Source organism: Mizuhopecten yessoensis, unplaced genomic scaffold, assembly GCF_002113885.1.
Source record: "Mizuhopecten yessoensis strain PY_sf001 unplaced genomic scaffold, ASM211388v2 scaffold716303, whole genome shotgun sequence".
NCBI classification, from domain to species: domain Eukaryota; kingdom Metazoa; phylum Mollusca; class Bivalvia; order Pectinida; family Pectinidae; genus Mizuhopecten; species Mizuhopecten yessoensis.
This window is the reverse complement of record NW_018480049.1, coordinates 164,972-237,060: the sequence shown is the minus strand read 5'-3', so window position 1 is coordinate 237,060 and position 72,089 is coordinate 164,972. Positions and strand designations below refer to the sequence as shown.

Genomic DNA, 72,089 nt, shown 5'->3' with positions numbered 1-72,089 from the left:
TGTTCCCTATATGTATTTGTTCCCTGTATGTGTTTGTTCCCTATATGTATGTAGTTGTTCCCTATCTGTATGTGTTTGTTCCCTATATGTATGTGTTCCCTATATGTAGGTATTTGTTCCCTATATGTATGTGTTTGTTCCCAATATGTATGTATGTGTTCCCTATATGTCTGTGTTTGTTCCCTATATGTATGTGTTCCCTATATGTAGGTATTTGTTCCCTATATGTATGTGTTTGTTCCCAATATGTATGGGTTTGTTCCCTACATGTATGTTTTTGTTCCCTATATGTCTGTGTTTGTTCCCTATATGTAATGTGTTTGTTCCCTACATGTATGTGTTTGTACCCAATATGTATGGGTTTGTTCCCTACATGTATGTTTTTGTTCCCTATATGTCTGTGTTTGTGCCCTACATGTATGTGTTTGTTCCCTACATGTCTGTGTTTGTTCCCTATATGTATGTGTTCCCTATATGTAGGTATTTGTTCCCTATATGTATGTGTTTGTTCCCAATTTGTATGTGTTTGTTCCCTACATGTCTGTGTTTGTTCCCAAGATGTATGTGTTTGTTCCCAATATGTATGTGTTGTTCCCAATATGTATGTGTTTGTTCCCTATATGTATGTGTTCCCTATATGTATGTATTTGTTCCCTATATATATGTGTTCCCTGTATGTATTTGTTCCCTACATGTATGTATTTGTTCCCTACATGTATGTGTTTGTTCCCTATATGTCAGTGTTTGTTCCCTACTTGTATGCGTTTGTTCACTACATGTATGTGTTTGTTCCCTATATGTATGTGTTTGTTCCCAATTTGTATGTGTTTGTTCCCTACATGTCTGTGTTTGTTCCCTACATGTCTGTGTTTGTTCCCTACATGTCTGTGTTTGTTCCCTACATGTCTGTGTTTGTTCCCTACATGTCTGTGTTTGTTCCCTACATGTCTGTGTTTGTTCCCTACATGTCTGTGTTTGTTCCCAAGATGTATGTGTTTGTTCCCAATATGTATGTGTTTATTCCCAATATGTATGTGTTTGTTCCCAATATGTATGTATGTGTTCCCTATATGTCTGTGTTTGTTCCCTATATGTATGTGTTCCCTATATGTATGTGTTCCCTATATGTATGTGTTCCCTATATGTATGTGTTCCCTATATGTATGTGTTCCCTATATGTATGTGTTCCCTATATGTATGTCTTTGTTCCCTATATGTATGTGTTTGTTCCCTATATGTATGTGTTCCCTATATGTATGTGTTCCCTATATGTATTTGTTCCCTATCTGTATGTATTTGTTCCCTATATGTATGTATTTGTTCCCTATATGTATGTGTTTGTTCCCAATTTGTATGTGTTTGTTCCCTACATGTCTGTGTTTGTTCCCTATATGTATGTGTTCCCTATATGTATGTGTTCCCTATATGTATGTGTTCCCTATATGTATGTGTTCCCTATATGTATTTGTTCCCTATCTGTATGTATTTGTTCCCTATATGTATGTATTTGTTCCCTATATGTATGTGTTTGTTCCCTACATGTATGTGTTCCCTATATGTATTTGTTTGTTCCCTATATGTATGTGTTTGTTCCCGATATGTATGTGTTTGTTCCCTACATGTATGTGTTTGTTTCCTACATGTATGTGTTTGTTCCCTACATGTATGTGTTTGTACCCAATATGTATGGGTTTGTTCCCTACATGTATGTGTTTGTTCCCAATATGTTTGTGTTTGTTCCCTACATGTATGTGTTTGTTCACTACCTGTATGTGTTTGTTCCCTATATGTCTGTGTTTGTTCCCTATATGTAATGTGTTTGTTCCCTACATGTATGTGTTTGTACCCAATATGTATGGGTTTGTTCCCTACATGTATGTTTTTGTTCCCTACATGTATGTGTTTGTTCCCTATATGTGTGTGTTTGTTCCCTACATGTATGTTTTTGTTCCCTATATGTCTGTGTTTGTTCCCTATATGTCTGTGTTTGTTCCCTATATGTCTGTGTTTGTGCCCTATATGTATGTGTTTGTTCCCTACATGTCTGTGTTTGTTCCCTATATGTATGTGTTCCCTATATGTATGTGTTCCCTATATGTATGTGTTCCCTATATGTATGTGTTCCCTATATGTATTTGTTCCCTATCTGTATGTATTTGTTCCCTATATGTATGTATTTGTTCCCTATATGTGTGTGTTTGTTCCCTACATGTATGTTTTTGTTCCCTATATGTCTGTGTTTGTTCCCTATATGTCTGTGTTTGTTCCCTATATGTCTGTGTTTGTTCCCTATATGTATGTGTTTGTTCCCTGTATGTGTTTGTTCCCTATATGTATTTGTCGGTTTTTCCATTACATGTCACGGTTTTGTATTTGATTAATACGCCAAAGAAAGTATTAATTAATGTTAAATGTTCGGTTCAGAATAAAATAGAAGTATATTTTGATGATGTTTTTACAATCAAATCATATTTATGTCAACCACCAGATGTCGTAAGGACTCGTGGTGTCTTTAACATCGTATGTCGCTCCTTATACGTGTGATGGGAGTGTATATATGGCTGTTTACAGCGTTATTTTTGCTCCAACATCCATAAACAGAATCCATTTAGCTTACAGGACGCGATCGTCCGGTACGCATGATACTCTAGATAGAGATTAAAGTTTGGTTATACAGATTGGTTGGTCTTGAAACGTGATGTGATGAATATCTTTGTAATTTGACGAAAGGTCAACGTAGCTCGTTGTACATTAAAAGAGGCCCAGTCCCTATTTCCAGCTTGTCGGAACACTTTAAAGACGACTTCCGGTTGTTTCTCCTTTGTGTCGGAGCATTATCCGAGCTTAACTGGGAATAGACACATAGACTATTTTTCATCATACGTACAGTAGTATTAGTAGCAGCTTTGCTGAAGTTTGCAATCTTTTAACAGAAATGAAGACACATTTGTTTCAAACACTTGTGTTGACTATTTAGAAATCAAACAATTAAACAATTGAAATGACAATACTTGTTCTTTGTTATTCGTCGAAAATCAGCGTCTGACTAATATATCCGTATAAAGTCATTGGAATGCTCCGACATACAATCTTTGTCGCCGGAAATCGGGAATAAGGTCTATTGCAGTGTACAAAGACTGCTCTGAACTTTCGTCAAATCACAAAGATATTAGTCACATCACGTTCCCAGACCAACAAATCCGCATCACCTCGACAAACCCTTGATATCTAGAGTACTATGCAAAGCTAAAAGGATTCTGTTAATGAAAGCTCGATGATAACTTGTCGTTGTAAACAGTTTGTTATGCACACCCTTCAATGCGAAAGGAGTGTTTTGGAATATGGAAAAAAACTATTGCATAAAGTGTCCCTCAGACAAACAAACGTATTTCTAATGGCAAACGTTATTGAAACGCGCTATTTTATTCGGAATTCAGGACAAAAACTCAAACAGAAAGTATACTATCCTAGTCAAATACGTGATTGTATGATCACAACACGATTGATGTGCTCCAAAAACTTCACATCAAAGTATAAAGAGTGTCCTCTACGTCCTTTACGTTACAATATTGTCACAGGATGATATATTTCTGCGTTTATTACAACAACCAAATACGAATGCCTAAGTCCGTACCGTGACCGTAGTATCCTAATACAGGTGGTTATATAATTACACAGTAATTAAAGGGGTTTTATTGCAATTGTACTTTTTTTTTTTAATTAAGAGAGGTTTCGACAGGGCGGTCCTATTTTCCAGTTCATATCTCACAATGCGTGTTAAAATACAAGCTGTAAAAATGAGAAATAATGAAAATATTAGAAACAGAGAGTCATTTTCCACACCGAAGGTGCCCTCAGATGAAGTCTGTTTCGGCCAAATCAGATTGACTTTTACGAATGGAAGAAGTGGACAAACATGCGTCATGGTGGCAATCTAATTACAATCGGATCTCTCATTACACTACGTTATGTAATGAGAGATCTGATTTTAATTAGATTGTCAGGGTGGCTACAAGCTTTAAATACAGTGTGCTTATTCGAGATGTGTTTAACGACAGTGTACAGCAGCAATTACAATTCTAGACAACATCACTGTTTCATTTGGACAACAACATAACCATCCTCATGATATCATTTCCGTAACAGCAGACTCGTTAACGTTATTTTGAAAAGCGTTGCGATATCTGAATAGGTACCGGTTAGTCTGTGTAAAAGAGATTATAATAATGTTGATGTTGAGGACATGATACAGGGTATAACAACAGTTAACAGTTGTCAATCATCACTGTAGAGAAACAGAGCCAAAATGTTGCCAAAATTGCCAGAACGACAACACGGCATACGTATCGATAAATCTTGGAAGGGGGACATCAGTTTGAGAACAATACTAATTTTTGATGCTAGATTACACAAATCAACAAGGGCAGCCAAGCATGTTAGTTTCCACCGATGACAACGAGGACGTTGATACGAAGAACTGCGTAACGTTGGCACAAAGACAAGTAGAGGTGTAGGTTTCTATGTTCTTCAAGACAACAGTACTGAGGTTTCATGGATTGTGTCCTAAAGTCGGGTTGCGGATGGACCTTTTGATGTCGATTCAGCATCTCAATTGCTTCCTTTAAACGGAGATAGTGGATGGTACCTACATATCGGCCAGTTATATAATGTATGAACTTAATTCAGTTGCATATACCAAGCTTGTTATGTATTTGATATTTTTGGAATCTTATTTATTAGGAAGATTTGCCTATTAGCTTAGTGCTTTACACATGTTATATTATGAAGTTCGTGTGTGGTGTCTTTCCTAAAGCTTTCTGAAGCCACATATTTAACAAATATAGTTAATATATTAATAAAAAAAGAATTGTCTAATACCCCGATGGGAGGCGTTTTCATGTTATATCGTATAATCTAAAAACAAACATATAACACAAAAAATGATTTCGTCGTTCGAAGAAGTATTTGTTATTCTAACTTCTGATTGATTGAAGTTGTTTGTCGATGAAATTATTGTCCTGAACCGGCAATAGTATTCATACAAAGGGGATCCGCGGAAGAAAATAGTCCGTCATAAACAAATAAATATAAAGTTACGAGAGACTATTGTGAGGATAAAAACACCATTTTTAGCGTTAATGAGCATGTGGAGAAGCCAAAGACAAAATTGTTTTAAAATGTTTTTCTACATAGTGTTAATATTCATAGTATTCCTCCGCGCCATGAATATTTATATTGCAATATTGAAAATAATATCATGAAATAAATTGGAAGCATTCTATTCCCCAATGCCATATGAATGATGACCTTTTTTTTATTATGCCTATTGATTTGTTGTCACAAACTTTGAGGACGTGACACATATATCAATTATCAGTATTATTATTTGAACTAAATGTACTGGCATGCGTCGTCGATGAGCCAGAAAACTCTTACCCTTTCAAAAATCTTGAATTCCTTGCTTCTTATTCTACTTCCGGGTAATTTAATGACAACCTTATATGCAATTTTTCTTCTTAGATGTATTTAATTTTCCCTAACGATATAGTCAGAAATAACGGTTATATACAAGTTTAATTGTTGACATCGCGCCAAAGTGTTTACATGTCAGGTGATTCATGCACTACTTACGCGGAAGCAGTTTGTTACAGATAAGACGACCTTTTACCGGCATTATTGGTCTAAATATCAAGCACCTGGAATCACCCCATACCATCTTTGACGTCATGTACTTGATTGCTGTTCATGGTCTAGGCGTTCAATGAAAGGGGATATAAAGGTGACGTGTGTTTTTTACAGCTTGCGGTTTTATGAACGTGTTCCCAGCAAATGCCGGAAATTCGCGAATCAGATATAGAAAAGTGAAGTAATATGTTTTAACTATTTTTGATTCCTAATCTTGAACTGTGTAGAGTATATCTGATATGTTCCGATAATTTTGAACTTTCACTTCCGGTTTGGCAGGTGTTGAGACGCCAGACTCATTCACGAGATCGAGAGGAAGTGATTTCTGTCGTTTTTTGTATCACACCATGTTTTCTCGTGTGTTTTGGTTTGTACGGTCAGATTTACAATAACAATATTATCAGGTTCGAACTAATCAATATATGATGACGAAATTATATACAAGCATTTAAAATCAAGTGAATCATATGCATTCATGATTTCTTTATCCCACAGCGATTATGCTATAAAATTGTAAATTGATAATTTTTCTGTTTCTGTTTGTTAAGTCAGTTCCATATATTAAGAATAATTATTTGTGCATATCAAAAATTAACAGAAAAAAACTTAATCTGCAGGTTTGTGCACGAAAATACGAAAATACACAAACTGTTACCAAGATAAAAACAGACACCATGAACAACCACAAAATGGAGGTAAAACCAGAAGCTCCTCTAGAATGATAGAAATATGATTTTAAATCGTCTAACCGTCGCGGTGTTTCCAAAGTTTGGATTTATTACAAACAAAGTGATGTCTTTCTTCTTTGCTTCCGTAGAATACATATCCAGCCTGCATAAAAGTGCTTCATTCTAAACAATGATTATCTTCGTACTTACTACTACGATTAGCCTAGTACTGCCATGTACTTAAAACACATGTTATGTATAAGATACGCTTTTAATACCTGCCAGGTCGTACAAACACTTAAGTACGTGTATGTAATGTAAGAGCCTGCTAACCTAATCACCGAGGTACCACCAAAGTCACAACTCCGGTGCCAGTGATCAGGTCTTGTAAGTGCAACATGGCAATACGTACCATTACGTACTTATATCGCCAGAATCAGGTTATTTTGGTGTGTGACTGAAAACCGGCAAATGTGAAGTAATCGATGTTCATTGTTAGATCATAATCACGTTTCTTTCTCAAATATACTGTATACTGGGAAATTTTCGCCCAGTCAAACTTTCGCCCTTCGCCAGAATAATCCAAATTCGCCCGGTGTTAATTTCGACCTTCACGTTTAATTACTATGGGTATTATGTTGTTTTTTCCCGGTACACAGAATTAAGATATTAAGTGTTAGGCCATAATCGTAATCACTTTTCTCTCGTAGAAATATTCGCTTTTTGACATATACCGTGAAAGATTCACGCCACCGAATTGTTTTCGTTTGGTTGTAAAAAGGCATATTCTTAAACAAAAGCATTTTTTTTTCAAATATATTTATAGCGGGTTCCTGAAAAGGATATATATATCAAATCAGTTGACAGTTATGTTATATTTGGAAATAATTGGTACTGATTTGTGCTTTGAATAGGAAAACCATACAGCAATCGAACCAGATATCGTTTTCATGGTGGCCAGAACTTTGCCTTCCACTACCATTAGTCAAAGAGATAGAGGTGGTAAAGACGGTTGGGCTTTCCACTAGGTGTAGCCACAAAGGCATTAAAAAGGGTAGTTATTTATCCGAATTTTTGCGATTAAGAATGTAAATATAAGGACAAAACGGCTTTTGTTTAAATTTCATACCGGCATAACATTGATGACAAAAAGCCCTTCAATCCTTATAAATACATTCTAAATTTGCACTTATTATTGACCAAAATACTGATATTCCATTATATTTTCGATATTGTTATGTCATCAGTGCCAACGAAATTCCTGGAACAGCCTAACGTCATCAACATGTTTGCTTCTAGCGGTCTTCTCATGTTATTCGAGGCGGGAGGAGAAGCTTCAAAATGACGCTGATCCACTTGCGTTCATAGCCCTATGAATGCAATCTCTTATGATAAAAGCTCATAGAGGAACCTGCAGTGGAAATGTTAATATCTAACCTTTAATAAAATATTCTTATTTCGAGCTGTAGTCACTCTTGTAATTAAACAGTTAGGATTGTGCTTTCTAAACATGTTGCGCGTAGAGGCTGCAGATTGTCTAGTTGATATACAAAGTGCCTTGTTGTAGCCCCCAAATTAGATCAACGTCCTTAACACAAAAACTCGTTCCGTTGAGACATGTTACAGTTAAGTGCTCCACTTATCATGCACTTTGCCAACATTAAAACAACATTAACAAATAGCATTTCGTATATTTTGTTAAACTATTTAATTCGTTCGGCGGGCGCATACATTTCCTAACTAAACTGCCCAATATACCTAACACGCGCACATCACATACAAGATTTGATACAAACAACACAATACCTTACATTACCAAATCTTAAACTTTTAACTGTATTATGTATTCTGAGAATATGTGTACCATTCTTTAACAATACCTGTATTTGTATTCCAGTGACTACTTTATGCCTACAGACAAGAGTTCTGCTTTTTGAGTATGTACAGTAGCCTGCAACAACCCTGATTATAGCAGCTTTAAATTGTGATTATATGTAAGTAACATAAAGCTAATCTAGATGATAAAGAAACTTTCCACTAGACTTATTATTGTATTAATATGATAGTCACCAAAAAGCAACATTAAAATAGTAACTTCCCTATACCTGCAATAAATAGTAACGGAATCGGCCATAGCCTAAACAAATATATTAGGTATCAAATAGAACACTTCTAAGCCTCAACAAATACAGTAAGGGTCAATCTGAATGTTTTGTTTTCCTTCAACAGATAAAATTGGGGTCACTTGAAAACAGTATATTCCGTAACCTCAACCTACTCCGAGCCAATCAGGACAGCTCGTGATCTCATTAAATATTCACGGAAATAGTATCCGACAGCAAAAACATTCACTCCTCATTATTCACATTGGTTAATTACGTAGTAATCATTGGTATATCCTCTGCGAGCTTTATAGAGAAATGGTCACACAGGACTTGAGCAAGACTTACGACATGTATCAGTTTGATTCTCCTGTCTTCGTGAAAAATCGTCGTTGAAATTACTTGACCATCAATGACGTCAAACCACATTATTGTTTTCCATACGTATCAGATGATCCTATTGGGGTCAGTTTGAAACGAAGACGCGCTTCATATAAATCCCGTGAGGGTTTGATACCGTGTCATATATATTTGTCATTATTTCGTTATTGCTATTAAGGCCACGCGGACACCGATATTTATGTCCAGTGATTATATACGGGTATAGGTAGGTTTACTACCCATTAATGTCTTCTGTTGATACCAGGCACTCACAACCTACATTCTACCTTTCACACTGTTGACAGAAAAATACAGTGTCGGTCAATGCAATAACAGTATTACGTTTATGGAAATGGGGAAGGACATAGATAGCAGATCCCTAGGGACACTGGAGGTTATCAGGAACCGAGCCATCATTCGAGTGATGTGATCAGGTACATAAAGGTCATCCAATTAATATGTGTAAGATTGATTTATTAGCAAAGCCGGATTATCATGATTCTACTCTCTCTCTCTCTCTCTCTCTCTCTCTCTCTCTGGTTCGCCATTAAAAATGTTCGTCTTAATCTTTATCATAAGAATGGATCTGCTCAGCGATGTGTTGTTCCAAGAGTAAAATTTATACGTGAAACGAAACTGATATTTTCTCCGGTTATTTCTGATAAGTATAGATCAGTTTAATATGTTTTAGTTTAGAATGAATTCTGGCATGCTGTATACTATTCCGAATGGTAACAGTAAAGCAGATAAGAAAAATAATGATATCAAAACACAGAGAGATCACGGCACTCCGTCATAATTACACTGCGATGACAGTTTTTACTAGCATAACTCAAAGAATGACAGTACTTTGTACATGTAACCTAACGAGAGAGGACAATACATTCCCTATAAAGTTACATTGAGTAATATTACATGTTACACGTCGAGATGTATATATGTTTAAGCAACTTTCATTTTATGAGTAATAAAAAAAATTACATGAAAAATATACGAATAATAAGACAACATGTTTCGGAAGGGAAACCGTCTTCCGTTTCATCTAAGATACCCGCCATGTAAATCTGTGTGAAATCCAAATGATGTCATGTCCTCAAAGTACCAACTGGGATAGTGACAACGATACAACGAGGCACACTGATGATTGTAATAAAAAAATCGATCTTCATTTTATAAAAGGAACAAAATATTTCCCAGTGATGTCATAATAGCGTCCCAGTTGGTCATGTTGGAAGTTGAAATAGTGATAAGCAGCAGCTGATGAAGGATAATCTGTGGTGTGCTTGATTTTCAAAGTTTATTTTTTTGCGATCGACGTAGCTAATAAACTACTTACTATTCAACGACAACACATGGTCGTTATATCTGAATGTTTTTTTGCCGATCCTTTGTAGCCGATAAGACCTTTAACAGATTCAGTCTCATACGAAAACAAAAACAACTTGGCCAGGAGAGACGTACAGCTTGTTCACGTCAGAAATACTACCAGTCCATCGGAAAATATTGCCTCTTAATTTTCTCATGATTTGTCCATCAGTATAGTTCATTTTTGGCTTTCCTCGTGGGTTTTTTGTGTTTTTTTTCAAAAATGCACTCCAAAATTGTTTACAGTCATATATATTGATATCGCTGGTCGCCGTTCTATGGCAAATTAAATGTTTAATGATGAAAAATAAGAATCCAAAGTCAAACGAAACGACAACAACGGCAACCGAGGAGACACATAACAATATCAACCTACAGGAAAATTCAACAGAAAGCATGTGCTGCATGTACCAATTGTATGATATCAATAATCCTTCTATGTTGTGGACCGCTCATTCTAGAAATCATACAAAATGTAGATAAAAATACAAAACATTTTGATATAAAATAGTTTACCATTTATACAGAAATGTGCGGCAGGTATATATCAAGACTAAAATTATCATTATACAGTTTCCTGGGAAATTTGCACTGCAGTTTAATTTTTGCCCTTTTCGCCCTCCCTAATGAGTGGAAATGTATTACTACAGCGATCATTTGTAAACAACACAATATACATAGTAATTAAATACGAAGGGTGACTTAAATATTGAGCGAAAATGGAGTTTTCCGTCGAAGGGCAAAAATTTGACAGGGTGAAAATGTCTGGTATACAGTAGCTTGGATAAAACTATATACACAAGCAAAATGCATTTTAAATATCTACATCTTGGTACCCAAGTTTATTGTTTTTGTGGTTGATACTTGTGAACACAACGAGAATAAATTATTCTTTTAAAAGTTTCTTATACATCATTCGAGTTAAAAGAGCTTTCGTTTGAAGGTTCCTGAGTAAATGAAAACATTTTTCATAATCTCAGAGTGCTGTCTTGAAACAAGTTAAATAATTTTAATTTATTCCAAAAGTAGTTGAAAAACTTCAAATCGTAATCTTAATAGTTTTATAATCAAGCTAGCATTGACGAATGACAAATTTTGACTATTTTGATGGTTTGCGTTTTGTGTTTAAAAACGTGAAATCGCAAAAAAAACACAAGTTCAACTATATTGATAGTCACTAAACCTGCAGCGATGTTTTTACTATTTCTTTAAACATGGACCAAGGGAGACAACTCTGGTACATCTCTGGTTTAGGTTACACCAAGACTTGGTATTCTCTGAGATACAGTGTATAAGATGTGCGTGAAACCAATCAAAAGTGCGTTGTTGCTGTCTTTACCTGGAAAATAATATAAAATATCGGTGATATTTGTATTCAAAAATTGTTGAAATTAATAATGGCATTTAAAAACAAGCAAGTGTATTTGCAAAAATGTGAAAGGTGATAAAATATATGAAATCTGTCAAAAAGGCACTCAAAGGAGCAACATCAGGTTGAGCTGCTCTTCAGGGGGAAACTTGGTCTTTTCAGCTTAGTGACAAAGTTGAACCTGTTGCCAACCACATGCATTGCGCCGTTCGAAACTGCGGGGGGCAATGCTGTAAAACTACGACAATCACAGTGCATGTGACCCAACATCAAGATGCAAAAAAAAGATCCAAACTACGATATATCAAGAATAGGAATTACTTACCAAATCAACATTATCCAAGTATGCAGAGGACTATAGGTTGGGAAGAGACATATTTTATGTAGAAAGCTTCAACAATGTGATAAACATTTATTAGGGCAATATAATTGCTTTCTCAGATGACCAATTCTGTCTTTGCGTATTGCAGAGTTATCTTTTCTTGTGAGCAGGTATTGATTGATTACGTCGTTTTCTCAAAAATTGATGACGTTACTCTCACAAACAAATGACGTAACAATCAATAACTGCTCACAAGAGAAGACAACTCTGCAATACGCAAAGACGGAATACAAATCAAGAGCTAACTTGGCATTCTGTCAATGGAATGAAAGTGTTCATCGTGGACATACATCTGTTTGGAATCCTCAAAACCAACATGCACCATGCAGTACCAAAGGAAAGAAAAATTACAAAAAATGTACATTCAAGTTCAGGTAAAATATTTGGAAGGAAGGAAACGAAAACGAAACGCATAGCTTGTAGGTAATACCCTATCACAGTAGTGTGTATAATGTTTATAACGCATGCTGTATACTGGCCATGTGCTCTAACTTACTGCTAGCTATTTATAGAGCACTTTCCAGCTATGGGCGGGGTATAGGCCTAATAGCTTACCACCTGGTAAAAGAAATTGGTCGACCCTGGTCTTTAAGTAAAAGTAACCTGTAGTTTTCAGTTTTTTGTTAGAATAAGAACGTGCCAGTTTCTAACGTTATTTAATTTCAATATTCATGCGGGTAGAGAAAAAATTAAAAAGTTAATTAATTTTACGTTTTATGATTGTTTAAAAGGCAGTTTTGTAAAGACTTTCAATGGAGCTCTTGATAATCAAATTAGTGGACTTAATTTTGCTTTTACTTGCAATCCGTCGAATATCTTTGCTATTAGTTAACAAGACAAAATTGATCATTTGAATTGGAAGATGGTTGTTATACATACATGCTCCATTTCAATTGCATCATTTATCAATACAAAAGTTTTAAAACATATCCTTGCAAAATTATAAAAAAACAAACAATTGACATGGCAGATGCTTCCGATATGAGCGTGCGATTTTATTTAATATGATGCATGTATTTAAATGTATAAGAGAAATAAAGAACTCTAATAGTTAGCGATACATAATGAAATAAACACATTATTAATTTTATTGAATTTCTGCATCGACTTGTAAATAACTGTTACGTATGTTTTCATTACCTCGTTTTTTCTAGGAATCATTTCATGGTTTTTTTAATTATTGTTATTATTTACTTTTGAACAAAGTGGTTGACTCTCCTGGAGAACTATCAGTGTCCTAATGTATTCTTATAATGCCAACACGGAATACTATTATTAACATATCATCTGTTTTAGCCAAATGTTGAAATTAAGGAACATTATACAGGACTTAACTTATTTACAATAAAAGAATTATTTGAAAGAATTCATCGTGATCTCTTTTCCCTTTGTTCTCTTTCTTGCAGGCACGATAAATATAATTTCAACCGGTTGACGGTAGGAATTAGGTTGTAATTATTTTCTCTTTGGTATGAGAAACGCCAATAGGTGGCGCTATTGGTGGTATTTACACGTGCAAATGGTCTGGGTTTTTACCTATACGTGTCATTCTGGCGACACAGTTAACAAAAGCACACGTGTATTTATTTTTTATTTTTAAAGTGGGTTATTATATTGAGATTAATAGGTTAGGAGTTATATGTTTGTGTGCGAGATGTACATTATTGTGTACGTAATTGTGTTTATTAATCATGATGATTGAACATAAACATCGGTCAGTGCCTATGTCGCTGGGAAAAACAGTTTTTGTATTCGTGTTGTTTATCCTGTTGGATACTATAGAGAAGAGAATTACAATTATGACCTCTATTGGCTTATATATTACAAGCATCCGTTATCAAGGTGAGGAAGTAAGGGAGACAACTCGTGTTGACCTGGACGAATATGGTTTCAATGTCGACACTGCGTTCAGGTCTTACCTAAAAGTTAGAAACAACTAATCCCTTTAACGATTTATTCTAATATTTGAATGATCCGTATCAGCATTGTAATAGGCGTAACAGGCCGGGAAGCAGGGCGGGGAAGAAGGCTACACGGAGATCCATCAGAATGTACATCAATCAAAATGAGAATTATCTTACTGAACACTGTTGCCAACACTTAAGTGATTTATATATGTGGTTTGTCTAGCCAATACAAAATATGACGGTATTTATTCAGTAATCGTTAAAATTATTAATTTTACATGACTGAGGATTTCCATGATTTAGGATGTCGTGTTTTCTTCACAAAGTATACTCCAAATATAACCCTATCTCTATACCATCCTTCACCTTTCTTGGAAAAGAAACCTTTCATAATTAGAAAACAGAGGTTGTTCCTTCATTTTAGTATGAGATATGTAAATGCAGGGGGCGATCTGAAAGAAACAAATGTGGGGAAAAAATATGGCCAAGACTGATCAAAACATCTTCTGGGTTCCTTAAAATCCGTCTCCATTTATTCTCTTCTTCTTTTTTAGGGTTAACAGTGCCACAGTACGATTGTAATCCTGATTTAACGGTGCTTGGATTGGTAGTAAGAAGTTTGATAGTGTTTGGATGAGTAACTAGCAGAGCAAGCAAAAATATAAACAATGTTTATAAGGATGCTTGTGAAGTTTAAAATAAAGTAAAAACACGAGGCAGACTTCCATCTGTTCCTGGAATGGCGCGTTCGGTAACATCACTTACAGTGAGTCTGCTGTGTCTCCTAGATCTAACGGGTTACACATTTAGTAACGGAAAAGCGTTCTATTCCGGAACGCCTAGTTATACTTCCGGTGTTTGTGGGGGTCATGGTGCTTTCTTATTGTTTAGATCTTTTGCTTCTTTCAATTTTCAAGTTGTAATTTAAGTGTTCACTAAAGAGTATTTACTTTTATATGCTTTTAAAATGTTAAAAACATTACGGTGCATTTGCTGATTTTCTGAATTTTATACGTGAACAACTTAAAATATGCATTGACATGTTATAAATAGCTCTATATCCAGAAAGTAAAGACATTGATGAAAATTAATGTTGCTTTGTATCGAATAGAAAACCTTTTTCTCGTGCTTAACTTATCTACGTATGTCATAATTAAAATCCCATTAAATCATGTTTGATGTATATGATATATCACACAGAATGTGTTTCAGTTACTTACATATACATTATTAAGTTTGAAATCAATTGTAAAAATTGATTGATAGTATCCCATTAAATTTTAATTAGATATGTGATGTCTCTATAGTGGTTACGACCACAGTTAACCTTGTATAACACTTGGTTCTGTGTAACCTTGCCGAGGGTGTCTGGAAGACGACATATCAAGGAGAATATAACAATAAGATCGTTATCCCCCGGTCATTACTCGGCTCTTATTATGATACAAACACCGTAGACAGCATATATATACATAAAGAAAACATTGAGAAGTCCTTGTGTTGGAATTAAATATAAAAAATAGAACAAAATACAGAGATATATATATAATACTTGTATAAGACATTTATCATTTAACATAAAGTACATGACAGCTTACAAATGGCACACGTGTTACGAGTGAAAAGGTGAATTATTTGGCCCAGTAAACATTTGTAAGGAGTCAGAAGTTTGTGAATGAACGGTATAAACACATTACTTTTAATGATAATTTGATATATACAACATTGAAATGACATTCTGCATCTTTGAAAATGTAATAATGTGCTAATGTAATGGCCATAAGGACATAACCATTGAGTCCATAATTATATTCAAACATGATATATCGTCCATGTCACAACACCATACCATGGTGTAATAGAGATAACATTTACCAGACCATAACATCATACTTTGTTTTGATAGAGATTTACCAGACCATAACATCATACCATGTTGTAATAAGGATTTACAAGATCACAACATGATACTTTGTTGTTATACAGATTTACCAGACCACAACACGATACTTTGTGGTACAATCTACCAAGACTCAAAACCTTACACTATCGTGGTAATCTACCAAGTTTCAACACAATAAAATGTTGTGGAAATCTACCAGGAATCAATACCGTATAATATTGTGGTAATCTACCAAGACTCAATACCTTACAATGTTATGGTAAGCTACCAGGACTCAATACCTTACAGTATTGTGGTAATCTACCAGGACTCAATACCTTAGAATGTTGTGGTTATCTACCAAAGACTCAATACCGTATAATGTTGTGGCAATCTACCAAGACTCAATACCTTATAATGTTGTGGTAATCTACCAAGTATCAATACCTTACAATATTGTGGTAATCTACCAAGTATTAATACCTTACAATGTTTTGGCAATCTACCAAGACTCAATACCTTACAATATTGTGGTAATCTACCGAGTATGAATATCTTACAATGTTGTGGTAATCTACCAGGACTCAATACCTTACAATGTTGTGGCAATCTACCAAAGACTCAATACCTTACAATGTTGTGGTAATCTACAAAGTATCACTACCAAACCATATTGTGGTAATCTACCAAGACTCATCACCTTACAATGTTGTGGTAATCTACCAAGACTCAATACCTAACTAACAGTGTTGTGGTAATCTACCAGGACTCAATACCTTACAATGTTGTGGCAATCTACCAAGACTCAATACCTTACAGTGTTGTGGTAATCTAACAAGACTCAATACCTACCAGTGTTGTGGTAATCTACCAAGACTCAATACCTTATAATGTTGTGGTAATCTACAAAGTATCAATACCTTACAATGTTGTGGTAATCTACCAAGTATCAATACCGTACAATGTTTTGGCAATCTACCAAGACTCAATACCTTACAATATTGTGGTAATCTTCCGAGTATAAATATCTTACAATATTATGGTAATCTACCAGGACTCAATACCTTACAATGTTGTGGTAATCTACCAAAACGCAATACCTTACAATGTTGTGGCAATCTACCAAAGACTCAATACCTTATAACGTTGTGGTAATCTACAAAGTATCACTACCAAACCATATTGTGGTAATCTAACAAGACTCATCACCTTACAATGTTGTGGTAATCTACCAAGACTCAATACCTAACAGTGTTGTGGTAATCTACCAAGACTCAATACCTTACAATGTTGTGGTAATCTAACAAGACTCAATACTTAACAGTGTTGTGGTAATCTACCAAGACTCAATACCTCACAATGTTGTGGTAATTTAACAAGACTCAATACCTTACAATGTTGTGGTAATCTACCAAGACGCAATACCGTATAATATTGTGGTAATCTACCAAGACTCAATACCGTATAATGTTGTGGTAATCTACCAAGACTCAAGACCGTATAATGTTGTGGTAATCTATTACAAGCCAGATATCAATATTTTCTTATATTGTATTTTCAATAGCTTTTCTGAATGCGTGTCCGTTTAACTTTTTAATATATATTATATCAACACTATATTTTTTTGTTTCATCATAAATAATTATGAACGCCATCTTAATATAAATTTCATAATTTATGTAATTATGTGGCAATGATGACTTTAAATAATTATGACATTATGACGTCATAATGGATCATTACATGAGTTAATATAAGTATATGCAATGAATGTATTTTACTTAACAACACGGAAATCATGTGAACATGTGAAATATACTTTTTAATCAGTAATACCATAGTATTTACCATATTTGCTGTCATACGGTCCTGCACCTTGATATTCGAGACTCAACAAGCGGTGTGAATTTTTGACAAAAATGCATTGTTCATGAACATTTTTGAAACATAAGAATTGACATGAGGAGTGTGTGTGTACGCTCAATCAATGCCAGGAAGGGATTTGGCTTTTTTTGTGTAACATTAGACGAGAGGAATGGCGCCCAGTTCTACTCCAGTACGGAGACATTTTGTGGTGATGTGCCATTGAGCGGATTAAGGGTTAACACCCACTCGAGTCGTTATAAGTGGTGCTATTTAGGAGACGGGAACCCACCAATCTGATTAAAATCATATCCTACGTTCCCTAACGTGATACGTAGAGAACGTAGGATATGATTTTAATCAGATTGGGAACCCACTAGGTTGACCGACTGAGAACCAGGATGTTAGCAATAGTGTAGAGCTTGGTCAACCTGAGTAATGGTATGACCGGCCGGGTATTTCAGGTGCGTTGTCTAGCATTGTTACAACAAAGAGCTGTGGACGTCTTACTTCTCAATATTACCACCATGCAACTTTTAGACATTTTGATAGTTCCTGGTATATTTCACAACAATACAACAGTTTCAGTTAGATTGTAACTTACAGTCAAAACAGAAATATTCAACACACTTCTATCATGCATAGCTTGATTAATTTGTTTCTCCGACTAGAGAGATATTTCAGAGATGTTAAGCTAACAAAAATGACAAGACAAGCTTTGTTAGCATAATATATTTACTGGAGGTTTATCACAGAGATACTTCATAATATGAATGGTCGGGTTACCAAATTACTGCTAAGTTAACTTGCTACTGAGACCGAATGGGTATGACAGCATCAACCATGATTTTTTTCTCTCTGCTACCACCACCACCACCACCACCCCAACAGTCACGATTACAACTTCCGCCATCACTATACCTAGAATACTTCCACCCGCACCAACACCACCACCACCGCCATCACCACAACTATAGTCACGAGCATACCTGCCGCCACCACTATTACTATAATAGTACCACCATGACCACCCCAACAGTCACGATTACTACTTCCACCACCACCAACGCCACCACCACCGCTATCACCACCCTAACTGTCACGATCATACCTGCCGCCACCACTTTTACCATAATAATATCACCATCACCATCGCAACCATCACACTTATTACTTCTGATGACGTCACCACCTCTGGAACTACACTATAAAGCTCGACACATGCAGAGTTACTGTTTTGAACCAAATACACTTTTAAGAATAAATGCACGTTTGCACGATCATACTCAATTGATTGAATAAATCAACCAAGCGAAACCTATGAATATTTAATATCTTGCTAACGGGAAATTTGTTTATTGAAACAAACCAATTATTTCATAGATATTTGAATATTCTATAAGGTACATTACGAGATCATGAGAAACGTTTAAGAAGCATGGATCTACCGTGGGAAAAGTTATAATTTCGATTGTTCAAGAAATATAAAAATAGACCAAAATCTTGATTTACACAATTAAGCCCAAAAATACACATGGAAAAATTCGTATACATTTAATATCGAAAATACATTAAATATGTCTCAATATCTAATTAAAGTAATCGTATTTTCTAAAACTGAAGTAATTAACTTGAATGTGAATAACTGGTACGGGTATTCTGGGATGTCCTAGGATTTAACGCATAAATATACGATATTAATATATTTGACACAATGGACAGCTATTTATTACGGGATAGGTTGTATATACGATCCGGGAGCCATGTCACGCCTGCACGTTTACGGGTGTGTGTTACAATGTTACATTCACGTTAACACTCCGTCTCAAGGTGAACTCTGATCACGTGCGCTTACGAAATATCATAACCAATTAGTAGCTTTCAGCATATCAAATGTACAATTTATGTATAGCATGGGTACATTAATGCATAATGAAAGTAAGAAGCGGACTCTGTCTTTTAGTCACTTACAGTACGTTAAACGTCCTAAGAGATAATTGTAGCTGCCTAGTCGTTCCTTTCTACACCATATTCAGCTTAGGGTCCATGATGTCTTGCCTTCTGTTTGGATGTCTCCTTGGTTCCTGTTGTTGTCTTTGTCCAATAGTCACTTTACTTTGTTTGCTTTCCTCGATTTTTAAGTCAGTTTGAATAGAATTGTCATTGACTGAATCAATGTGATTTAAAACTGTATCACAACATGTCAACATAGATATCATTCCATGTTGACAGTGTGCAATAGAATAAACTGACGTAGCAATAAATGCAACACATCAAGTCAAATAATTCAACACGATATGTCAAATCATATTCGACGTAATGGCAAATAAAATAATACGACATGTCAAATAATGTTACATGACGTCAAATAAAGTTACACGACGTCAAAAGACCATGCCTATTTCCCTCGGCTTCGCCTCGGGAAATACACCTGGTCTCGGGACACCAGAAACTTGCTATATCCCTCCACCCCATACTTTAACTGTACATTCACATCAATAATGAAACAATATGTATCAACTTACATTTATCGCTATTGTTGACCCGGATGGTAGAGAACAATGAGTCTTAATGTGAGAGAAAACCGGAGCATTCTTGGTCGGGCGGGTGACCCAATATATTAACACGTCCGATCGGGAAGTCGAACCTCGACCGCCTTGGTGAAAGACAAGCGCGCTATACACTGCGCCACTCGACCACTCAGTTAATGCAATACGGATCGTTACTTAAACTTGATTTGTTAATTTGCTTTACAATTATGCATACATGTCATACCAACGCTGTATTTTACCAGAGTCAAAATTAAAATGGACAAAATTAGAAAACAACTTCCCGCTCTACAATATTCTTTAATGTTGCATGCTCAGTGCTAACAACCACAGGATGTGCATGCTTTAACAAAACGAATCATCTTCTTTTCTACAACGTGTAATTGTATAGTACCTATTCTTTTCCAATTTTCGGAGCGACTGCNCCCCCCCCTGTCCGACAGACCGTCTGTCCATCTGTCTTTACGAACTTCTGTCAATGTGTCCCCTGTTCCTTAATCTCTCATGGGGTGGTGCAGTGGGTACTGCAATCGCTTTTCACCAAAGCGGCCCTGGGTTCGATTCCAGGATCGGACGTGATCGTGGGTTTTCTCCGGGTACTCCGGTTTCTTCCAACATTTAGAACCCCAGCGCGCTAATATCCGGGCCAACAATAGTTACTGATATTAGTTGTAATTACTTGTTTCATAATTGTTGTAATATAAAAATAGAATTATATATATATAAATCCCTCTGATTATATTTAATAACTAATAACGAGATTTAATCAGGAAAGAAACATACCTATTTTCAGATGGAAGGCAAACTCGATTAACACTTATAACTTCATATTTCTGTATGGCATGGGTCTAACAGTGTTACTGCTGATATTTTGACGGAAGTTTTACTGACCAAAGGTCATTTTAGATAATGTTCAAAATATGGAACGTGAGTTCATAACAGGTCAATGGCTTCATTGAGTTGTTTGTTCATTCCCATAGCAGAGAGCAAACGGCAAGAGTAGAGAATGACACACCGATTCTGATAAAATGCTTGGTCATTGCTGTGCTTCTTTGTTCACGCGCGTGATATATAAATAAATTACATTGATCCTATATCTTATCTGCCAATGTTTGTGACAAGCATTTTACCTTCAGTTCGAGGTGTTTATACAACTTACTTGACATAGGGTCGCGGTCATTGTACCTAGCGCATTGATGACCGTTTGTGACATGGCTATGTGTATACAGTGTTAAATTGGTTTCTCGTTTTAATCCTATTCACTGAAAGCTAACTTTTCACCTCGGCCTACCTATAACGATATCGCACTCGACAAATTAATATCAAACGTATTTAGCTTATCATGCATGTACAAAAGCCGGATAACTATTAATGTGATCAGTATATGACGAAGCAGTTTTTTAATATGTCACACCTGAATAGCGTATTGGGAAAACAAGGGATATCGTGTATAGCAGAATCGATCAGAGCTTTACCTTACTCTCTTTCACACGTTCATATGTTATACAAGTGTGACAATCATATTTATTATTGATATTGTCGCTGAGATAAATTCAGCAACGTCATCCCAACACCCGTTGATTCCACAAGACATTAGGAAATGTAGGCAGGTTCCCTTGCGTCGTACATGTCCGTGTCTATTTTACTTATTACAAAGTCGGGCAACTTGCTTGTGGTACGAAATCATTATTGCTTTGAGATTTAGACAGGAAACACAGGTAGTACCTGTCCTAAACCATTCATTATTTATTCGCATTAACATTAGAATGCGAAGCCCTAAACAGGTATACAATTGGGTACCAGGTACATTTATTACGTACTTAATTCCACCGATGACATAGCAGGATAGTTTCTACATTAAAACCAAACATAATATATTTATCTACAGTCGTATCAGAAAACGCCTAGCCGTGCTATTGGTTCATATAAGTAAAATACGTGTGATATGTGGTCTGGTTGTGCAGAGACACATTAAGAGATGTCGGATGCGAGGCGGCGGCTGTGTCTGGTTTTTCAAACTAAAAACACATATCTGTCATGCAGATCACAGGCGTAAACACATAACCCTAAGCAATAAATCAGGAAGCTACGATTGACACTTCGGTATCATCTCCTTGTTTATTGTTTACCACAGAAACATCAACCTGTGATAGACATGTAGCAGATATGGAATTTTACTGTCTGTAACGATGAAATGCATGTTTTCTGCTCCTTAGAATTTTGTTGACACTGTTTCCGTGTGGTGCCAAAACATATTTTTTTCATCTCCTCATTCGCAACCGTTTTGTAAAATTTACTTGTAAATAATTGAATTAAAAAAATACCCATTTGTAATATTTGTTTTTTGTTGTATGATTCAAGACCATTTGGGGGTTTAAATTATATCAAACTATGTTGCTTTAAAAAGTTATCTATTTCAACTCATAAGAAAAGTTAATTTCTTGAGAAACATCTTTTATCTATGGTTACATGTCAATAAAAACGTAATTTGATACGATTTAGATGAAACAAACATCGATGAATAACTAATGGCTAACCGAGTTGTCGATGCAATGGCGTTACCTAACTCTCGATGAAGAAGAATACGCTTTCCCTTCCGGAACAGCTGGTCTTATTTCTCTGTGTACTTTTCCAAGTGTCTCGATGCAAATCTTAACTTTGTGCATATTTTGCCCTAGTTTATCGATTTTGAGATCGAAGTGTGGTTTTGCTGACAATTTGATAATCTATTGTGTTTTTTTTTTTATCAATTCAAATGTGCAAAATCACATTTTAAAATCGACATGACAAGATATGTTTTTAAGTATTTATGGCAAATCAAGTCATAACACGTACTGCAAAATTCCTTAAATTAGTTTAGTGACCGAAGGATAGAAAATTATTGACTTTATCTAGCCAGAAGACAACTGTCGGTGGTCAACAGCGTGCAGCTATACAGTAAGCCATGTTCACTTGGTAAAAGTTGTTGTATCTATCAAGAAAGTCAAATAAACTGGTCAGTGAAAGAATATATAAGGAAGGTCATGTTTATTTGTCATCAAGATATTTCTATCCAGTGGGTACTACCATAAGGAAGAGACTCTAGGTACAGGCTCTCGAGTAGCGAAGTAACTATGACTTGTAAACTTGGTACGTTCGTATGATAGTTCTAAATTGAATTTTAAGATTACTTTTAATTTACGTGTAGCCTGCTGACGTCATTCACACCACCATCCTGTTTTTAATTTTCCATGTTTTAGTAAAGCTTCATGATATCAAACATGTAGTAACAACAGGTTTACATGGTTGCCCAGCAGGTTTAAATATGTGTATTATTATACATATACTTTTAAAAAGAAGCAAATAAAAATTCGTACTCCTTCAATCGTCATGGCCGACAGACAGCTATGTTTATCGGTACATCCTCATATCAATGGATCGCCTGGCATGAGTCACACAGATTCACCTTGAGAAATGCATTCTCGTTTGTGCTGCTTACAAAGCAATTATATTTTGTTGAGTCATGCACTTGTCAACTCAGAAACTGTGAAGTTGGCATGTGAAACAAATAACCCGCAAGTAGCAGAAATCCTTTATTTTGACTTTACATGTGATGTTTTTTGTTGTTGTTATTTTTGTAATGAATCCCTTAATACAAAGAACCTGTATCTGGTACTGAAACTAAAAATAATTATGATATTACTGATGTAGGGGCACAGTGAATACGGTAGGAACAACACCGTAGGTTTTAACCTGACTGACATGTCACGGAAACTTGGTTTTGTTCGGATTATGAGCCACATTACTTGAGAAGACGTTTCTTTGCAACAATTATATTTTTTTCCTATGAGATTTTTTAGACAATTTATTTCAAAAACACTAATTGTGTAGATGCAGACATCAGCAGTACAATAGTTTTATAAATAGCAGCAGGGTTAGTCCTGTGCACGTTATGATTGTTATCTAGTCCTAATTAAAATTGGAAATCTTGTTCTGAACATTTCCCGAGATTCCGAACAGCCAAACGACAAAACGTGACATTTTACTAAGCATGTAATTGACTTTGAGAGAAGGACATGAATCTAATTGCTTATGCTTTCTAAAAATAAACATTGTATACATGTCCTCCTTATTTAGTTAACATATTATTTTAGCATGAAAGATACTTATGCTCTCAAAAAGACGTTCTTGGAAACTGTATTGGGAGTTCTAATACGGCTTTTTGAAGATACCGGTTTGTGCATTTTTTTAATGTTTTCTTTATGTGAATATTTATTTTGAAAAGTAAATTGTAATAAACTTACCCAAACTTTCAAGCTTAACATTATTTCTGATTAAGTACATTAATTATTCTTGAGTTAATATTGTTAAAAGCTCCAAACAATAGATTCAACTTAGAATACACTACCCATTTTAGAACAGTACATTCGCTAAATATTAAGCATCTACATAATTCACGGACTAATGATAAGAATAAATGAAGAGCAGAATTTGACAATAGTCTTGTTCCTACCATCTTCTTTCTGTAATAAAAATATAAAGATAGGTTACAACAAGTTTTATAAACGGTAACTTATGCTTTTTATTGTTGTTGTTGTTGTTGTTGTTGGTTTTGTTTTTTAAATTTAATCCATCTGATCAATGCCTATCATTATTGTATACAAATGTAAAAAATGTTCTGGGTGCTTCAATGATATAGGGGTACACATCCTTTAGATATTTACACGAAATACGTATTGTCCGATAAAACGGTCTCTCTGATAATATAGGCTGCGTTCCATATTGATTAAGGACCAGCACGTTTCAAATTTGCTGAGTCACTGTTACCTCACCACATCAGTTTTGTATGAAAACGTATTTGATAAACGCGTTTTATTCACACCGGATAAATATTCTTTCAAACAATATGCTTGAAACACGGAATCAAAACAAAAAATCAAAATAATTTTTATTTCATTATACTCCTCAAAGTTCTGTATCCAAGAACCATACACGCCCATCCGTCAAAATACACAGTTAAATAATTCCACAAATAATTCAAAACATTGCAAGCGATAAACAAATTAGTTACGCTCCTTAAACTTTTTCTTTCAAGAACATTTTCTTAGCTTTCCAATTCATTCATCATTTTTCTGTTGGTAATATATTTGCTTGTTTGTTTGTTTGTTTGTTTGAGTGGTGTTACATCTGTTTCACTACCAGGTAGCTGGGTTATCAAGCGGATGATAATATGTTGGTAAAAAGGTTGATATTTATATATTTGATCCTTGATTGCAAAGTACAATACCCATAAAACAAAAGGATCAAACCTTATTCTGGATCTGTTTTATCATTATCACTTAGACTCTACCTTCTATCATGACTAATACTTTGATACCAAATTCTATTATACCAAATATAAATTTAAATGAGATGGCATAAAACAATCACACTTATTTTGAAGCCTGTCATGGCAAAGATATATATCTCATGGTGGATTCAAAATGCGGTGTAATCGTAAGAGTACATTGTAAAAGTGTTATTTCTCTGAAGTTGCTCGACGACGATTCCCTTAATGTCATTGTTGTGCATATTAACCTCTAAAACTATGATATCTAATTGTTATGCCATATCTGGTTGTCTACCTGTGGACACTTTGCGGGGTGTCGTTATGACTGCTCGACCTGCAATGAGTCAGCAAACATTCAAGTTTTGCTTTCACGTCGCCATGTTACTCCTTCGCCAGGGTCGGAGTCTATTTATTGGGCATGGGGTTCAATAAACATTTCACCACCATTCCAATGTCCAAAATGTGACCCAGTAGTATTCCAAACCTATTGCTTTGCTAAAAGAAGTGATTTATTAAAGTTTAATATTAAGTGAATCTTCAGTTATAGAAATTGATATCGTATAAAAGAATCTCTACAGTGAATTTTCGTAACATTCAGTTAAACTCGTTTCTTATATTAATAACATATCTCGCTTCTTTTAGTTATAAAAGTGCATATTCCCGAAACACTCATGCTAGGTTTGCTAGCAGGAATAATCAACAAGTCTAGATGCTTCTTTGAAAATCATTATTTACACATTAAGTAGTGTGGTTACTATTTTCGTGTTGTTTTTTGTGTAATTCAAAAAAAGGAAATAAGAATTATTTTGTCAAACGCTTGAACAAATCAAACGATTTAATAGAAACATATCAAATTACTAACCACTGCAATTGGTGCAGCAGATTTATTTCAGTCGCATTTGTGTACTAAAGTGTAGGGCACAAAAGCAAATCCCCCAACTCTGCAGGGGGTTCCTTCATTAGTCGCCTCTTACGATACATACAGTGGGTAGCAGCAGGTATATTTTTTTCTCGATCCCCAACCTGCAGGGGTGGGTTATAATAGAAAAGATTACATGACTTTCAACTCTATCACCCACATAACGCTCATTAACTGGTTTCAATAGCAACATACCAACCTCCCTCACTTGTGAAGTTTGTGTGGTTCAGCTGATTTACTAGATTAGAGACTATCCATATAGTTCAGATTTTCTGACTTGATGCGCCATCTAGTAATCTACATACAATTGTAGACAGCCTTCCCTTGGATACGCCCAAGTCAAGAAAACGGTCGTCAGCATCACCTGATTAAGAATGCTATTTAAGTAATATATCCGCTGATTAAGAAGAACCATTAATTTAGAAAAATAATATCGGTTATGAATGCCTAGCTGAAAATATACTGCATGGCATTAACGACGTAACACAATGTGTATTGCGGAATATTTTGACGCACAGAAGTGTTATTGATATTACGAATACTGATAATAAACTCTTCTTTTTTTCATCGCGTGTGTTCGTCCGCAACGCTACCTAAATGCCCAACGGCTATAAACGTATAGGATGCGTTGCTTTATGTAATTATCGATCGCAGTGGCTGAACAGTAGCAGACCAACTGTCAATCATAAGTCAGATGTTGATTTCATTTGTTTATAGTTCTCTAATTATAAACACTCATCAACATATCGTTCTACTGAACTGGCGAGGTGTCAGATCAACCCAGTCAAAATACCTTCACTAAACCACTCACCAACATATCGTTCTACTGAACTAACGAGGTGTTGGATCAACCTAGTCAAAATAACTTCACTAAACCACTCACCTACATATCGTACTACTGAAATAACGAGGTGTTGGATCAACCTAGTCAAAATACCTTCACTAAACCACTCACCAACATATGGTACTACTGAACTGGCGAGGTGTTGGATCAACCTAGTCAAAATAACTTCACTTAACCACTCACCTACATATGGTACTACTGACCTACTTATGTGTCGGATCAACCTTGTCATAATACCTTCACTAAACCACTCACCAACATATCGTATTACAGAACTAAAGAGGTGTTGGATCAACCTAGTCAAAGTAACTTCACTTAACTACTCACCAACATATCGTTCTACTGAATTGGCGAGTTGTCGGACCAACCTAGTCAAAATAACTTCACTAAACCACCCACCAACATATCGTTCTACTGAACTGGCGAAGTGTCGCTTCAATCCAGTCAAAATACCTTCACTAAACCACTCACCAACATATCGTACTACAGAACTAAAGAGGTGTTGGATCAACCTAGTCAAAATAACTTCACTTAACCACTCACCAACATATCGTTCTACTGAACTGGCGAGTTGTCGGATCAACCTAGTCAAAATAACTTCACTAAACCACCCACCAACATATCGTTCTACTGAACTGGCAAAGTGTCGCTTCAATCCAGTCAAAATACCTTCACTAAACCACTCACCTACATATCGTACTACTGACCTAACGAGGTGTCAGATCAACCTAGTCAAAATACCTTCACTAAACCACTCACCAACATATCGTACTATTGAACTAACGAGGTGTCAGATCAACCCAGTCAAAATACCTTCACTAAACCACTCACCTACATATCGTTCTACTGAACTAACGAGGTGTCAGATCAACCCAGTCAAAATACCTTCACTAAACCACTCACCAACATATGGTACTACTGAACTAACGAGGTGTCGGGTCAACCTAGTCGAAAAAACTTCACTAAACCACTCACCAACATATCGTTCTACTGAACTAACGAGTTGTTGTATTAACCTAGTCAAAAAACCTTCACTAAACCACTCACCTACATTTCGTACTACTGAACTAAAGAGTTGTTGGATTAACCTAGTCAAAATACCTTCACTAAACCACTCACCAACATATGGTACTACTGAACTAACGAGTTGCTGGATTAACCTAGTCAAAATACCTTCACTAAACCACTCACCAACATATCGTACTACTGAAATAACGAGGTGTTGGATGTACCTAGTCAAAATACCTTCCCTAAACCACTCACCAACATATCGTACTACTGAAATAAGGAGTTGTTGGGTTAACCTAGTCAAAAAACCTTCATTAAACCACTGACCAACATATCGTACTACTGAAATAACGAGGTGTTGGATCAACCTAGTCAAAATACCTTCACTAAACCACTCACCAACATATCGTACTACTGAAATAAGGAGTTGTTGGGTCAACCTAGTCAAAAAACCTTCATTAAACCACTCACCAACATATCGTACTACTGAAATAACGAGGTGTTGGATGTACCTAGTCAAAATACCTTCACTAAACCACTCACCAACATATCGTTCTACTGAAATAAGGAGTTGTTGGGTCAACCTAGTCAAAAAACCTTCATTAAACCACTCACCAACATATCGTACTACTGAAATAACGAGGTGTTGGATCAACCTAGTCAAAATTCCTTCCCTAAACCACTCACCAACATATCGTACTACTGAAATAAGGAGTTGTTGGATCAACCTAGTCCAAATACCTTCACTAAACCACTCACCAACATATCGTACTACTGAAATAACGAGTTGTTGGAACAACCTAGTCAAAATACCTTCACTAAACCACTCACCAACATATGGTACTAGTGAACTAACGAGGTGTTGGATCAACCTAGTCAAAATAACTTCACTAAACCACTCACCAACATATCGTTCTACTGAACTGGCGAGGTGTCGGATCAACCTAGTCAAAATAACTTCACTAAACCACTCACCAACATATGGTACTACTGAACTAACGAGGTGTTGGATCAACCTAGTCAAAAAACCTTCACTAAACCACTCACCAACATATCGTTCTACTGAACTAACGAGTTGTTGGATTAACCTAGTCAAAATACCTTCACTAAACCACTCACCAACATATCGTACTACTGAAATAACGAGGTGTTGGATGTACCTAGTCAAAATACCTTCACTAAACCACTCACCAACATATCGTACTATTGAAATAACGAGGTGTTAGATCAACCTAGTCAAAATACCTTCACTAAACCACTCACCAACATATCGTACTACTGAACTAACGAGGTGTCGGATCAACCTAGTCAAAATAACTTCACTTAACCACTCACCAACATGTCGTTCTACTGAACTGGCGAAGTGTCGCTTCAATCTAGTCAAAATACCTTCACTAAACCACTCACCAACATATTGTTCTACTGAACTAACGAGTTGTTTGATTAACCTAGTCAAAATACCTTCACTAAACCACTCACCAACATATCGTTCTATTGAACTAACTAGGTGTCGGATCAACCTAGTCAAAATACCTTCACTAAACCACTCACCTACATATCGTACTACTGAACTAACGAGTTGTTGGATTAACCTAGTCAAAATAACTTCACTAAACCACTCTCACCAACATATGGTACTACTGAACTGGCGATGTGTGGGATCATCCTAGTCAAAAAACCTTCACTAAACTACTCACCAACATATCGTTCTACTGAACTAACGAGGTGTCAAATTAACCCAGTCAAAATACCTTCACTAAACCACACACCTACATATCGTACTAATGAATTAACGAGGTGTCAAATTAACCCAGTCAAAATACCTTCACTAAACTACTCACCTACATATCGTACTACTGAACTAACGAGTTGTTGGATCAACCTAGTCAAAATAACTTCATTAAACCACTCACCAACATATCCTTCTACTGAACTAACGAGTTGTTGGATCAATCTAGTCAAAATTACTTCACTAAACTAATTATCGTTACCACGTACCAACCTATGGTACTACTGAAATGACGCTGTGTCGGACAAAGATAACTTAACTCCAGACAACGTATCACTGGACTGATATAAATACGCAATTGGGAAAATAGTTCGATTTAACATACACTCTTGACAATGTAATTTTACCAGATGTATGTTCATAGTGTTATTCAGAACATATGCACCGATTGCACGCCACAGTAGCTATCACTGAAGTGATAACGTTATAAGGTTTATTATTTTAACAAACTTCCTTTTGACGTTACACTTGGTCATTGTTTACTAAACATTATATCTAAATTCCATTTGAATTGTTTACTTAACATCAATAGAACAATGTGTGATATAAAGGAATATGGATAGTAAATAGAGCTAAACTATTTGAATATAAATTAGATGAACACTGGCAAAACCAAGCGCAGAAATACAGTTTTAAATAATAAGAAAAAAACGAAATTAAAACGTCGCAACTTTTTATTCATTTTTTTTAATTTCAAAGCTGACTGTCAAAGGATTGTAAAATCCTAATTTTGTCACATGTATAAATTATGGACGGAACAAATTTACTGATATACTTTGTTATTACGCCATGAGAGTGTCTGTGTGTTACAGTGTCCCTAACTCTGATAACATCTTTACGTAACAGTCAGGGATAGTGTGTTTTAGCATCTCTGAGGACACTTGCACTCCCTGGAGCAGCTTCTGTACAGGCAGTACCGGTACCCTACAGGTATACCACCATCTAGGTATATTTATATACTTGTGTACGTATAGTGTTTGCTGCACGGGTTTAAAAAGGGTTACAACACGTGGTATTATAATTCAGTGAATGGGTTTAATTTCCCTTCGTCATGCTGGCACGGCGGGACTCAGTCTTTAATTCCTGACAGCGAAGGTAAAGAGAGGTACTCGTCGACAGGCTCTTCAACAGGCAGGTAATTGCTAACTCTGTGTGTAGACGCCGTTCAGGTAGCTCGGATCCATCCGATTCATTTATATACTATAGACTAATTGCCTGCGGTGATATGTATACATTTGATGCTAGGAACACGTTTAGTATTACTTAATTATCTTATTTGTTTAATTTAGCTGTAATATATATCGTTACGGTACATATTACGGCTGATAGTCATATACTGTTTTATAGTCCAAGGAAGCTGACTCTAATTTATATGATATATATTTTTCGGAATACAACTTCTAACTTGTAAGACAGTCATAATAGCCATTTGCGCATTCTGTTTGTTCATCTTTGATTTGCATGGTAAACCGAAAAGGGCAATTTTTTGATACATTAAAAAACTATTGTGCTCATCTTGACAGCACGAAACCTTGTTTAATTTTCATTACGCGTTTTGATTATTCTTATTAGGAACGTCAGTGAATTGTGTTGTAGTTTTGTGTCGTTATAACTCTGAAAAGTACAATTTACAGAAAATAATAGTATAACTGCCCAACTGTATTGCCTCTTTTATGTAATTAAGAGTGTGTCCACTTCGTAATGTATTTCTCTGGCTAGTACTGATATTTATGTTATCGTTTTTAACTTAAACTATACTAATGAGAACAGTGTCGATCATAAATAGTTGACGTAGACCTGCTTCCGTAACACGGGGGGTTACTCCGAGCACACAGGTTAACCGTAATGTGTTTGCCTATTTACCGCAGTCGCGTCATTGTTTACACGATCAGATGTGTGTTTAGTGTAAGTGTTCATATTTGTCATTTTCCTTCCATAGGTTCAAGCTCAGGTCAACACCTTGACAGCTCTTAAACAGTGCTTGCGGAGAAGCAGACGACACTTGCAGTTTACTAGACCGAACAGCATCCTACTAGACCGGACAGAACAGCACAGAAACATGTCGAATGCCAATGTGATAGATGGTAAGTGCGAATTAAATATTAATTTAAGACTCAAATAGTTCCGATATTTTCACATTTACAAGCGTTATGATATATCAAATGCGAAGAAGACTAGTATATTGTGTTGACAAATGACATTTCGGTAGGTTTACGCTAAAATCGGCGTAAGTTGACAAAGACAATACTTTCAATAAATGAATGTACATTCGCACATGTTCCCGGCGAAACGTGTTAAATATGATTTCTAATTTCTCCACAAAATATGACTGAGAAAAAAATAATAATTTATTCTAAATCTCCAAGCAGCATAACAGGTATTTAGAATTTATTTCATTAATAGGAAGTGAAGGCTGAATTATTTAAGTCAGCGATGCAGCTACAGTTGTGATTTACTGGTTCTCGTTCTTTATTCTTGTGTCCACACCTGTCATATCACCTGTGCATGTATAGCCAAACTCCTGATTAACAGAAAGTGATGGAAACTTCACATACTGTTTGCGCTGTCAAAAATTACAATTATAGACCACGTTGGTAAAAGAAAGTGTCGTGTATATATGCATTAAGTGTAAAACTAGTACAAAACGACCGGGCGTGCAAGGCTATTTACTGTTTAATTGTGCGTTGCCATGGCGTTTATACAATGTAACATAAATATAGTCTTTCTATTTTATTTAAATACAGTCTGATTTGTTTTACAACTACACGTATCTTTTTTCCAATATATGTACTGTCTAATTTAAACGTCGTCATATTTATCACAACTGCAACTGTATATCACTGTAAATAACGCGCCCGATTTATACCATATTATATGTATCCGTTGTTTTTACGGATATCACAATCTTTTTCCTGTATTTTATGTTAAGGATGTTACGTAGGTCGCGGCCTGGGAACCTCTTATAATTTTTCATTTCTTTTCTTTTCTTTTCTTTCTTTGCCTTTTTTCAAATTTTGCTTCGATCCTATATATTGCAACTGCTTTTTAAGACATATCAACTATTTTCATGTACAAATTTTATCAATGAATTCATTACAACAATTTAATGATACACAATTAAAAGATGGATTTAACAAAACAAATAACCTTCGGCGCCCTGCCAGTCAAAGAGATGTGCATTAAGATACGCATGCACAACATTAAGTCGTCACTGTTCAACATTATGTTGTACCTGATTGTTACAAATTACTGTTTATTTTCTGTTTACTATTTGTGTCATGTAATTGTTTCTGTTTCTGTATTATAAAGAAGATTAAATTTCTTCTCTACAAAATATTACACCAACAAGAAGCAATACACACAAATAATCTCATCTCCGTAGACACCAGAACACGTAAACGACACGACCTTAGTTACAGACATACACCATAACACAGTGGAACCTCCTAACCAAAACAATCATACAATCAAAACACTAGCAGAATTCAGAACATGCACCACACAACTAACACACACGATTTTTAACCTCTTTTTAATCATACAGCAAATTCTAAAAAAGAATATTCAATCACTGTACATAACAACACACTACTGCACACGACCCTACCAACCAATCCGTAAACGTCGATGCTACATATATGAAGATGAAGGATGGTTTTTTTTTTCAAATCAATTTCACTGACAGTGTTGTTGCTATTGTTTGACAAATAAAACATGTATAGGGCCGACCTGAAACCGGATGATGGCATCCATATCCATTCAAACTATCAATAATTCAAAATACGAACAGGATGTGGTCTAGTTTAAGTGATTAACGTGTTATACCTACCTGAACCCATACAGTAATATAAACACTTAATTAGAGAGTGGTACGCAGTATGACTTACTGCTTGTATATCATTAACGAGCTTTACTATCTAGCCGATGAATCTAATCCTCAAATCAATATATTTGTTATATAATCATGACACGAGTGTGTCAAACTTGTTTTTTTAAACAATGTACCTATATGTAGTTTGTTTCTTTTTTGTATCGTGAAGCTTGCATAATTTCACTTATTTTTTTTATGAGATGCGTGCAAAATAATTTTTAAAATACCATGATATTTACTCTCTTTGAATCAAATGTTTCAGTCGTTTGACGATAGATATTGCAAGCATATTATTGGTAGGTAAAAGAAAAAACCAAAAGGATTAAACATTTAATTAATGAAATAAATAACGGTCGTTCTAAGGTGATAGATACTCGACCTCCTAATTAACTTCTTTATGTCATATAATACACAAAACGAACTCTAGTATTCACATGTAATATACCACGAGCTACATTCATTTAAATACCCATAGGTAATAGGAGACAGTTATTATAATCCAGTGTTACATGTACCTCATTGACGAATAGAGACGTCTAACGCCAGAAATAGTGGAGAATCTTAGATATAATATCATAAACCTATTTTAAGAGACTACCAGTTGGTGAAAGAGCGACATTTGACTAAAGGGTGGACTTTTAAAGTCCTTATTAAGAAGTAAGTACAGGTAATTCTGACTGAGTGATTTATTATGTAACCCTATCATGATTCAGCAAAAATTGAAGCCGGTATATCAACACCGTACAACATAAGTTATATCGCATATACACGATATTTGACCCGGTATTTAACGAAATCTTATGTGCCTGTTAAACTTTGTATGTAAATGGACATCTAAGGGTTATAAAGTCTCATTATAAAAATTACTATTTGAACAAAGAAGGCAATCTCTGATAAAACCTGATACAAGATGTGAGCGTCACTATGTCCTGTTAAGGCAATGACGGTGCATTTTATTTTGATTAACTATATAAACATACATAAAAAGATAATACCATATTTAGCCTCATGACTCATACAGCTATAGTGAAATTCAGTTTTACCTTTGCTGTCTAGGTGAGAAAAGGATTAGAAGTATAAGGGGGGCATTAGACCCAAACATTACGGTACATAAAAACATTTCGGTAATGCTTTTCACCATTGCTCCTAGATAGATTATGTGTCCGTTTGAATTAAGACCGACACTTAGTTGACATTTAATTCCTTGTTTAAACACTTGTCGTCGTATTTTGATTCTTTATTATTGCTTCACATTTGACAAATTGCGAGACAAAAGGAAAGACATGATTACGCAGACAAACATAAAACAAAATCTCCAAAACAAACAAACATTGTAACAAAGTAACCCAGACAGATAGAAACATCCAGACACTCATAAAAACAAAATCACCCAAGCCAATTACCCTTACAAATAGTCAGTTAAGTCAAAGTCACTCAGACTTAATAGATAAAACCAAGACACCCGGACAAAATGATAGGACAAGGACATCCGGACGAAAAGATAGGACAAAGTGATCCAGATAAAATGATAGCACAGAGTGATTCATATAAATAGAACTTAGTCATCCAGACACACAGATGGAACAAAGTAATCCAACAACACACACATGAATCAAAACTATAGCGACAAATAGATAGGACAAAGTCACCCAGACACACAGATAGGACAAAGTCAACCAGACAAATAGATAGGACAAAGTCAACCAGACAAATAGATAGGACAAAGTCACCCAGACACACAGATAGGACAAAGTCACCCAGACACACAGATGGAACAAAGATATCCACTTAGTCATCCAGACACACAGATGGAACAAAGTAACCCAACAACACACACATGAATCAAAACTATCGCGACAAATAGAGAGGACAAAGTCACCCAGACACACAGATGGAACAAAGTAACCCAACAACACACACATGAATCAAAACTATCGCGACAAATAGAGAGGACAAAGTCACCCAGACACACAGATGGAACAAAGTTATCCAGACACACATATGGAACGAAGTCACCCAGACAAATAGATAGGACAAAGTCACCCAGACAAATAAATAGGACAAAGTCACCCAGACAAATAAATAGGACAAAGTCACCCAGACAAATAGATAGGACAAAGTCACCAAGACAAATAGACAGAACGAAGTCACCCAGACAAATAAATAGGACAAAGTCACCCAGACAAATAGATAGGACAAAGTCACCCAGACAAGTAAATAGGACAAAGTCACCCAGACACACAGATGGAACAAAGTTATCCAGACACACATATGGAACGAAGTCACCCAGACAAATAGATAGGAGAAGGTCACCCAGACAAATAAATAGGACAAAGTCACCCAAACAAATAGATAGGACAAAGTCACCCAGACAAATAGATAGGACAAACTCACCCAGACAAATAAATAGGACAAAGTCACACAGACAAATAGATAGACCAAAGTCACTCAGACACACAGATGGAACAAAGACATCCAGACACACATATGGAACGAAGTCACCCAGACAAATAGAATGGACAAAGTCACCCAGACAAATAAATAGGACAAAGCCACCCAGACACACAGATGGAACAAAGATATCCAGACACACGTATGGAACGAAGTCACCCAGACAAATAGATATGACAAAGTCACCCAAACAAATAAATAGGACAAAGTCACCCAGACAAATAAATAGGACAAAGTCACCCAAACAAATAGATAGAACAAAGTCACCAAGACAAATAGATAGGACAAAGTCACCCAGACAAATAAATAGGACAAAGTCACCCAGACACACAGATGGAACAAAGATATCCAGACACACATATGGAACGAAATAACCCAGACAAATAGATAGGACAAAGTCACCCAGACAAATAAATAGGACAAAGTCACCCAGACACACAGATGGAACAAAGATATCCAGACACACATATGGAACGAAATAACCCAGACAAATAGATAGGACAAAGTCACCCAGACAAATAGATAGAACAAAGTCACTCAGACACACAGATGGAACAAAGATATCCAGACACAAATATGAAACGAAGTCACCCAGACAAATAGATAGGACAAAGTCACCCAGACAAATAGATAGGACAAAGTCACCCAGACACACAGATGGAACAAAGATATCCAGACACACATATGGAACGAAATAACCCAGACAAATAGATAGGACAAAGTCACCCAGACAAATAGATAGGACAAAGTCACCCAGACACATAGATGGAACAAAGTTATTCAGACAAATAGATAGGACAAAGTCACACAGACAAATAGATAGAACAAAGTCACCCAGACAAATAGATAGGACAAAGTCACACAGACAAATAGATAGAACAAAGTCACCCAGACAAATAGATAGGACAAAGTCTCCCAGACAAATAAATATGACAAAGTCACCCAGACAAATAGATAGGACAAAGTCACATGGAACAATCAAAACTATAGCGACAAATAGATAGGACAAAGTCACTCAGACAAATAGATAGGACAAAGTCACCCAGACAACTAGATAGAACAAAGTCACTCAGACACACAGATGGAACAAAGATATCAAGACACAAATATGAAACGAAATCACCCAGACAAATAGATAGGACAAAGTCACCCAGTCACACAGATAGGACAAAGTCACCCAGACACACAGATGGAACAAAGTTATTCAGACAAATATATAGGACAAAGTCACACAGACAAATAGATAGGACAAAGTCACCCAGACACACAGACAGGACAAAGTCACCAAGACACACAGATGGAACAAAGTTATTCAGACAAATAGATAGGACAAAGTCACACAGACAAATAGATAGGACAAAGTCACCCAGACACACAGACAGGACAAAGTCACCAAGACACACAGATGGAACAAAGTTATTCAGACAAATATATAGGACAAAGTCACACAGACAAATAGATAGGACAAAGTCACCCAGACAAATAGATAGAAAAAAGTCACTCAGACACACAGATGGAACAAAGATACCCAGACACACATATGGAACGAAGTCACCCAGACAAATAGATACGACAAAGTCACCCAGACAAATAGATAGGACAAAGTCATCCAGACAAATAGATAGGACAAAGTCACCCAGACAACTAGATAGAACAAAGTCACTCAGACACACAGATGAAACAAAGATATCCAGACACAAATATGAAACGAAATCACCCAGGCAAATAGATAGGACAAAGTCACCCAGACAAATAAATAGGACAAAGTCACCCAAACAAATAGATAGAACAAAGTCACCCAGACAAATAGATAGGACAAAGTCGCCCAGACAAATAAATAGGACAAAGTCACCCAGAAAAATAAATAGGACAAAGTCACCCAGACAAATAGATATGACAAAGTCACCCAGACAAATAGATAGGACAAAGTCACTCAGACACACAGACGGAACAAAGATATCCAGACACAAATATGAAACGAAATCACCCAGGCAAATAGATAGGACAAAGTCACCCAGACACACAGACAGGACAAAGTCACCAAGACACACAGATGGAACAAAGTTATTCAGACAAATATATAGGACAAAGTCACACAGACAAATAGATAGGACAAAGTCACCCAGACACATAGATGGAACACAGTTATTCAGACACATATATGAAACGAAATCACCTAGACAAATAGACAGGACAAAGTCACCCAGACAAATAGATAGGACAAAGTCACCCAGTCACACAGATAGGACAAAGTCACCCAGACACACAGATGGAACAAAGTCACCCAGACAAATAGATAGGACAAAGTCACACAGACAAATAGATAGAACAAAGTCACCCAGACAAATAGATAGAACAAAGTCACCCAGACACACAGATGGAACAAAGATATCCAGACACACATATGGAACGAAGTCACCCAGACAAATAGATACGACAAAGTCACCCAGATAAATAGATAGGACAAAGTCACACAGACACACATATGGAACGAAGTCGACCAGACAAATAGATAGGACAAAGTCACCCAGATAAATAGATAGGACAAAGTCACACAAACACACATATGGAACAAAGTTAGCCAGACACACATATGGAACGAAGTCACCCAGACAAATAGATACGACAAAGTCATCCAAATAGTCATCCCGTATTGAAAGGATACTAGTTCTTCTTATGTATCGAAAATAAAATGACAATTATCATTGCATAGCTTGACTATAAAATTTAACATCAAAACGATCTTTAATAAGAAATCGTTTGTATACTTATCCCAAACTGCAGTACACTTTGCACTGTACACAACGTCATAAGACACAATGCGTACATTAAACTAGCCATAGGAACCATTGTGTAATGTCCCGTACACTCTGCAAAGTGCATGGATATCTTTAAGGTCATCAGTTCTAAAGAAATGTTGCAGTGCATCCTTTATTTATATAAGGCGATTTATTGTAGGTAAAGTCCAGTCTGTCTTAACTATCGTATGCACGACTGCATTTCATCAGGAATCCCCATCAGTTTTCGGGTGACCGGGTACATGTATCACTTGATACCATGTTTTACCATACTCGCCGGACAAACATAACGATATACCGGTAGTGACGAAGCATATTTGTTCATCCAATTCATCTGCTCATGAACCGTATGTAATATCGTACTACGTGCAGCCTGGCACGGTACACAGCTGGTGATGAAAGTCTTTGTAAACGTATATTAATTGGGTAGGAAAGTTGAATTAAAATGTATTTTGTGAAAATTGCACCATCATAACATTATATAATGTCATGTACATATATCTATGAGTAAATACGGATCGTCGCTTACAATTATCTGTTAGGTTGAAATGGCTATTCTAAAGTACTTACGCAACTTTGAAGTTCGTAACGTTAGTGAATAGAATGCTCTCTTTTATGGAAGTTTTAATTCAATTTTTATATCATTTTATCCTTTTTCTAGATATTAAAAACATGATCAACTTCGCTTTTAAAAAATGCACATCGCTTCACTTAATTATTTTGAAAGACGTTGCAAAAATTTCAAATACTCTATCTCCAAATTGAAATTGATAGTCTTGTTCTATAGAAACCAGGATATCATATTATAGCCATCACCAGGCTATCACAGTTGAGGGGGGATATGGCGACCATGACTTCGGGGAATTTATAAAGACACCACGTGATGGTTATTATTCTGATGTTACATGTTATCTAACTATCGTGAAATGGGATATTTTATTTCATTTTTCACATAGACTCTTATAAAACGTGTTCAAAATCATCTGCCATGTAAATGCGAAGACGTGAGAAAATAACATTTTCTTCTCGCTTACTTTTACTCGAGTAGAAAATACGTTCGGTGACTCAGCACTTTTACGGACGCGTATGGAATGCAAACAGAGCGCCGTCAGAAAACGAATTCAAAGCATGACTCTTCAATATTTCATAGGTCATACTCTGCGTATCAACACCCTGCTTAATCAATACATCCTACAGTCAATAGAAGCTGTCCAAACCAAGTATGAAATTGAATATTTATCACAACCGGAAGGTCACGGATGGATGCAAACGGTGACTTTAAAGCATAGTAAAATACAAGATACTTCCAAATAATTTGACATTGTCATAGATTCGGAATGCAATCAAGCATTAAATAAGCTGGTTCAATATAATTTAAAGGTGTACAGTACATTAAATATTTAAGATCACATACGAAGTTAAAATACAAACATTTCACATAGTAATATTGAAGTACACATTATCGTTGTAATAAATCCATACGACTTAATCCATGTTAGAATTACAGTTCTATTTTTATGTGGGTATGACTTGACAAAATAACCGCATGGTTATAACGCCTTTATGCTATTTATGTATCATAATTTCTGGAGCGTGTCGAAGCTTCCGACATCTTTAAAGGCTTGTCTGATCAGCATTAATCTCCGCGGTCACATATATAACAAAATGTATCTTAATAGTTATAAAGATTAAATAAATTTCCCACGACTGAATTATGGTCTTATCAACGAAGGCTGATACTGTGTGAATGTTTATAGTGCCAGCAACGGATTATCTACTGGTATACCCGAACATGTTTTATAATATATCCTTGTATTATGCTTAATAAAACAGACAAATATGTTCAAATATACATGCAAAACCTCCTTTTTTTAAATCAGTTCATATTCATGTATCAATATTTATATTGCACCTCCCATTTATGAAGACACCAACATTCGATTTTCATTTTAGCACTAAAAGTGAAATTGGATCTAGTTTTCGGTGATTATGACGTCATTTAGAGTGTGACGTCACAAACATAACGTCGGAGTTAATTTTTTATTTCAATACAGAAGTTATATTTCATGAGTGAGTGTAACTTCTCGGGGATTTTTCAGAAACCGTTAAAAGATGAGGAATGCAGGAGATATACGTAGGTTTCGCTTCGCAATGTACTTATATCTGTATTACAAATTGAAAACAAATCATCGCAAACGATATAAATCCCTTGTCAGTGGTCAAATGTTACTATATTTAACAGGAGCTGGTCACGTCTCACACTAGCAATCCCCTCCACTGATAATTGACTAGATATGTTTGTATAGCTACCCTTCACTTAAGAAATACTACTGTAATATTAGACACGAAAAAAATGCAATCATTCAATAAACTTATACATGAGTAGGTCGTATCCTCTGTTTTGTTTAAGTAGCAATAACCTTTGCACCTTCCAACACGAACCCGTTGAAGTATTTTCATAATTAACAAATATATTAAGTTTGATTAAGATCCTTTAAGAAATGAAATTGCTAGATAGATGCAAATTTGAACATCCCCTCCATGACGTCATTGCAAGAGGATATAGAAAGATTCCATAGAGAACATAAGTTTTATTCATTTATTTCTAGTTAAAAGAATGACATCATAAGATGGTTGGTAGTCAAAGGTACATTGATTGTGATCGTGAGTATGTATGTGCATGTACACCCGTACCATGTGTGTTATTCCATCTGACATTTTACAGAAACGAGGGGCAAGAGCCCGAAGGTCAACCAGTTCGGGGACTATGAGGATACGACAAACATGTCGTGTAAGGACTGGAATGAGAGATGGGGGAAGAAACAAACACAGTTCCATATGCCCAAAGTACATCCGTACGTATTCCTTACACAGATATGAAATTACTATGTTGAATTATTTTTTATTTTATTATTGTATTATTTCATACTGATTTGAATACCTTTACAGATGAAAAACATAAGAGTTATTTGTCTATCTTAAATATCATAAAGCAGACTGTTTATACATGTGTGTGTATATTCCGCACATGTATTCTGCCAGAAATAACAAATATCTATGCATTTGTTCCGACATCTAAGAGGTCCGATACAGATTATTCTTGAAGTCGAAAGTCGAACTCAAAACCACCTTTCCGCCAACGTTGAATCCATCCTCGATACTCCAAGGGTTCATTACGCTCACTTATACTCTGTGTAGAGAGCACTGAGCGTTACCTCTGGGGTATCAAGAACGGGTTGAAAGCTGAGAAATGCTGGTGACCTCATGAACATCGACCTTTACTAACACATCTATCGTATTTGTTTACACTTGGTTAATTATTGTTATTTTCAGGATGTTGTCGAAATGCATTGATCGGCTTACAGATGGGAAAAAAAATCTTCGGTTTTTTGTACCATTATGCGGGAAAAGTATGGATTTGAATTGGTAAGAATAATGTTTTTTGTTTAATACAACTGTTATACCCATCACTATACAAGTGTACGGGTAATATTCGCGTGTAGAAATCTACGCGTTTTTACCAGAGTTGACACTTCACAGATTTCAATTTCAATGTAAATTTTAGTAAATGTCCCCAATGCTTTTACGATTCGGATAGCTATACAAATTATATTAAAACTTTTCTATCTCGCAGGTTGCTGGAACAGGGACATGAGGTAGTTGGGTGCGACTGCTCAGAGGCTGGATGCAAAGAAGTGTTTGAAAGAGACAGCATACCTTACACCACCGAATACCGACAAAACGTGAAGAGCACTCTCCTCAAGGTAAACACCGTGTTGACAATGTGTACGCCAGTCATTGGTGTACATGGCAATGCATTGAGAAGCCGAATGTTGTTATGAGACTATAACAACATTTGATATTAGAGCGTTATCAATTTCTATTGTCACGTCATTAATTTTATTGTTGTCAAGACTTAATTTGCTGTTCAAAGTACTGTTCGAAATAACTGAATAGAGCGTAACTACTCCATCAAAGTGTTAATATAAATAATAAAGTTTTAAGCAAATATTGTTATGATCCTATTACACACATTTCTATTGCTGACAAACTTACATAAAGCCCTTTATTTATTTTGTCATCAATAGCAATATGTGTTATAGGACCATAACAACATTTGCTAAATCATTGATTGCTTAGGTACACCGTATGTGCAATATATCACGTTTACGTGTACAATACATGCATTTCTTGTTACTAATTACAGTGTGTGTTTAATTTGAACGATAGTCTGAACGCACTGGCAAAGTTTTGTTCATTTGTAAACATTTTTGCACAAAAGTCATTAGAACTGTGAGTAAATACTTTATGCGAGTGTAATTATCAAAATGTTTCAAATATTGACAAATGAAAACAACCGTTACAACATAGACGTGCTGGAGAACGTTTAACGGCTTTATGTTCACTTGTGACGTGTGATAATAATTAAGTTATTTTGTTTTTATTTATTGTTTACTTACATTGTTTACTTTCTCACAGTTTCGACGTCATTTGACATGTTCATGTCTATTGATACACAGATTTTACATATTTAATCGTGATCAAGTACGCTTTAAATAGTCATAAATTAAAGGGAAACCTTTTTGTGAGGCCTGCGTCATCGTGTCCTATTACAGTGTACCGTTATTCATTTGATACGCAGATACGTATCAATTGATCTCAACAAAAAACGACATTCTTTTTGAGTTTATATTAATCCCTGCGAACAAAACGCTCGATTGAGCCTTGAAGTCCTACTTATTCCCAAGGGTACAAATCGGAATCGAACGTGATTGCTAATTACTACCTTCATACTTAAGTAGATAAATCAGCTGTCACGTAACGAGAACATACATCGGTCCCTTACTGCAACACCTATTAATTTCTAGTCATACGGAAAATAGCATAATCAAGGACGTGAACCCAGTTTTCATGTCATTCAATAGCCGCATAAATTAACTAATATATAATGTACCGCAAAGGTCAGTTATACAACTTTTGTTAATTGGCATACTTTGCACAGCCTTTAAATGTTATCTTACAAATATACCCTCAACAAGTCTTTGTGTCAAATGATGTAATATCACGTTTCGTATGAATATATGTTAAGACATGACATAGGTAAATTTGAACATTGATGTTATATTGTTCGTTCTTTTTTTCCTTCCTCTAGGCGACAGACAGGAAGTTGTCCCTCTATGTTGGTGATTTCTTTCAGCTCCAAAGGTACGTACACAATAATTACATAGATACCTGAGACAAAATATAATAAAACAAATTTAGTATATAACTTCTAGACAATGTACAATGTAGATTGTTTATTACTGTGGATCATGTTTATACCCTAGGCTCTGATTGTTAACGGTTTTTGTTTCTGCCTGTAAAACAATATGTTAAAGACCTCGTTCCTTCGTTAACATTTCTTGGTGTTTTTTTTTTAATTATGCATAAATAAACGTCTTGGTAAAATTAAAGTACCAAACTCATTCGAAATCAGATTATATTTTTACAATTCAAATATGTTACGTACCGTATGTATTTTGCTATACAGAAAGGAACTTGGAGAATTTGATTGTGTGTGGGACCGAGGATCACTCGTTGCTGTACCTGTTAAAAAGAGACAAGAGTAAGCCCCGTTTACTGACATTGTTATCTATACAACATACTGAAACAACTTTTTCAGTCAATCAGATCTTCCGAGCTATATATATTTGTGTATATACACTTGTGTTTATTTGCGATGAAATGCAAACGCTCAAAGGCACTCTTCATGCACAATAGCAATTTCTTTCGTATTTTCGAAAACTGGGCGATTAATGTTAGGTTTTCTGAATTGGAATGACAAATATTAATTTGGTGTTAGCCAGTATAATGGTTCGAGAATTTCGATTTAGTTCAAAGACGCATAATACATGTCTGCAAGGTTGTAAAGTTGTTTTTGCAGTTCATTATATAATGAATTACGGGTTCCGTCAGCACATTATAACGATGTGAAAATTATTTTAATCTTCAGAAGAATTTGCTCATATACATGATATTTATGATTGTTTGGTCATTGTGGTTAACCTGAAGTTTGTACGTACGTTAAAGCGTTCTGAGCCGGTACCAGGTACGATGTAATTGAGGTGCATATATTGTGATCGCTTTGAAAGCGATGTCCCTCCCATATCTCAATGGACTAAACTCATTAAACTTTATTTTCAACAGATATGCCGATATCATCCTTTCAATCATGACAAATGAAACAAGGTATCTCCTCGACTGTTTCCTAGTCAATAACGACATATTTGGAGGTATGTTATAAGCACCTGGTGTAGTTATTATAGTCGAACTGTATATTACCTGGTGAAGCTAGAGGTTTGTTACCGGGACTAAGTCAAGCGAGACGCCTTGTTTCTGTATTGTAGACCGTTTATTTACCACATCAATGAGTTAAGGGAAGGTATAGAAACTATAAAACGAACAGGATGTGATTGTTATCGTGACAAATATCCGCATGGATAATGATATATCTTTATAATGCAAGAATAGATTTATTAAATGGATGAATTTTGTCAAATATAAACCTGGATTAGGTTAACATCTAAAGATCGACTCGAGCATGTGATGTATCGTGATCCCTTTTGTTTAGTATTGCCTACTATTATTTATAGTAGGTATGTTGTGTTCCTATGTTTATCTCATTTATAGTGATACTCGATAAAATAACACGATTTCGATTGATAGAAAAAAAACCACTATACAGCCTTGACTTATTTGTTTAATTTCGTTAATTCTGTATTAAAATAATAACAAAATCTTCTCCAACGGGAAAAGTAAAGGATGTATGAACGTGATATATCATACTTAGTACCTACAAATAAAGAGTAACTTTTTCTTTTTATTCTTAGGCCCACCCTTCAACTGCACAGAAGAAGAGGTCAACAAATACATCGGTAAGCCAATCTTTATCATCAGATTATATTTACCCTTTCAAATCTAATTGTAAGAGTTTATACTTCAATAGATATGAGATTCATCAAATGTTGTTCTTCTACGACGTATATAATCCCCTCATGCATTAATGTTTATAATGCAAAATCAACTGTATAGATACGGCCTTTGTTAACTTTAACGATAGACATGCCAAATGGGTTTGAACGTTTACCCTGAATGACTCTTATTATGAATTAATTTTAGGCAAATTAATACTTCTTTATGTAATCATAATGCGTGAAATAAATATTTATTAATTGGATGCAATACCACCTTTACCAGGAACAATAAACAAACTAGCCAGATAGGATATCAGGTCGATTAAGGAATATGTACAAGACGTGTAATTATAGCATAAAAAAAAAATGAAAAAAAAAATATTTTTGACATGGAAGGATTGTTTATCTAAGGAGATAATGCCTATTGATATGTATCCAATACCTAATGCAGACTCTTTTTTTTTTACAGGGCACCAATGTCGGGTGGAGAAAATCGAAGAAAGAGACGCGATGACGAATTGGCAAAAAACTTGGGGTTTAAAATCGTTCGTTGAGGAGGTTTACATGATACGGTTAAAGTGAACAGTGACAGTTGAGTCTTTGTTTATAAGGTGATGTTGTTGACATTTTATTGACGCTCGTTTGGATAGTATTTCATTGTTGATTCGCTTCATTTTTGTTTTTGTACAATTTATTAATATTTATGTAATTACCATATTTTGTAAAATAAATGATCGCTTTAAAACGTTTGTATTGCCTTTTTGAAATGAATATTAGTTCAAGGGGAACAACTCTTGCCGTCTTCTTAGCTTACACGCAATAATTCCATGTGGTGTTTATTGGAAATGTCAAAATATTCAAACTATACAAAAGAGGAATAGGTACAACTTCTTACAAAATACTAGTATGTACTGAAATTAATAAAACAATCTTAGCAAATAGAAAGTGTCAAATGGAAAAAAAGAAATAGGAGAAATTAGATAAGTATTTGAGATGATACCCAGAAGATAGAAAAAGATGCTTGACATGAAAAACAATTTTCCACAGAGATACCAACAAAAATAGATATATATAAAGTTCTTCGATATGGAGACCTACAAGTAAATATGAAAACAGATCTACCGACCGGACGTAATTTACATCAGCGAAGAAAGATAGTTTGTTTTATACTTCCATGGAAAGGTAAAATCATTCTATTAGTACATTGGTGACTGTTATTGTCCAAAGTAAATATCAGGTTAGGAGGCTACATTCTAGCAAATCTTCAAATGCTGTTTTACCGAGACAAATTGCTATCCCGGAGTGTCCCTTTTAATAGTAATGCCCACAGTTGTAAATAAACTAGGTCAACTGCTTCGGGCAAATTTGTTGAGCGCAATACTGAGAAATTCAAAAAGTCTTATATGTAAAAAGTACACTCTTTATTCAACATGCTTTCACTAGAATCTAAAAGCTCGATATTTTCAAAATTTCAAATGCCATTGCAAAAAATAAAACAAAAACAGTTTCTTTCTCTTCAATAGTGACACTCAGAACAAATACCTGTGTACCATTTTAGTTACCAACTTTCATTTGTTCATTCCAAGATTTTAATTCATTGTACAGCTCATGTAACTTCTACGAATAAGATAAATGCCATACTGACACATATATACATAATGTAATACCTTAAATGATTCCCGCGATATACAAATATGATCTAAGCTGTTGATAGGACATAAAACAAAATAAAATCAAACCCACGATATAGTTATACTATGAATGCCATAAAAACAAGTGATGCGATTCATATTTATTTCGCTGTTCAAATACTGATAATTTCCTTTATGCTTGCCCTTGATATATATATATATGTGTGTCTATTTGAAAGTCCTTTCCATTTCGTAACTATTTTAAATTATGTGTCTGGAGAGACAAAAAGCTTGTTTTCTGCAATAAACACTAAAGATCTGGTATTCAGTAACAAGACACGAGAAAACTGATATTCCGAGAGAGAACGCCAAAAAATTCGGGAACTCCTCCAACATTCCAAGATACGTCCGAAGTGTGTAATCCTACGGTACAACACTTATTATAATTGATATGTATATATATATATAGATAGAAAATTCCGATAAATAACCTCCACACCTCTTCCCACAAACGTTGTTATATGAGGGTATGGAGTGAATCTGTTAGTGCCCAATAAAACGCCCGAAGGGATCCGATAGGGGGCTATAGAACGATGATATTTGATATCTGGCATGTGATGAAAACATATTTGTTACACAGATGGCCAATTTTCAGTTAATAAATACCAACCTGTAATTACGCTGACATAAAAAATTCATTAAGGAAAATGAAAAAGCCTAATAGTGCATTTGTCTTATATTTATGACTTTTTTTAATTGATTAGAATTATTACTGTGAACGAAGATAATAATAACGTTGCACCACTGTGATTACACTTAAGTATTATGATATATTGCGAATTCTAAAAAGGAGGAAATTTTGTCCGGAAATTAAGACCATCATCTGTTTCAAAAGTTAAATTTAAAAAATCCCGTTTGCTTGTCCATTGGGATGATTGGAACTACACATACTGGTAGCATACTAATGCCACAGAGATGACGTCGCCATTGTTGAACGTAGTTCGGGGCTCATATTCATGAAACCGTTCTCATGCTCTAGCATGGATTCTGTGCTCAAAATAGCTTTCTTGTAACTCTTGTAAATCATGCCAAACGATCAAAAAGTCAATAGTAAACACTAAAAACCGTGTTCGACTTTAAGTCTCTTCAATTTTGTACCAAACCATTGACAAATTCAGATTTTATTATCAAGTTATAACCGGAACAAGAAATAAGGCTTCAGCACAAAATTTATACTTTAGCAGGAGAACCGTTTCATAAATACGGGTCCAGATTGTGGTTTCAAGGATGAACAGCCTATTTAGGTCATAGTGCTAATTTCCGAACGTTGTCCACACTTTCCGACATCGTCGTTTCTCCATATGTGTTCTTATTCATTGCTGAGATTTCTATCATGCAGTTACATAGAAACTTTGTATACTCTTATTATTTTAAACTTTATTTGATTGTCGGTATAATATTCCAGTAATACAAATATAATATACATATAGGCTTCGAAAGCAAGTACAAAGTATTTATGATAATCCGTCTCCTTTTTTATGAAGCGGCGAAAGTACGGCACTGACTAATACTATACATACAGAGATAAGTATATGGAAGAGGAGTGGATTGGGGACGGATTGAGGGAACGAGGTACAAAGGGGTTTCAAGAAAAAGTTGTTTTGTGTGTGGGGGGGGGGGGGATGTTTTTAGCGGAACAAAGTAACTGCTTTTTATTTGGGGAAAACTAATTGGAAGATTTTTTTAATATGGACAAATGTCGAGGACATTTTCTTCTTTTTCAATATTTACCTCTATTTCATTAACTGTATTTTTCTTTATTATAATCTTGCTTTTATCACGTGTTCGCTGTTCATGGAGCTTTTCCTCCATCAGAAGATTGTTAGAACGAAAACTAAAAACCCCGTGCAGACAACCTCATTGGCAGGTTTCGGTGGTGCAGACTAACTCCCTCGGCAATTTCCGTGATTTCCTCAAATGTGATTTCCGGGAAATGTGGTTGGAATACTGGTCTTTAAAATGTCGCGTGTATTTTGTATAAGCATAGCAAAACAACTTTTAAAAAAGTATAAGATAGTGGGGAATAGCAAGGTTTTTGTTTCCCTCTGTTTCACCAGGCGAAATAGACCTTGGCCCGTATTTATGAAACTGTTCTGAGTCTCAAACTGAAATGTTGTGCTCAAGTCCATTTTCTTATTCCTACCGATTAATCATTCACACATCACATTTCTTTCCGTGAGTTTTAGGAATAAGTGAGAGTCTTGAAGCCTAACTCTATATGCAGTGTTTACATTTGACGTTTTGGCTGTGTCGCAGGATTTAAGTGAGTTGTAATTAGTTTGGTCTGATATGAGCACATAATCAATGCTTGAGCATGAGAAAGGTTTCATGAATGTGGGCCCTGGTCACAGGGATACAGAAGCTAGCTACAATTATATATCCCTCCTGTTACAAAACACACGAAAGGTTAGGACGAAATTGCCTGTATGTTTACAGAAGCATAAACCGTTAATACAAACTTGAAATCATAAATAGGTAAGATAAAATTGCCTCCGTGGTTACAAAATGATGAATCATTAAATTGAATTGTATGAATATTAAGAGAAATTTGAATCATTATGATAAAACTGTCTGTATATTTAGAGAATCTTGAATCATAAGGATAAAAGTATCTGAATATTTTAAGAATCTTGAATCAATAAGATATAACTGTCTGTATACTTAAAGAGAATATTGAATAATTATGATAAAATTGTCTGTATATTTTAGAGAGAATCTTGAATCTTTAGGATAAAACATTCTGAATATTTAGAGAATCATTAAGATAAAATTGTCTGCATTTTTAAAGAATCTAAAATTATTAAGATATAATTGGCTGTATTATTACAGAAATATGGTTATCAAAATGAAGAAATGATTACCCTTTAAAATGTATTCATAATTAAGTGGTATTTGATATAGAACACATTATATACTTAGATTTCTCATTAGCATAATTTGTACAAAAATCAGATTGGTTTTGATAACCTAGAGCAGAACATATATCAGGGACATGCTACTCAGACATAAGGGTGGAGAAATTAATGACTGCTTAATTAATATCACAGAGTCATAGCCTTTATCACGATACCAGTAATGGAAGATAAAATCATCACCAATTTATGTTATCATTGATTTTGAAATGGCAAAACACGTGTCATGAATACCCCTCGTCTGCCCGTTAGGCAGGAGTGTTTAGACCATGCGTCGCTGTTTAAAAAGTCCTTTGCTCTTCGTTTAAATTAAATTAAGTAGAACTAATTCTAACAGCTTGGGGACTGTAAATTTGCTTCTCCCTATTTGTTGTACAATGTATTCACATACTTGGTGCACGTGTTGACACGTGCGTTCGGCCTGTGCCGACAATTGCCATTATTAAGAAGTGTAATACTGTGGAAATGAAACACGCGTCAGACACGTGTGTTTTGCCGCCAACATGTCATTTTTGCTACGAAGTCAAATGCGCATCATTTTCATTTGAACCTATCAGTTTTCACGTCAGCATATTGTGCAAAGCGTGCATCATAGGTGATATTGTCTATAAGAAAATTTATAAATATATCAAAACCTGTTTCAACTAAACCCTACAAAATCGTGAAACTTGTAGATAGATATCATGCTTTCTTTAAAAGCCGTTAACATGTTTTTAAACAAATCTTAAATGTGTACATGTGGACAACATAACAAGCGCAAACCTTAAGCATGCACGCTTTGAACACGAGGCTTTTTTCGAACAGAACCTTAAAGGAGGAAGACACCTGTATGAAACCGACATTAATGACGTCAAACTATTATGAAAATCCAACCTTTAAAATTTGAAACATTTCTGAATTATTAACATGGCGGCGACGTTAAAGCAAGACGATGTCGACACTAGTGATGAATAACATTCTATCGCAAATCTCCATTATCACACACAGATTTGATAAAAACCATATGTATCTTTGTTCTCTTAAACTACTCGGAGACAAGAGTAACAAGCGACACAATGGCGACAGGCGGTGGGTCGTAAAACGTTACTATTCGGAGTCACTGCTGGGCCATAACTCTTATAATAGACTGAACTTTTGAAGAAAACAACACATCCTAATCAACATATTTTGTCGTAATGTCAGTTATCAAAACATATTTTTTTCCAGATTGTCAACGTCAATACTTTGAAAAGCAGCAGAACGAGTATGAATACTGCTGCCACCATAAAACATTCAACATATTCCGTGTTCAGACTGATACGGTTATTAGCAATACAAATTATAAGTCTGATACTGTTTTATATGGGTCTTAATTATACCATCGGTCCGGCGATAGTGTCCAACAATAAAGCACTTCATTGTCTTTTTGTACGGAGTCAGTACCACATCGAAAACAACAAAATCGGCTGTTTGATGTGGTCGACTGCATGGCTGTCGCTCTTTTCATTACAAAACTGCGCAATTTGTTATGGTTATCGACCGGTCGAATACAAACTTGTTCGTTAAGCAATCGCTTTGTTATCTTATTCTGTTTTACATTATTATAAATTAATTTTCTGTTACCATCTGTGAACAACTTGATCGTATATAGATTGCTATCACGTCCTCGTACATGGCGTATTCAGCCAGCCAGCTCACCTTGCACATCATTAACTGCCGGCTTTAAGGAACAGTCATTAGCTTATCATACTTAATGAATAACATTTTAATAGAGTATTTTAACAATAATGCTCACAGCTTTAGCTTCATTAACAAAATAGTGCAATGAATAAAATTGCTCATGTTACATGACCGTCGTCGAGTTGCATGTTTAAATGCAAGAACAAGAGGAGCTGAAATGGTTAAATGAATTATAAAGTAATATGGCTTAAAGGGACCAGCGATACCAAATGCATGCTTTATTTTGAAATTAATGAACGTCGTGATTTTTTTTTAAACAAATGCAGCCCAAAGGAACCTTTCAATAATCTACTTTGATCTTTGGCTCGTTGATGTTCCCTTAAGCTGCTTTTGATGGGTGAATCAGTACAAGTAATCGTTAAGTTTCATCATGGTGGTGAGTGGACGAGTTGAAAATATAATAGAAATATTGATGATTAATGAAAAATCCAAATGAACCACATGTTTTAATAAGACGAAAGAATATCGTTCATATTGGTGCATAACAGGCAAACAATACGGCTAACTGTGTCGACATAATAAATAGTAAACAATATGGCTGACATTGTAAATATAATAAAAGGAAACAGCATGGCTGACAGTGTCGGTCTGATAAAAAAGGAAACGGTATGGCTGACAGTGTCGGTCGGTGTACAAAAAAGAAACAATATGGCTGACAGTGTCGGTGTAATAAAAAAGAACAATTTGACTGACAGTGTCGGTGTAATAAAAAAAAAGAACAATATGACTGACAGTGTCGGTGTAATAAAAAAGAACAATATGACTGACAGTGTCGGTGTAATAAAAAAAGAAACAATATGGCTGACAGTGTCGGTGTAATAAAAAAAAAGAACAATATGACTGACAGTGTCGGTGTAATAAAAATGAAACAACATGGCCGACAACGTCGGTGTAACAAAACGAAAACAACATGGCTAATAGTGTCGGGGTAGTAAAAAGGAAAAATTATGGCTGACAATGTCGGTTTTATCAAAGGATTCAAGTACCTCTCTTTAGCGAACTATTCATATATACATACATATATACATACATATATACATATAAGAATATACATGGGGCAAAGAAATAATTCCAACAGTGTGGACAAGTTTAGGTTCGGAGCGATCCGCTCCTTTTTCAAGACACAGTGAAACAGAACAGACACATGTACATATACAGCATATTACAAGAAGATAGAATTGATATACTATAATTGGAAATATAGCTATTATATAAAACCAATAGTCCCCTCGGCTAAAGACAGCCGAAGGCAGCAATTAAGCTGAGAGCATCCCGGACAAGGAACGCTGATGTAGAGCGTAAATATGAATATACACATGTACTGTAGTGATTATATAGCTGGTTGTGTACATACCTCAAAATCCCTACCTTGTTAATATTCATACTAGCAAAATATGGCAATTCGTGTATGATTTAACCGTACAATAATAAGTATAAACGGATTTGGTAAATGAATAAAAAATCAAATAGGAAATAGAAAATTTGAACATGAGGTAGTCTCGTAACACAAGAAAAACAGTGGAAGTGAAAATGACACGAAAAGAAAAGGACCATAAGAAACCGTAAAGCACCAAAGCGAAATAAAAGACAATGAAACTGGGTGTTTTATTTACCACGCATGAAATCGGCCATGAGATCGTCTGCCTAATCCTGGAATGTATAATATTTCAATGTGTAATATTTATTTTGGAGTTTGTTAATGTTATGTGTCATCACTGAATAAACTTAATAAGGTTATTTCATATTTAATTATTCGTGTTATTTATTCTTAAAACCGCGGATAATAATGATTTTTTTACTCCTTCTTTTTCAATGTAGTGGTTATATTGATTAAAACAATTTAATTGTTTTTAATTGTACACTATGTTGAAATACTAAAGTCACCTTTCTTTATCATTTTATTTACCCCGATTTCAAACGATACAAACCAGTGATATTAAGTATAACATGTATCCAAACGGAGGCAATTATAGCAACACTGACTTAAAATCACATGTCTGTATACGTTATGGAGACAGCTTGATATCTGTGTCTACGATCAAATATAACAGGTTCGTTATGTAAAAGATCTTTGTTGGCCTGCAAACTTTCTCTATTATTTTCGTGAGGCAATTTTCGTGATGTATGTCCTTTCGTTTCCATCGTCTCTTCAGTTCTGGTTTTGTTTTTTTAAAGTTTTCGTTATGTATTGTCGGTGTGGTGAATGCATTGATTTGATTTTACCATATAACACAATATTTCCGAATGGTTTGCATATCGTTAAATATGACATATTCAGCTTTTTCTCAAGAAATAAACTTGTGATTAGGATCTAAAGTTATAAAGCTATGTGGGCTTGGGCCTTCTGAATGTTGCTTTTGCTTACGGTTGTCCAAATAATCATTGTAGATCAAAATTTTGGCATACACCATCTATTACTCAATTTAATAGGTGCAATCTCAAAATGTGTTTCTTACATTTATCTTTAAGTCACCAATGATGTTTATTTGGGTTGATGTTATTTTTTCCTAAGGAAAAAAAATCTAGACGTTATTTCACCCCGAATCCTGGTGCCATTGTCATAAAAATACGTTTCCGAGCCATCAGAAATATGTTGGACATCTTTGATACTTGTTATACATTCCTTCTATCCGTACTTCAATCTTCTCAAACTGACCATAGCTAGTCATTTATTCTCCAAACACATTTTTTTATTTTTATTTTATGGTCTAAGCTTGATCTGGCCATCTGGTCGCGCGTACCTTTTGTCAAATCTTCCTTTTCATGGTGTACCCTGGGTATAATAGCTGTAATCAATCTCTTTATCATTAAATACAAGTTAATGCCCTTGAAATTAGTTCCTTTTGTGGGATGTTCCGATATCGTACGTGTTCAGTCAGCTGTGTAAAGACAGGGTTTAAAGGTGCTCAAGTGTTCACATTTTCAATTTGTTCTTCCCACAGCAGCATCATGGTTGAGTGATTTCAAAAATGCAGCCTTTGTATCTGATGTATTTGATGTCTCTTTCGGAGCCGTTGATATCATCATTAATGAACTTCATTGATCATCAAATTAAAATGATATTTTCATGGAAATTCATTAAATGTATATTAATATTCATTTATTATAAGGAAAAAATAACAATTCATCAATTCTTTGATAATGCGATGTAGTTAAGTACTAATCCAATAAATAAAAATTCCAGTTCACTACATTGTTATATAACATGTTCCTATTTTTTTCCCTTTGGGTTTTGGCGAATTTTAAAAAATAAATGTACATATATTTAATCACCTGTCAAGGTTGTCCGAAGAGGAATTTCAACAATAGCACCGATGGCACGAGTGACAGTTTAAAAAATGCGCCAAATATTGACGACCTGTGAGTAAGGAAAACTTAACGTGATCATCGCAAGACTGACATTTTTCGCAGGTAATTTCATTTTGCAAAGCTTATAGTCTGAGGAATAGAAATGTAATGGTACAATATTGCTATTTTCTATATATTTTTTTTATTTTTAAAACGACACTTTTATGTTTTTAGCATATGAAAAACAGAAATAATAAACACAAAAATGACATTGAAAAATGCAAAAGGGAGACTGCTGATGGCTTTTTGCTTATACAATATGTATTCAGCTTATGTGACTGACGGACCTCAAAGTCACAACCTATTGTATTAGTATAACAGCTGAGTAAAATGTGTTGATCAAAGTAAGGATCAATAGTGGCTTCATGAGATAACTTCCATGACACAAGTGTATAGTCATGTGGAAAATGACAATGTAGCTGTCACTGAAATGTTTACCGGGTAGTTTTTCTCTTGTAATGAGCACAAAGTTATTCTTGCGAAAATAACTCTCAATAAACTCCGGAATGCACTGCAAGATAAAATAGCTGAATTGGCATTTTTCTTGTGACACGAAAATAGATGTACCTATATATATATTTAAGGAAAAGATTAACGGTATACGATACGTTAACGTCATGTTATGAACGGAATTGCCATAATAGGAATGATATTATCTGAATGTTTGGATCGTGTATATCATACTTCGAAGTGACGTTATTGGTCGATAATATATGATATTATTTAAGTAAAATCCTAGTATTTTATGCCAAAGACAGAGATGTTCAGAAAAGAATTGTTTCATATCAAGACTTAAGCCCATTTCCTGATGTCCTTCAAAGATATGAGTTAGATGATAGTAAAAATTACTTTAACTTGTTGAAACTCCCAAACGCAATCGTAATAGTGGAAAAATGGATACAAGTGAATTGTAACAAGACGCTAACATTTTCACAACGGCGAACACCTGCAATCCATTTAATGTAAACATTGGTGGAAAATGGCAAATATATGCAAATATTGATCAAGGTCATGACCACCTCCGTGATATATTGTTGCTAGCATCGGTTCCCTGATCTGACTTGTTGTTCCTGACCCTTCAAGGAAACAAAGCCCCCTGACTACTTGGGCCCCTTTCACATATGGACCCTGTTTCACCATCACCAAAATAATCATCCTCTTCAAGAACTCACGAGCCTCCCTTTTGTATACCGTAAAGCCCCTCCATCAAATCTGACAACGGTTTAGAAAAATTAGAAATAGATTATGGTGGTTGGTTTGTTGAGCCTCTTTGTGTTAAACACTGAGTGTCGACAGAAGGCAGTGACGAATAAAGTGAACGTTTCACTCTAACCAAACGACGATTACCAGTTAATAGGAACCGTGATTTTAATATGAAAGAAAAGAAACAACAATATCGAGTAAAAACGTAGATTAACTATACTTTAAATAAATTAAGGAGAATAATAAGGTCGTAATATTAATAGTTTTTAAATAGATGTTTAGCCTTTTCGTATATAATGTTAATGCAATGAACATGATGATACAATAATGTCGCGTATGACATTTGCCTTGTTTTTATTGATTTGTATAACTTTTTGTCGAGATTGCAGGAGTCAATTTATTTTAGGCTGTATAATTGTGGTGAAAAGTTTTATTGGAACATTCTAATTGTTCAACCAGTAAATCACTGTGATGATATTCTTTAATTACAGGTAAAAAGAACTATTCTATTATGTTTAGAGGTTGAAAGTTGAAACAGAGTATCAATTGTCAAGTGAATTTAGAGCCTTGTGTTATAATTTTTAATAACTGTTTGGGGTAAATGAAACCGCAACTCTGTCTGTACGAACCGAACACGCGCCTCGATATCTGTCGGTACAATCAGCGAAGCATACAGTACATTATTCTTTCATAGACACAATGAAAACGTAATACGGTATTCAATCTAAATTCATTATGGTCAAATTAATTTCACATAAAATGCTCGTTAAAGGTTTTTCAGATACTACGGGTGTATCACTGTGTATATGTTTTGATGTGGAACGTAGTAAAAGATATGAAAGATAAGAGACTTGCGGGTATTGACTAATTGATGTCAATGAGGGAGACGACATAAACAGTTAGAATACACTGTTACTTATATTTAACCGCGGTATGACATGATCCCCATGTGTCAATTTCATTAACAATGATGTGCTTAATATAGGTGTTATCAATTACATTCTGTCAAACGATGCGACAGTATAGAACATGTCTACCCCAGTACATGAAATATGATAACATGTCTACCCCAGTATATGAAATATGATAACATGTCTACCCTAGTATATGAAATATGATAACATGTCTACCCCAGTATGTGAAATATGATAACATGTCTACCCCAGTATATGAAATATAATAACATGTCTACCCCAGTACATGAAATATGATAACATGTCTACCCTAGTATATGAAATATGATAACATGTCTACCCCAGAACATGAAATATGATAACATGTCTACCCCAGTGCATGAAATATGATAACATGTCTACCCTAGTATATGAAATATGATAACATGTCTACCCCAGTATATGAAATATGATAACATGTCTACCCCAGTATATGAAATATAATAACATGTCTATCCTAGTTTATGAAATATGATAACATGTCTACCCCAGTATATGAAATATGATAACATGTCTACCCAAGTATATGAAATATGATAACATGTCTACCCCAGTGCATGAAATATGATAACATGTCTACCCTAGAACATAAAATATGATAACATGTCTACACCAGTACGTGGAATATGATAACATGTCTACCCCAGTATATGAAATATGACAACGTGTCTACCCCAGTATATGAAATATGATAACATGTCGACCCCAGTATATGAAATATGATAACATGTCTACCCTAGTACATAAAATATGATAACATGTCTACACCAGTCCGTGGAATATGATAACATGTCTACCCCAGTATATGAAATATGATAACATGTCTACCCCAGTTTATGAAATATGATAACATGTCTAGCCCAGAACATGAAATATGATAACATGTCTACCCCAGTACATGAAATATATTAACCTGTCTACCCCAGTATATGAAAAATGATAACCTGTCTACCCCAGTACATGAAATATGATAACATGTCTACCCAGTACATGAAATATGATAACATGTCTACCCCAGTACATGAAATATGATTACATGTCTACCCCAGTACATAAAATATGATAACATGTCTACACCAGTACATGGAATATGATAACATGTCTACCCCCGTATATGAAATATGATAACATGTCTACCCTTGTATATGAAATATGATAACATGTCTACCCCAGTATATGAAATATGATCACATGTCTACCCCAGTATATGAAATATGATAACATGTCTACCCCTGTTTATGAAATATGATAACATGTCTAGCCCAGAACATGAAATATGATAACATGTCTACCCCAGTACATGAAATATGATAACATGTCTACCCCAGTACATGAAATATATTAACCTGTCTACCCCAGTAAATGAAAAATGATAACCTGTCTACCCCAGTACATGAAATATGATAACATGTCTACCCCAGTACATGAAATATGATAACATGTCTACCCCAGTACATGAAATATGATAACATGTCTACCCCAGTACATGAAATATGATAACATGTCTACCCCAGTACATGAAATATGATAACATGTCTACCCCAGTACATGAAATATGATAACATGTCTACCCCAGTACATGAAATATGATAACATGTCTACCCCAGTACATGAAATATGATAACATGTCTACCCCAGTACATGAAATATGATAACATGTCTACCCCTGTACATGAAATATGATAATATGTCTACCCCAGTATATAAAATATGATAACATGTCTACCCCAGTTCATGAAATATGATAACATGTCTACCCCAGTATATGAAAATTACATTACGTTACAGCATGTCGACAGCTTACATCAAAATCACACTGAAAGCTGATAGAGTAGGGGCTAATCTGCCATAAAAAACACCTATAATAGTGAATTTTTTTATCACAATAGCTCCCATAAATTATTAGGTTGCAAATATCGTTGTTTTTTTACCTCATATTTTCTGTGATGAATAATTTCAATTCAGGCTATATTACTCAGTAATAGGTTCGAGACAATTTCTTTTATCTTGAATCATATAAATTGAAGTAAATAGCATTAGGCGTCCGTTTCTAGAATTACTAATTGTTAACATTTCACCTTTCAAAGTGCTGATATGTGCTTAATACACGATTTACAGATATATGATATCGAAAAAATTGTTTCCTTTCTCAACTCAATTGATGATTATTACATGTAACAATGTATACGACAGTTTTTATCCAAAGTCATAATAAAAAAAAACAAGTACAAAAATGAAAAATTTGTAAAAATTCAATATATTTATATTTAAGTAAAGACATATATGTCATAATATGCCAGTTGAAAATAGCTAAGATATCCATAGATTTAAACAGGTTAAGCAAAATACCTTGAAGATGTAATATATTAAAGTAGTGTGAATGTTCACAGCTTTAAACGAGCATCATGTAGACAGATATGTTAGAGATAATTTAGAAAAATATAGCGCTGATGTTCAACATCAAAGTCGAAGAATAAAATGTGACATGTCTCAAAAATAACTTTATCTTATGAATCGCTCATTAAGAAATATGTCCGCTATTTCATGAATATTTCATTTATTTTAGTTTATTTACGGATCAACTGTCGGGTGGCATGAGACAATCGCCACGATTGTGATTAAGACGTGCAGTGCGCTCCTTAGCTGCGTATTAGCATATCAAAGATGGTGTTAGGGTCGGGGAATCCAGGGAAAGACCAGCCATATGGCAAACGATCTGAAGGAGCGCCTATAGCTCACTTAGAAATGGTCGAAGTTTTTTTTGTTCTGACAGCCTGTGTATTAATACGACTTTGTTTTACAAGCATCACATTTAACGTAATTTGTGAAAAATTAAACCATGGACGTCAGTTCTATATCAGATTCCGTCCAATATCACCGGGATCAGTCACAGATAATCCGCGCGAAACTGATCTGGTTTCATATCATTATTTCCTTATTAATTTGAGTATCGATGACAAATCCTACTGTGTACTTTTTTGCCATTGTGCTTTTTATCATATTTTGTTTCTTATATTTTTTCTTAATAAAAATAAAAACCTTTATATTGTTTTTCTTAAGTGTGTATATAATGTACACACTATGATTGGGTTTTTCAGTTACAATTTGATATGAAATCAAAAAGTACAGAAATATAGATGGACTTAACTTTGTTTTTAATTACGTATCTTAGGTACTATTAGCTATTATAGAGAATTCTTTATTTTGTTCTTAATGGATATTCTGCCTAATTATTTTACAATAAATGATTTCATTTTCAAGTTGAATGCTCAAAGACGTACAGGTCTGCTTTTTTCTATCAGAAAAATGCTTAAAGTCTTAGGTCATGTAACGGTGATGACAAACCTTAGGTAAGAGCCATTTGTGTCTTCAAATATCTTAAGATGGTGTATCATTTGTCCATAATTGATTTTAAAACGCTGGTTTGGTAGGAATTGGTTGCAGGTTTACACCAGTTACTACAGAATGCCTACACCCCATCAAGGCCCACTCTCCCAGCGTCAATTGGATTAGGGAAGACTCCATACACAGGCACACACAAGTAATTATTTGCCTCTCAAACTTGGCAGCTGCGCACAAATCCCTATTATCTGGCGGTGCATACCGAATTAGTACACGAGCCAATCAAATCACAGGATACAACTCACACATCAAAGCTGATCAATTAATTTCCTAATATGATTTGGTGTTTTCGGGAAGCCAGATAAACGATATCTTGTCTCGATTGAAGAGGACTGGTCATTTCTGGTGAAGTACTGGACGCGGATTCGACAACATGACAAATTAACTGCCGAAATAGAAGGAAACTAACAATCATTCCCGATTGCTAAACGTCTAAATCGGCTGTCAAGACGAGTGCTCAAGGATATCACTCTAAAACTATTTTGAAGTTCGTTTAATCATCCAGGGCACGCCGCTTGGTAACACGAAGTTATGTTCTGACCATACAACAGTACCCGTTGTATAGTTTTATTTTATTTTTTGCGTTTCGAAGTAGATTGTGCTGATAAAGCACTGCGAAACAAGGGGACAACCAAATATATTTATTTTTTATTTTTATTGTTTTGCGCAAAAACAATCTGAAGTGACTTTTCGTTGTGTCTCGGCTCATTCGAGTGCTATGAACATAACAAAAGAAGCAAATGAGCAAAAGTTTGAGAATATTCGAGTTAAACAAGAAATACAAGCAGCTATGATGGAAAATATATTCAGATCGAATCAAGCAAATCCGCCACTGTTCAGTATAGCAGCGTTAAGTGGAGAACGTGTGACGGAGCAAGAAAATATTTACATGAAACAGCGTGATGACTTTCAGGATGAAAATGCCGACGACAACGAATATTCTAATGTGAAAGTTGACGTGGAGGAAAATAGCAGCGACGATAGTGATAACAGCTCTTCGTCTGATCGACAAAACGACGATTTTGGAATTATAGGAGAAAGTTACGAGCAAAAAGGCCTCGATGGGAAAACGAAAGTACGGAAACAAAAAGGTGAGAAAGTAGTGAGGTTAAACATTAATGCGAGAGAAAGAAGAAGAATGCACGATTTAAATGATGCTCTTGATGAACTTCGTTCAGTGATACCTTACGCACATAGCCCTTCTGTACGAAAACTTTCAAAAATAGCAACTTTATTGCTGGCTAAGAATTTCATATTAATGCAAGCTAACGCTCTGGAGGAAATGCGACGAGTTATCGCATACAGAAACAATCCTTCGACCACCCCATCTGTGTGTTTGGAGCCCTACTCAAGGTACCCAAACATGCCAGGTTTGCAGGCTTTAACGGGGTTTCCGAGGAACAATGGACGAAAGTTCTCCCCGACATTCCAAAGGACAGGTGACAGTAGTGCATTCAAGCGGAACTCGAATGACAAAGTGTAGCAATACAACGGACAACAGCTGCTGACAAATGGACAGACCAGACGAAAGGCTCATGTATATTTATTTAATAATACAAGTGTAAAGTACTGCATTTAATAACAAAATGATCTTGCATATGATCGTATTTATGTAAGATGGAACTGCAAAAGAAAGAACGATACTGTGGTAAGTTACAATGAGAAAATGTTGAAGGCTTCCACGAACTATATGTGTAATATAAGAGTGAACGCAACCAACCCATAAACGGTATAACATATTACATTTATCTATTGCAGAAAAAGATATTGAAATTTCAATGTTGCCAGTGTATATTATTTTTTATGTATCTCATTAACTAAATCCAATAAACACAACAATGCTACTTTTTGTTTTACGTTATTTATTTGAAGATTTAAGCAACTCAGAGTCATGCCAATATTAGGTAAATGTAAAGAGATTAAGGTCAGAAAATCAAAAATAGAAGAGGGAATAGTCTTAGGGCTTACAACGAACGAAATACATCTCATTTTTCCTTCAGCTATTAATTTCGTATAATGAAAATTCTTTACAAATTTAGTTACTTTTAGAACTTTTATATTAAAATATTGAACAGATTTAGACGTTTTATCTGATTCAAAAATGTGCCAGATTAGCCTTCGCATTATTCTCAAAACAAATGTAATCAATATCAGAATGATATGTATTTTAAAATAGATTCTCGTATAAACACGTTTTAATAATATAATTTAAAATAGGATATAGTGTCAATTATAAAACGTTAACAATTTGGTATAAAACCCATTGCTACGTATACATATTGCATGAGGCAACTTGTCAAAATGTCATTTAGTTGTATTTAATACGCCTAGTGCGATATGCTATTTACAATGTCTGGAATATTTCTTAAGCAGATTTAATCATAACATCTTTATCTAATAAGAATATATCTAGTACTTAAGGAAGTTAATTTCTTCTAACTTTTATTTTTCAATTGTTTTTTTTTAAATGTTACTGGAAACCAATCAGCTAGATTTTATTTTAGTTATGATATAAAGTTTATTTTCAGTTATATAATCAACAACACCTGATCAGTACCTAAAACATTGGTTGTTTACATCACTTGTCATTTATAAAGTCTACTGTCCCAACTTGATATTCTCTGTAACAAAAGTTATCAATAAATGTATATCAAAGAGAAAATTTAATAATGGATAAAGACCTATAAAAACATATAATAAGCGTTTAAAAAAATAACATTTAACTGGTTTGTATTTTCTTTTATTCCATCCTTGGTTTTGCGACAACCTGTATTAATATATTATGAAGTTCTCGAAAATAATATTGAATCTCAGGAATTAGTTTAAGTTTAAGGAAACAGAAACAAAAATTTCGGAATAGGATACAATTGCTGAAGGCAAATCTGAGCGTCAGATGTCAACATGACACCTCGCTTTTGTTTGGTTATATCCGGTACTAAACAGAATCTGTTGTTCGGTTATTTTTTCCCAACATGACGCGGTACTGAAATTAAATTCACCAACATATCGTTAGCTTATTACATAATGCTGCTATGTTTTGTTATACATGTTATTTATATATATAAACACCTATTTAATTACCCGTATTGACTGACTACATGCAGCATCTAATACAGAAATTATGTGCATATTCCATATATAGATTAAAGAGCTGTTCAATTCCGTTATAAGGAAACCAAAATATACTTGCAAGAATTCAATTTTGTGGGCAACAACCTTTGAAGTAAATTAATACTTGAACAAATTTTTTCAACGGTATCATTATTTTGCTCAAAATCATTTCAATGCGAAATTGAATATACTATGTTTAAATTTAAAATCTTAAAGTGAGTAGCGTGTTCGTCAAACAACCTTGACCTTAAATGAAACTTATTTAAAGTTAACCAGAAAGAGAGTATTGCGTGGTACCTGTTACCAGAAAACGAGTAGTGTTTTGGCATCTTGTCCTTCAAATGAGTTCTGTGTTGGACCTCAACCTGAAATGGAGTAGTCTTTAAGACGTTGACAGATAGGGTGAAGTGTGCAGAACACCTTGATCTTAAATCAGCAATACGTATCATATGACTTTAATCTACTGGCGCTGGTCAGTTAACTCGACCGAAAGTTGACGGTCAGGCAAAAGCAAAATTAATTAAACCAACCGACAATGCTTCATATTTACATTTGCTCTGTATCCGTTCCTTGCAATGCATTGAGAAGGCAAATGTTGTTATGACAACATTTGCTATTGTAACGTCATCCATCTCTATTGTGACGTAATCAATTTAATTGTTGTCAAGACTTGATTTGCTGATTTGCTGTTCAAAGAATTGTTCGAAATAACTAAAAGAAAAAAAGGATACTTCTCTATCAAAATGTAAATATAAATAATGAATACTTTAGCAAATATCGTTATGGTCCTATAACACACATTTCTATTGCTGACAAACTTACATAAAGCCCTACCAGGCTTTATTAAGTTTGTCATCAATAGCAATGTGTGTTATAGGACCATAACAACGTTTTCTGATACATTGCCTAAATGAACCCCGTTTAATACTTAATATGTAACATCATTTTTAAAGTCATAATATGTCGAGGACTGGTTGATATATGTTATGGGAGGTTAATGAAATTTTGTTATGTAATTAATACCAACGTGTACTGGTCTTAGGCCTACTTGTAGTTCTCCTAAACAACTACTCTTTATCTAAACACTCAGACGGATAATCTGACTGGGGTACTGGTTTACTCAATAATATTTTCTTGTTAGTATTTGCCAGTGCTACGTGTTTGACATAATATAACCGGAAATTTTCGACCGGTCAAACTATAGCCATTTGCCCATGAAACCAATTTTGGCCCAGTGTTAATTTCGCCTTCACATTTAAGTAATATGTATATTATGCTATTAGCTTACATTCGCTGTAATGATAAATTCATCCTCATTACGGAGGGCGAAAACTATACTACACTGAAAATTTCCCGGTAAACAGTATACAAAGTGAGATGTAGTGAGTCTTAGAAGTGATAACTGAATGTCTGTAAGAAAAGTATCCATACCTATATATTACTTTGTGTCTTATTTGAACTAGTTGAACTACTGAAGCTAGAAACAAACGGACTTTACTAAAATGCTAATGTAGTCAGCTATTTCCTTTAAATACCCTTTCCAATACATACTATGTATATTGTATTATCACATTGAGAATACATATGTGTTCGAATATAATTAATTAAATATACATTATCACATATATTCGTATAGTTAAATATATTATCATTACAATATTATGTAGTGTTGAATATTGTGATATTATCATGGATGGAAGAATCATCCGAATGGAAGTTGGAAATAATTTTTAACGGACGAATAAATGAATCGGTCAAATAATAAATTTGTGTATTGTATCAAAAGTTTGCACCCCTCCCCCCTCACCAGCTTGACCTTAAAGTGAGTTGTGTGTGGGACCTTGACCTTAACTTTAATTGTGAGTTGTGTGTGGGACCTTGACCTTAACCATAATTAGTTGTGTGTGGGACCTTGACCTTAACTTTAATAGTCAGTTGTGTGTGAGACCTTGACCTTAACTTTAATAGTGAGTTGTGTGTGGGACCTTGACCTCAACTTTAATAGTGAGTTGTGTGTGGAACCTTGACCATAACTTTAAATGTGAGTTGTGTGTGGGACCTTGACCATAACCTTAATAGTTAGTTGTGTGTGGGACCTTGACCTCAACTTTAATAGTGAGTTGTGTGTGGGACCTTGACCATAACCACAATAATTAGTTTTGTGTGGGAACTTGATCCTAACCTTAATAGTGAGTTGTGTGTGGTACCTAAACCTTAACCTAAATAGTGAGCTATGTGTGGAACCTAAACCTTAGTAGTGAGTAGTGTGGGACCTTGACCTTAGCTTTAATAGTGAGTTGTGAGTGGGACCTTGACCTTAACCTTAATAGTGAGTTGTGTGTGGGACCTTGACCTTAACTTTAATAGTCAGTTGTGTGTGAGACCTTGACCTTAACTTTAATAGTGAGTTGTGTGTGGGACTTTGACCTTAACTTTAATAGTGAGTTGTGAGTGGGACCTTGACCTTAACTTTAAAAGTGAGCTGTGGGTGTGGGACCTTGACCCTAACTTTAATAGTGAGTTGTGTGTGGGACCTTGACCTTAACCTTAATTAGTTGTGTGTGGGACCTTGACCTTAACCTTAATTAGTTGTGTGTGGGACTTTGACCTTAACTTGAATAATGAGTTGTGTGTGGGACCTTGACCTTTACCTAATTAGTTGTGTGTGGGACCTTGACCTTAACTTTAATAATGAGTTGTTTGTGGGACCTTAGCCTTAACCTTAATAGTTAGTTGTGTGTGGGACCTTGACCTCAACTTTGATAGTGAGTTGTGTGTGGGACCTTGACCATAACCACAATAATTAGTTTTGTGTGGGAAATTGATCATAACATTAATAGTGAGTTGTGTGTGGGACTTAAACCTTAACCTAAATAGTGAGCTGTGTGTGGGACCTAAACCTTAATAGTGAGTAGTGTGGGACCTTGACCTTACCTTTAATAGTGAGTTGTGTGTGGAACCTTGACCATAATCCTAAAAGTGAGTTTTGTGTGGGACATTGACTATAACCTTAGTAGTTAGTTGTGTGTGGGACCTTGACCTCAACTTCAATAGTGAGTTGTGTGTGGGACCTTGATCATAACCTTAATAGTGAGTTGTGTGTAGGACCTTGACCATAACCTTAATAATGAGTTTTTATGTGGGAATTTGATCATAACCTTAATAGTGAGTTGTGTGTGGTACCTAAACCTCAACCTAAATAGTGAGCTGTGTGTGGGACCTAAACTTTGGCTTTAATAGTGAGTTGTGTGTGGGACCTTGACCTCAACTTTAATAGTGAGTGGTGTGTGGGACCTTGACCATAACCTTAATAGTTAGTTGTGTGGAGACCGGGACCATAACCTTAATAATTAGTTTTTATGTGGGACCTTAATCATAACCTTAATAGTGAGCTGTGTGTGGGACCTAAACCTTAATAGTGAGTAGTGTGGGACCTTGACCTTACCTTTAATAGTGAGTTGTGTGTGGAACCTTAACCTTAATTTTTATAATGAGTTGTGTGTGGCACCTTGACCTTAACTTTAATAGTGAGCTGTATGTGGGACCTTGACCTTAACTTTAATAGTGGGTTGTGTGTGGGTCCTTGACCTTAACTTTAATAGTGAGTTGTGAGTGGGACCTTGACCTTAACTTTAATAGTGGGTTGTGTGTGGGTCCTTGACCTTAACTTTAATAGTGAGTTGTGAGTGGGACCTTGACCTTAACTTTAATAGTGGGTTGTGTGTGGGTCCTTGACCTTAACTTTAATAGTGAGTTGTGAGTGGGGCCTTGACCTTAACTTTAATAGTGAGTTGTGAGTGGGATCTTGACCTCAGCTTTAATAGTGAGTTGTGTGTGGGACCTTGACCATAATCCTAATAGTTAGTTGTGTGGAGACCTTGACCATTACCTTAATAATTAGTTTTTATGTGGGACCTTGATCATAACCTTAATAGTGAGTTGTGTGGAGGACCTTGACCATAACCTTAATAATGAGTTTTTATGTGGGAATTTGATCATAACCTTAATAGTGAGTTGTGTGGAGGACCTTGACCATAACCTTAATAATGAGTTTTTATGTGGGAATTTGATCATAACCTTAATAGCGAGTTGTGTGTGGTACCTAAACCTCAACCCAAATAGTGAGCTGTGTGTGGGACCTAAACCTTAATAGTGAGTAGTGTGGGACTTTGACCTTAACTTTATTAGTGAGTTGTGTGTGGAACCTTGACCTTAACTTTAAATCTGAGTTGTGTGTGAGACCTTGACCATAACCTTAATTATGAGTTTTGTGTGGGAACTTGATCATAACCTTTATAGTGAGTTGTGTGTGGTACCTAATCCTTAACCTAAATAGTGAGCTGTGTGTGGAACCTAAACCTTAGTAGTGAGTAGTGTTGGACCTTGACCTTAGCTTTAATAGTGGGGTGTGTGTGGGACCTTGACCTTAACTTTAATAGTGGGTTGTGTGTGGGTCCTTGACCTTAACTTTAATAGTGAGTTGTGTGTGGGACCTTGACTTTAACTTTAATAGTGAGTTGTGTGGGGGACCTTGACCTCAACTTAAATAGTGAGTTGTGTGTGGGACCTTGATCATAACCTTAATAGTGAGTTGTGTATAGGACCTTGACCATAACCTTAATAATGAGTTTTGTGTGGGAACTTGATCATAACCTTTATAGTGAGTTGTGTGTGGTACCTAAACCTCAACCCAAATAGTGAGCTGTGTGTGGGACCTAAACCTTAATAGTGAGTAGTGTGGGACCTTGACCTTAACTTTATTCGTGACCTTTACCTAATTAGTTGTGTGTGGGACCTTGACCTTAACATTAATAATGAGTTGTTTGTGGGACCTTAGCCTTAACCTTAATAGTTAGTTGTGTGTGGGACCTTGACCTCAACTTTCATAGTGAGTTGTGAGTGGGATCTTGACCTCAAATTCAATAGTGAGTTGTGTGTGGGACCTTGACCATAACCCTAATAGTGAGTTGTGTGTGGGATATTGACCTCAACATTGGAGTGGGTTGCGTTTGGGACCTTGACAATAACCTTAATGGTGAGTTGTGTGTGAGAAATTGACATTCACTTTAACAGTGAGGTGTGTGTGGGACTTTAGCCTTAACCTTAATAGTGATTTGTGTGTGGGACCTTGACCTCAACTTTAATTGTGAGTTGTGTGTGGGACCTTGACCATAACCTTAATAGTTAGTTGTGTGGAGACCTTGACCATTACCTTAATAATTAGTTTTTATGTGGGACCTTGATCATAACCTTAATAGTGAGCTGTGTGTGGGACCTTGACCTGAACTTAAATAGTGAGTTGTGTGTGGGACCTTGATCATAACCTTAATAGTGAGTTGTGTGGAGGACCTTGACCATAACCTTAATAATGAGTTTTGTGTGGGAACTTGATCATAACCTTTATAGTGAGTTGTGTGTGGTACCTAAACCTTAACCTAAATAGTGAGCTGTGTGTGGAACCTAAACCTTAGTAGTGAGTAGTGTTGGACCTTGACCTTAGCTTTAATAGTGGGTTGTGGGTGGGACCTTGACCTTAACTTTAATAATGAGTTGTTTGTGGGACCTTAGCCTTAACCTTAATAGTTAGTTGTGTGTGGGACTTTGACCTCAACTTCAATAGTGAGTTGTGTGTGGGACCTTGACCATAATCTTAATAGTTAGTTGTGTGGAGACCTTGACGATAACCTTAATAATTAGTTTTTATGTGGGACCTTAATCATAACCTTAATAGTGAGCTGTGTGTGGGACCTAAACCTTAATAGTGAGTAGTGTGGGACCTTGACCTTACCTTTAATAGTGAGTTGTGTGTGGAACCTTGACCTTAACTTTAAATCTGAGTTGTGTGTGAGACCTTGACCATAACCTTAATAATGAGTTTTTATGTGGGAATTTGATCATAACCTTAATAGTGAGTTGTGGGTGGTACCTAAACCTCAACCTAAATAGTGAGCTGTGTGTGGAACCTAAACCTTAGTAGTGAGTAGTGTTGGACCTTGACCTTAGCTTTAATAGTGGGTTGTGGGTGGGACCTTGACCTTAACTTTAATAATGAGTTGTTTGTGGGACCTTAGCCTTAACCTTAATAGTTAGTTGTGTGTGGGACTTTGACCTCAACTTCAATAGTGAGTTGTGTGTGGGACCTTGACCATAACCTTAATAGTTAGTTGTGTGGAGACCTTGACCATAACCTTAATAATTAGTTTTTATGTGGGACCTTAATCATAACCTTAATAGTGAGCTGTGTGTGGGACCTAAACCTTAACCTAAATAGTGAGCTCTGTGTGGGACCTTAACCTTAATAGTGAGTAGTGTTGGACCTTGACCTTAACTTTAATAATGAGTTGTGTGTGGAACCTTGATCTTAACTTTAATAGTGAGTTGTGTGTGGAACCTTGACCTTAACTTTAATAGTCAGTTGTGTGTGGGACCTTGACCTTAACTTTAATAATGAGTTGTGTGTCGAACCTTGATCTTAACTTTAATAGTGAGGTGGGTTTTGAGCCTTAACCTTAACTTTAATAATGAGTTGTGTATGTGGGACGTTGATCTTAACCTTAATAGTGAGTTGTGTGTGGAACCTTGACCTTAACTTTAATAGTCAGTTGTGTGTGGGACCTTGACCTTAACCTTAATAGTGAGTTGTGTGTGGAACCTTGACCTTACCTTTAATAGTGAGTTGTGTGTGGATCCTTAACCTTAATTTTTATAATGAGTTGTGTGTGGCACCTTGATCTTAACTTTAATAGTGCGTTGTGTGTGGAACCTTAACCTTAATTTTTATAATGAGTTGTGTGTGGCACCTTGATCTTAACTTTAATAGTGAGGTGGGTTTTGAGCCTTAACCTTAACTTTAATAATGAGTTGTGTGTGGGACCTTGACATCAACTTTAATAGTGAGTTGTGTGTGGGCCCTGACCTTAACTTTAATAGTCAGTTGTGTGTGAGACCTTGACCTTAACTTTAATAGTCAGTTGTGGGTGGGACCTTGACCTTAACTTTAATAGCGAGTTTGTGTGGGACCTTGACCATCATCCTAATAGTGAGTTGTATGTGGAACCTTGACCTTAATCTTGAAGTGGGTTGCGTGTGGGTCCTTGACCTTTAAGTAGTTTGTAACTGAACCCTTAAAGTGAGCAGTATGCAAGACCTAGTATCTTTACTTTAAAATCTGCTGTATGTTGGACATGCATCCGGTATGATTCCCTGTGCATTAACATATTTTATAACACTTTAAGATGATGATACATGGATGTAACAATTTATTCCTAACAGAACGATACTATTTTAAGGAAATATATATCCAAATGTACTATCTTTTGAAGGGCTACTATGCAACTGGTAAGTGTAAAGAAAGTATTATTGATGCAATTTGTCGTGGTTCCGTGATCAGCAAATTCAACACGACTGTGACAAATTATTCACAGCCAACAATTTGTAAATTGCAAATAAAACATTGTGTGGATAATAACGTTTCGTAGCAAAAATATCACTGCCGAACGCTAACCTTCAATATTCGTATATAATTAATAGACATATTTAGCTACTGCTATTTTCGTAATTATGCTACGGAGAAAATAAAGCAGCTGATTTTTTCTTTTAGTTTTATGGAAATAGGTAACAGACTGAAATATTTATAGTGAATCAATGGACTGAAAT

The 72,089-nt window shown here is 35.3% G+C and overlaps 2 protein-coding genes across 2 annotated transcripts; both read left to right on the top strand.

Moving 5' to 3' along the window:
* Positions 1-31,042: 31,042 nt before the first annotated feature.
* LOC110442842 (probable thiopurine S-methyltransferase) lies at positions 31,043-46,838 on the top strand. The gene is made up of 10 exons (XM_021486669.1): positions 31,043-31,156; positions 31,961-32,105; positions 41,867-41,996; positions 42,475-42,567; positions 42,776-42,905; positions 44,294-44,346; positions 44,672-44,746; positions 45,328-45,413; positions 46,011-46,055; positions 46,564-46,838. The coding sequence occupies exons 2-10, from the start codon at positions 32,081-32,083 to the stop codon at positions 46,674-46,676; spliced, it is 750 nt and encodes a 249-aa protein (XP_021342344.1). The 5' UTR covers positions 31,043-31,156; positions 31,961-32,080; the 3' UTR covers positions 46,677-46,838.
* Positions 46,839-61,683: 14,845 nt separating this feature from the next.
* LOC110442843 (class E basic helix-loop-helix protein 23-like) lies at positions 61,684-63,159 on the top strand. Its single transcript, XM_021486670.1, has one exon. It carries the CDS (start codon positions 62,041-62,043, stop codon positions 62,803-62,805), a length of 765 nt encoding a protein of 254 aa, XP_021342345.1. The 5' UTR covers positions 61,684-62,040; the 3' UTR covers positions 62,806-63,159.
* The last annotated feature ends 8,930 nt before the right edge of the window (positions 63,160-72,089 follow it).

Excerpts from the sequence above, each read along its gene's own strand:
- LOC110442843 (XM_021486670.1), top strand. The coding sequence starts at position 62,041 with ATGAACATAACAAAAGAAGCAAATGAGCAAAAGTTTGAGAATATTCGA.
- LOC110442842 (XM_021486669.1), top strand. The coding sequence starts at position 32,081 with ATGTCGAATGCCAATGTGATAGATG. Across the intron at positions 44,747-45,327 it reads CCTGTTAAAAAGAGACAAGA|ATATGCCGATATCATCCTTT; the intron begins GTAAGCCCCGTT and ends TATTTTCAACAG. Across the intron at positions 46,056-46,563 it reads AGAGGTCAACAAATACATCG|GGCACCAATGTCGGGTGGAG; the intron begins GTAAGCCAATCT and ends TTTTTTTTACAG.